Raw genomic sequence first — 72,089 nt, 5'->3', positions numbered from 1 at the left:
GGGGCGCCTGGGTGGCACAGTCGGTTAAGCGTCCGACTTCAGCCAGGTCACGATCTCGCGGTCCGTGAGTTCGAGCCCCGCATCAGGCTCTGGGCTGATGGCTCAGAGCCTGGAGCCTGTTTCCGATTCTGTGTCTCCCTCTCTCTCTGCCCCTCCCCCGTTCATGCTCTGTCTCTCTCTGTCCCAAAAATAAATAAACGTTGGAAAAAAAAAATACATTACCTATATTTCAAATTCAAAGTACTCACAAGGTATTTGTGTTAAACTATATAGTAAACTGTTACATAGTTTTTGTGTTAGGCTATACAAGGGCAGGTGTATTTGATTTGTTCTCAGAGTATTCACTCTTTTGGGTTCATTCAACTACAGACTTAAGAATTATATTTGTTTAATTTCCATGGGATATATGATGAGTCTAGTTTAAATGGCTTGTCCGAATCTAAATCTTGGCTAATGCCAGATGACAGATTTCCTACCTGATTCTAAATCATGCTGTTAAAATTATTCTTCATTCCTTGTGTTGGATTCCAAAGTCAAAGAAATATAATCCTGTGAGAGTTTTAAGATAACTTAAGCAGCTTGTCCAAAACACATGTCCCAAACAATAGACACATGGAATAAAAGTTTTTCTGCTCTTGTAGTTTCTTTTTCTTTCTTTCTTTTCTTTCTTTTCTTTTCTTTTCTTTTCTTTTCTTTTCTTTTCTTTTCTTTCTTTCTTTTTTAATGAAAAGCATTTATTACCCTCTGAAGCATGCAAGCATTCCTGACCTTACATCTCATTGGCTAGAAGGTGCTTAGTTAGATATCTCTGGTTTCAAGAGAGTCTGGGAAACTTAGTACAACAAATGGGTGACAGTGTCTTGATTGGCTTAAAAATCATGATTCATGCCTGGGGCTATGCACTGAGCAAAGTGAGAGTTCTGACAGCAAAGGAGGAAGGAGAAATAATTTGTAGAAACAGCAAAGCATGTCTGCTATAAACATTTATTTTTTTCTTAAAACTCCAACACTAAGTACTGAATCCATTTGTACAAGCGTTGTTCACCTAGTGAATACTAAAGAATAATTTACTAGTGTATCTGGACCTTTCTTTGTAAATCATATGTTCAAATTATGTCCAAAATATTTTACATTTTACCTGAATAATATCTAAAGTGTTGCTAGTATTATGTTGCCAACTATAAAGGTTATGGAGAGTATGCTATGGCTGCTAGAAAAATCTGTTGAATCAAAGCAGTTTCCACTTATGGGATAGTGATTCCCATGATTTCGGGGATTGGTATTTTCAAGCCCTCACCTCTTTACAGAAGGGTATATATATTGCATAGCAAGTTTGATAAGTGAATCCTTTATTTATATGCAATTAAACTGTAAACACATACATGGGTGATGTTGATATAGCAGTTTTATTCAATGTTTGTATACACAAATATATGTTTGTATACCCAAACATATACTCTCCTGACTCCCTCTAGGAAAAAATAAGTTTTGTGTAAAAATGCCAACATTTATTAAATGGAAATGGTTATATCCTTTTAAAGAAATTATTCTTCCTTTAAGTGCTTTAGGTACTCATGATGCATATTAAAAGAAGATAATTATTAGCATCATAAATTTATATGACGTATTTCCAAGTAAGCATTTAATTTCATCAGTTCAAGGACAATTTTAGATTCCATATAATCTGTGGATTATAGAGGCAATAAATACATTGCTTCCACAGATGAGGTGACATTTTAGCCAATGAGGGTTTGGACTCTGAACAGCATGACATTTCTGCCTTCTGTTAAGATCAAAGTGACAACTATGTCCTTTCATCTGAATTTACAGACTATAGGTAGGTGATGATCCTTAACATCTATGCATTATTTACACTGAAAAGAAAAGTGCCCATAAATAGATGATGGGATGACTTTGCCTGTTAGTAAATGCTGCTGTACCCGAATTTGCTTTGAATTTCCTTAAAGTAAGTTTGCATGTGACTGTTTCAAATTAAATTATAATCATAGATAACAAAATATCATTCTAAGTAACAAAGCAGAATTCAAAGTTTCATAATATCTTTTTTCTTCACCACAGGGCCTATATAGTTATTAAATATATTTGACAAGACTCTACTAATTAGAATCAGCGAAACTGTATTTGCATCCACCTTCTGACATATTACAGTTCTGTAAGCTTGGGAAGTTTATTTAACCCTCAGAAGTTCACTTAAAAATGTTTAATGCACATAACCTAAAATTTACTACCTTAACCATTCTTAACTATCTTTATTGTCATTAAGTACATGAAGGTTATTGTGCCACTATAACCACTGTCCCTTTCCAGACTTATTTTCCTCTGTGTAACTTAATTTGTATACCTATTGAACAGCAAGTCCCTATATCTTCATCACACAACCCCCTGGTAATCACCATTCTACTCTATTTCTCTTAGTATATTTTTATATACTTCATGTAAGTGAAATAATTCAATATTTGTCCTTCTATGACTGGGTTTTTCACTTAGCATAATGCCTTCCAGTTTCATCCATGCTGTTTCATATGGCAAGATTTCCTTCCTTTTTAATGGTCAATAATATTCTACTCTATGTATATACCTATATACCACATTTTCTTTATTCATTCATCCATTGATGGACATTTAGGTTGTTTCCACATCCTTGGCAATTGTGAATAATGCTACAGTGAACATGGGAGTGCTGACATCTCTCCAAGATCTTGACTTTAATTATTTTGGGTATATACTCAAGTGAGGTTTCTGGATTCTACGGTAGTCCTATTTTTAAAAATGATATTTCTATTTTTAATTTTTTGAGGAACCTTCATATTATTTTCCATGTCTGTTACACCATTTTACATTCCAATCAAGAGTCTAAATGAGTTCCAATTTCTCTACCTTCTCACTTTTTATTTTTGTCTATTTGATAATGTCCATTCTAACAGGTATGAGGTAATATGTCATGGTGGTTTTGATTTTCATTTCTCTGATGATTACTGATGTTGAGCATCTTTTCAAATACCTGTTGGCCATTTGTATGTCTTCTTTGGAGAAATGTCTATTCAAATCATTTTAAACTTGGTTACTTGTGGTTTTGTCATTGAATTATATGATTTTTTAAATATATTTTGGATATGAGTCCCTTGTCATATATAGTTTGCAAACATTTTTTCTTATTCCTAAGTTGCATTTTCACTATCTTGATATTTCCTTTGCTATGAGGAGTTTGATAGTTTGACGTAGTCCGTTTGTCTATTTTTGCTTCTCTTGCTTTTGATGCCATATCTGAGCAATCACTGTGAAAACCAATGTGGAAGAGTTTTCCCCTGATGTTTTCTTCTAGAAGTTTTACACTTTCAGGTCTTATATTTAAATTTTTAATCCATTTTGAGTTAATTTTTGTGTATGTTTTAAAATAAGAGTCCAATCTTATTTTTTTTTGAATATGAATAACTACTTTTCTGAACTATTTATTCAAGAGACTATCCTTTCCCCATTGTGTACTCTTGGTAGTTTGAAGATCCTGTTTACTGTATATGTGTGGGTTTATTTCTGGACTCTCCATGATGTTCTGCTGGTTTAGATGTCTGTTTTTATATCACTACCATACTGTTTTAGTTGCTGTAGCTTTGTAATATATTTTGATATCAAGAAATATAATACCTCCAACTAAAGATTGTTTTAGCAATTCAGGATGTTTTGTTCCATGTGAATCTTAAAATTTTTCCCCATTTCTGTAAAAATTGCCATTGTGATTTTAATAGAGATTGTGTTGATCTATAGATCATTTTGCATGTATAGATTTTAATATGGATATTATATAAAAAGCCCACAGCTAACATCATAACTCAACAGCAAAAAGCAGCTTTTACTCTGAGATCAACAATAAGGCAAAAACTCTACCCTCTCACCACTTCTATGTGACATAGTTTGAGAAGTTCTAGCCAAAGCAATTAGACAAGAAAGAAACATTTGAAAATACCCAAATCAGAAAGAAGTAAAATTATCTCTGTTCACAGATTACATGATCTTACACATAAGAAACCTTAAAGACTCCACTAAAAAAAAAAAAAAAATAATAATAATACAACAAAAACATCAAAAAACTGTTCAAATAAATACATTCATTAAAGTTTCAGGATATAAAATCAACATACAGAAATCAGTTTTCTTTCTATACATTAAAAATAAATATTGAAGAAGGATATTTCAAAAATAATCACATTTATCATTACATCATTAAGATTAAAATATTTAGGAATAAACTTAATCAAGGGCGTGAAAGATTTGTATGCTGAAAACTACAAAGCACTGATGAAAGAAATTTAAAAAGAGAAAAATGAATGGCAAGACATCACATGTTAATGGATTGGAAGACAACGTTGTTAAAATGTCCGTATTATCCAAAGGGAAACTTGTTTTTAAAGTGCAAGGAACAGGGGCGCCTGGGTGGCTCAGTCAGTTGGGCGACTGACTTCGGCTCAGGTCATGATCTCACGGTTCGTGGGTTTGAGCCCCTCATCGGGCTCTGTGCTGACAGCTCAGAGCCTGGATCCTGCTTCTGATTCTGTGTCTCCCTTTCTCTGCACCTCCCTTGCTCGTGCTCAGTCTCTCTCTGACTCTCAAAAAATAAGTAAATGTTAAGAACAACAACAAAAAAATTAAAGTGCAAGTAACAATATCTATATCACATTTAGATGTTGATATCATGATTTGTTATACCTTGTATATTGCACTTTCTAAAATCATTTTAATGCTTTCATGATACTACCCTAAATGGAGACAAAGACCTCATGCCTTCTAACGAAAGCAGATCCTTTGGTATAATTCTATGTCCTCTGTGTTTTGTCCACTCAGGCTCCTCAAGCAATGAGATTTTGTTAAAGGAAATAAAGATGTCCAAAACTTCATAAATAGCCTGGAATTGTCATTCACTTGCCTCTGTCAACAACTCCAACAGTTCATGTATTGAAAAAATTTGCTATAACTGTAGAGACTAAGCCTCAGTCACTCAAGTATTTTGCTGTATTTAGCAAATTTTGTTTGATCTACTTTAATTATGATACCTCAGATCCCACTGCCACTCCCTGTCCTTTCTATCTCTCTCTGTTTCCACTTCTTGTACAGTCACCAACTACCTTCATCCCAAGCATTCTTTTTTGCTTCATGGCTTCAGTTAGCTTAACGTTTAATTATTCATAGCTATCTTTTGTATGTATAGCCCCTCCTGCTACTGTCATCTTGTGGCATATTTCCAAGCATCTTTTCAGCTCAAAATGTCCCTATCAACTGACAGGTAATTACTTTCATTTCTAAATTCAAATTATGCAGAGAAAAACTGAGATATTTAGTATCATCCTTGTTTGTGTGGAAATCTCACTGCCTAATTTATTCGCTGGGTGCGACCAGAATGACTTTGCACAGAGCAGGTCATTTAGCACAGTTTCTCTTAACTAGGGAATATCTATATCTATATCTATATCTATATCTATATCTATATCTATATCTATATAGATAGATATATAATTATTATATATATAATAATAATTATTATTATTAATCTTGATTTATCTATAATATAGGTCTGTGCTTCTGGGTTTTCTTTGGTTCATTTTGGAATGGATAAACATATGGAGAGAGTTTCTCCCATTATTCTTGTTGTATTATTAATATTATGATCTATATTGGTTTGATAGGGCTGCCATAACAAAGTACCACAGATCAGATGATCTAAACTGCAGACATTTATTTTCTCACAGTTAAAAAAGTGAAAAGTCCAACATCAAGATTTCAGCAGGGTTTCATTCTGAGTTCTCTCTTCTTAGCTTGTAGATGGCTGTCTTCTCTTTTACATGGCCTTTCCTCTGTGCACACTCATATCTGTGTCCCCATTTCCTCTTTTTATAAGGATACCAGTCATATTGGATTATGGCCCACCCTAATGACCTCATTTACCTTAATTACTTCTTTAAAAGCCCTCGTTCTAATTTCAGTCACATTCTGAGGGACAAGGGGATAGGACTTCAACACATGAATTTCAGAGGGACACAACTCAGTTCATAACACCATTCATATCAACTTTTAAAGCACATGAAAAATAATTTTATCTGTAGTATAGTTGTGAGTAAATCTAAAGGATGACTTACAAAAAGAGGAGTGATACTAGGGCAGTTTAGAACATGGCCCATATCCCATTAAGAAAAGAAAAAAATGTTTGGAAAGAAAATATGATTTTAGAAACTTAGCCCACCTTGTTCCTAAATTTGTTTTGGTCTCTGAAAAATGCTAATAGTTTTGTGTATACTAATAAAGTGTAATTAACACTGAATTTTGAGACAATGATAATGAGACTTCAGCAACGGAAAAGACAGATGAGACAGAGAAATAGTGTTCTCTGATTCACTAACAACTGAATTAAATACTTCCTTCAGGATTAGGCTTCTCTATTGTGCACCTTATGCATAAAAATAAAATTTTGGAACATGGCCTGCAGCACATTGGGATTTAGGCAGTTTTAAGAGATCTTACATAATTAATGGAAAACAAACACAGGCATAAGGAAGCATATTAAATATAGTCTTATGCAAATATTCTATGCCACCTAATTCATAAAGATTAGAGATATGCATGATTCCAAGAGACCTCAATTGTAGCTACTTTTCCTCAATATAAAATAAAAATGGCCTTTGAATTTTTAATTTTGTTAATCTAAACCAGACGTGATAAAAAATCTCTCAATAAAATAGTACTGAATGAATCCCTATTTGTATTAATAATATAACTTAAGTGGAATCCACAGACAGTTCTGAAATCAGATGCTGTTCCATTCTCCCCCAGTCCAGGACCTTTCATTATACTAATCCTGGTCTGACATTTATGAATGTCCAACTTGCATCTCTGCTATCTAAACACTTTCACAGAAATTATCCTAGAATTTGCTTAATTTTACTTCATGCTCATTTCCTGTATGGTGCATGGATTTTGCCTGTCTTTCCACATCCCAGATTACCTTTGCATTTGATGATAGAATTAGCATTTTTGACTTTGACCCTTCACACCTCACAAAAAAATGAAGGCTTTTGTGGTAGATTACGTTAGTGGTCTCAATTCTTTACCCTGCTCTGAACAGATACCATTTTACGGTCTTCTCACCGATGGAGTGCACTTCTCTTTCTCTTGTCTTTGGGCTCTATACCATTTTGCTTTTGGCTTTAGATGCATGTATTTTTATTTGTCTTCATCTGTCTATTCTAACCAGGAGAATATTTCCCCATCTAAAGCTATTGCCCCAGGAAGAGGATGATAGAAATGTGGAGCCAAACTGACCTCAACTTTTGCAACCTGAGAATAGTTTGCAGGAAGAAGCAGAATTGTCAGGCTAAGTTCATTCTAGATCAAAATTCAAATACTTGCCCAATCATAAGTGATCGCTGCTTTGTGGTAGTTTGCTATACAATGATACCTAACTGATACAGGTTGTGTTATGGCCTGAACTGTCTAAAAATTCATATGTTGAATCCTACACTATACCTCAGAATGTGACTGCATTTGGACATAGAGACTTTAAAGGGGTAATTAAAATAAAATGTGGTGATTGTTGGGGGCCCTAATCTGATATGACTGATGTCTTCGTAAGATGAGTTGATTAGGACACAGAGGCATACTGAGGGAGGGCCATGTGAAGATATTAAGACATTTTTCTTTCAAATAATATGTTTAAGTACTTGTTCTTTTTTTTTCTTTTTTTTCTAATTTTTTTAACATTTATTCATTTTTTTTTTTTTTTGAGAGACAGAGAGCAAGCAGGGGAGGGGCAGACACACACATGTGCGCGTGCACACACACACACACACACACACACAGAATCTGAAATAGGCTCCAGGTGCTAAGCTGTCAGCACAGAGCCCCATGTGGGGCTCGGACTCACGAATCATGAGATCATGACCTGAGCCAAAGCTGGTCACTTAACTGACTGAGCTACCAGGTGCCCAGTTCTTGTTCATTTAATGGCTAAATTCATAAGGATTAGGGATTCTATGCTTTATTATTTTGATGTATTCCACTGTAGGGTTATTTCTGCTAATGAGAATTAGCAAGGAGTTAGCACTCAGAGAGATACCAAGCATTTGATCTAATGAAAATAAAATTAGAGGTCACATTAACAAACACATAACACAATAAGAAATAAATGAAACAGCAACAACAAAACCCTGGTTGTTTTAATTCGGATATGAAAACTATATTTGGCAAGAGTTGGCTTACCCTTTGGGATTATTAATTAGCCAGGGTTTCTTTTATCTGGTGCCACTACAATTTACCAAACATGAGAACTTTCTCAAACATGGTATGTTAATTTCCATCTCAAAATTTTACAGATGATTTTTTGATAAAAATGTCCCCCGCCTTGCTCTACTGTAGTTTCCATACTACATTTGTTGCCAAAAATTCAGTCTTGCTTTAAATGGGAATCTCTCAATATTTGACTGCTTGCTGCCTTTTGACACTTCCCAGTGAGACACACTTTCCTTATTTCATTCTGGGCCAACTCTGTGATCTGCTTTAACAAAAACAGTGTGACAGAAAATGATGATGTGCCAGTTCAGGGACAAAGCTTTAAGACATTTCTGACAATTTGTCAGGAAGCTATTAGCCACATAAATCAACAGGTATGAGACCATCATTCTGTAAGAGAGACTCAGATAACTGAAATAGACATATAAAGACACCATATGAAAGAAAGTTGAAGCTCCTTTGGCCAGAGCAAACCCTAGTCCCTGACTGCAAGTCCTGGATGCAACCCCAACTAACACCTGGTATCAGATTGCCAGGCACATGGTTGTGCCTTCTGGAAAATGGATCCCCTCCAGCTCTCAGACATTCAAACAATTCACACCAGATATGTGAATAAAGCAACCCAACCATGTTGGACTGATATCATGTGGTACAGAGAGGATTTATCTTACAATGCCTTATCCAAAGGCCTAATCAAAGAATCATGAGCAAATAAGATAGCTGTTGTTTGAAGCTTCTAAATTTTTGAGTTGTTTCTTATACATATATGGTAGTTTCTTAGGGTATTAACAGAATACCACAGATTGAGTAGAAATTTATTTCCCACAGTTCTGGAGGCTGAAAGTCCAGTTTCAGGGCGTCATAGGCAGGCTTCGTTTTTCCAGAGACCTCTCTCCTTGGCTTGCAGATGCTACCTTCTAACTGTGTCCTTGCATCCTTGGTGTCTCTTGTTTTTATAATTACATTAATCACATTAAATTAGGGCCCTGCCCTTATGGCTTCATTTAACCTGAGCTACCTCTTTAAAGGCCCTATCTTCTAATACAGTCACAGTGGGGGTTAAGTCTTCCTCATCATATGCTTTTGGCATATGATGGCATACACTTCAGAATATAACCACCTCTAGAGGTGTGTCCGCTCAAAATTTGTAACCACAAAGGCGATAGTATTAGGAGGTGGGGCCTTTGGGAGGTGATTAAGATAAGAGCAGTGCTCTTATGACAAAAGGTTCAGAGATCCTGCATCCCTTTCCATCAGGTAAGGGTACAATGAGAAGTTGGCCATCTGAAACCCAGAAAAGGGACCTCACCAGACCCTGACCATGCTGAAATCCTGAACTCAGACTTCCAGTCCCCAGAACTGTAAGAAATAAATTTCCGTTGTTTACAAATCACCCATTCTGTGTCATTTTGTCATAGTGGTTTAAAAGCTCTACAGATATAGATTAGTTAAAAATTAAGGGGTGCCTGGGAGGCTCAGTCAGTCAAGTGTCTGACTTCTGCTCAGGTCATGATCTCACTGTTCTTGGGTTCAAGCCTTGCATCGGACCCTGTGCTGACAACTTGGAGCCTGGAGTCTGCTTTGGATTTTGTGTCTCCCTCTCTCTCTCTGCCCCTCCCTCACTTTCACTCTGTCTCTCTCTCAAAAATAAATTAAAAACAATTAAAAAATTAAAGAGAAGTTCATAGTTAGAATTTGGGTCTTTCCATAACAAAAATCTAAACCAAGTAGTACTGACTGACATCAGTGGTGGCAGGCAGAATAATCTTGAGAAGACTATTAGACATATGTAAAGGGCAGTGAAGTAATAATTGCTGTTGGGAACCGAATAAAATGAGGAGGCCAGTGTTTTTATTGGCAGAACCATTGCAAGAGTAGCATTTGTGGTGACTTAGAAGATTAAAAAAAATACTTTTAACTAACTCGTGAACTTGTGTTTGGCTGAGATAATTTTAATGCAGATATTAAAAATGCAAACTACTCTTTGGTTTTTGCTTGTATGTGCTTTATTTTATCTATGTGTAAAAGATAAAGATAAAAAGAAATGAACTAATGCAAAACTGATCACCTTCAAGCAGAATCTAAAGAAAATATTTCTGAACCAAGACTTGATATTGGAAAATAAAACTATTCTTTAGTTCCAGTCTCTTGAGCCAACTCAAGGTTCTCAAAGTAAGAAATGATCTTAGTGCAAAGATTAAAAGTCAGGACACTACCGTCTCCACAACCAAATTCCTATAAGATTTCAGAAAAATCTACGGTGGTACATCAAGATCCTCTAAACCACAGAATAAAACTCATAATAATTTTAAGAATTGTCCTGCAGCACCAAGTAGAAGGGAGTCTACCGACTTGGGACATGTGTTTGTATGCCTCTTTTCACATGTGTGTACGTCTTTGTGCCGTATTTATTGGAGGAGATTATAACTTAATATATAGAAAGGGCCCATATTTATAAAGCCAAATATATTAGCTTGGACAAAAGGGCTAAAGAAACTGCAAAATGGAAGGAGATTTCTAGGCCTCCAATTTCCTACAGGCAGAAAACGGGCTGAGAAAGCTACTTAGCCACAAACATGTTTTTATTGTTTTTTTTTTTTTTTTTTTTTAATTTTTAACCTTTATTTATTTTTGAGACAGAGAGAGACAGAGCATGAATGGGGGAGGGTCAGAGAGAGGGAGACACAGAATCCGAAACAGGCTCGAGGCTCTGAGCCGTCAGCACAGAGCCTGACGTGGGGCTCGAACTCACGGACCGCAAGATCATGACCTGAGCGGAAGTCGGCTGCTTAACCGACTGAGCCACCCAGGCGCCCCTGTTTTTATTGTTTTTTAAATAAAGTATGACTCAGAGGGAAGATTCAAGAACCACAGAAAGCATATAGAAGAGATAGATTATAGACACACATGATACAAGAATCACATAAAACCCTTCCCAGTAGTAAAATTGGGATCTAATCAAGAACTGGTTACATGTGCTTGGCTATATTTAAGAAAGATTGTGAACAAGTGAATGCTATGTGGATCTCATTAAATGTGTCTCATTATGAATGAAAATGTTATTGGAATTATGCAGTTCTTACTTCACATATGTTGGCCAAATGGGGAGAAAACAACTTGTCTATTTAGTTTGTAGATATTCAGATGGAGAGGAACCACACTTGAGAGGTCTTATCCCTACCTGAACATGAGTTACAAAACTTGACCCGGGACTTCAAACTTGAGCTTGATAATGTAACAAGATGAGATTTGGAGTACCTTGGGGGGGTGGGGGGTGGGAGGGATTGAATGTATTTTGCATATGTTAGGTCATAAATTAGTGGAGGACAGAGAACAGCCTATTGTAAAAGGTTATATTGGTGGCTCTAATGAATAATGCCTCTGGATATTGACATGTTTTTAGTACTTTCACTGCCCCTCCCACTCCCAGCTGTCCCATATGATCTGCTTTAGCTGCGTGATGTTGCACCATTTCCAGGCCCAAGGAACCCTAGCAGGTTTTGCTTTTGTACTTCTAGCAGTAAGCAACCGTCAAAGAAATGCAAATATGCTGATTCCATCATGCTATGGGAAAACCTAAGACCATCATGTGCAAGAGAACTGAAGAATGTGTCTGATAACAAGGAACACACTTTTCTCAGTTGAAAGTGTCTGCTGAGCTTCTAGCTAATTGCCAGACCCATCTGGATGGCCCTTTGAGTGATTCCTCTTGGAAATGGGTCATACAATCCCAGTTGAGACATTGTAACTGTTCCACAACCACTTAAGCCATCTTAGCTCAGGTTACTACACATGGGAAACAAGAAATAATGTTGGGGATTTCAGCCCCAGAAGACCACTCATGGAGCAAAGATAAGCTGCCCCTTAGATGTCCTGTCAAGGTTCCTGATTCATAGTCTAGGGAACAAATGAAACAGTTCTTGAATTAATCTACTGAATTTTGAGAAACTGTATTGTACAGGAATGGATCACCAAAACATGCTGACTGGATCCTGAGAACAGTAACTCATATAATTTTTTGATTAAAAAATCAAATTAAGTAAAGAAACCTGTGAGTAAAATTTCTCACCAAAGTCAAGAGTTTTCAAAGACCATTCTAATAAAAAGAACCAATTGTTTTCTATTATTTTTCCTTGATTCTTCAATTTTACTCCCATCTGAAAGGATTCAGAATGCATTATTTTTGTGCTTACAAAAGACAGATATTGTGGTAGATACATGCATGAAAAAACCTCCCAGTTTCTATTTCATTTGACAGTATACTCCCATAATAATGCTGGGCTTGGTGTGTGAATTTCTTTGACCAGGTAGAAGACTGGGAGAGCACTTTGTGTTTTTACTTCTCTTTTGCATTCTTCTTATCACCATAAAGCATGCTGAGAGTAGGCGGTTGGAGGAATGAAGCACATGTGGAGTCCTCCCAGCTAGGTTGTCCTATAGCAGCCAGCCTACGCCAAATAGCCAACTTCTTGCAAATGTTTGAGTGAGCCCATTCAAGATCAGCTGAGCCCAGACTATGTTATTGTAATCTCAGTGCACTCAGGCATGAAGATAACTTTTGCTGTGGTAAACACTAGGTTTTAAGGTGGTTTGTAATGTGGCATTATTGTAGCATTAGATAAATTAGCCTAGAATTAAGAGCAGAAGTTCGCCAGAAAATGAGTTGTCAGGAGTGTGCTAAGAAAAAAGAAAAACATTGTGTGAAGACGCTAATGAGGGGAAAAGCTTGGTGTGCATGAGAAAAGAATCCCAAAGTAGGTCATGTTTTGTATCCTTTGGAATTTGGGACAGAATTATGGCTTTTGTGCATAGTTAACTTAAGGCTTTGATAAAGCCATTTTTGTTCCCAGGAATATAATGGCTTATTAATTGCTTGAATTACTAGACACGCTGATTCCAATTTGATACCAAAATTTCAAACATGACAGAAACCAAAAATCTAGATCTTGATTAGACTATTCACTTATTCTTATATGTTTAAGCATTATGATACGCACTGGAAATGCAATAACAAATATAATGAAAGAATAATGAATAATAATTACTGTCTCATTAAACACAAAAAACAAAATGGTTGTAAAGTCATTAAAAATGCAAATGTAATTTTTGGATTTTTGGGATCAAAGACAATGTAATTCTGGCCAGTCAAAAATATCCATGATCTATTTCAAAACCTAACCTTAGCCACAATAATTCTGGGATTGAGGAACTGTTATTTTTTTTTTAAGTTTATTTATTTATTTATTTATTTATTTATTTATTTAGAGAGCAAGCGCATGAGTTGGGGAGGAGCAGAGAAGAGAGGGAGGGAGAATTCCAAGTAGACCCTGTGCTGTTAGCATAGAGCCACACACAGGACTGCATCTCACCAACGGGAGATCATGATCTGAGCCAAAATCAAGAGGTGGACGCCTAACCAACTGAGCTACACAAAAACCTTTAGGAAGTTTTAAATATACTTTTAAAACCTCATTTAGTATTTATAACAAAGGAATAAAAATGCAATCCTTATTAATAAAGTAGAATATAACTTTTTCTGTATCTATGCATTCTCATATCATTTAACCATTCCGGTGCAAATACATGTACATACAGACAGACATAAATGTAGCAATTTCAGGTAAAAATGTGTCATTCAGAAAAAAAATGTGACCACTTTTTTTTTCTTAATGGATGTTTTATTATGTTGTGGGGGGGCTTGTCACATAGAAATATATACCTAATACACATGTTGTGTAATTTGTTTAGTCTCTAGCTTTTGAAACTGATACATTGCCCATTTCAGTTCACAGACTAAGTGCATAAACCTCATTCTTTTTCATTCTTGTATAGCATGCCTGTTTAGAGATAAATTTATTTAACTACTCTTCTATTGATACAAGTTTTTAACAACATTATCTATTAAAATAATGCTAAAGAGAATATTATTGTAGATAAGTATTTTCACATGTGTCCATATATCTATAGATAAAACTTTGGAAGTGAAATTTCTGAATAAAAAGTATGTGCATTTTTATTTTGATAGACTTGGCCAAATTGCCTTCCATTGAGATTATATAAATTTACACACCTACCATCAATGTAATGAGAGTGCTTATCTCCATGTACTCTGGCCAATACAGATAATATAAATATTTAAATATTTGTTAACCTTATAGGTGAAAAAGATGTCACTATAAGATTTAATCTGCATTTCTATTATTATGAACAAACTTGTTCATCCTTTCCTACTTTAAGAGCCATTTAAATATTTTTATAGGAATCTTTGCCAAGTGTTCTATTAAATTGTTAATCTTTTTTCTTATTGTTTTACAGGAGCTCTTTATATTTTAGAATAGCCTTTTATTTTGATGTGAGCTGCAAATAATTTATTCCCACTTTGTTGTTTGTTGGGGAGCATCATTGAAATTGGTGACCACCCGTTGACATGTGAGCTGGATGCTGGCTCTTGGAGGCTCTCCCCACCCCCTCCCCTGTCCTTGGAATGTGGGTTCTGCTTGCCTTTTGCATGCCCAGAGGCTGCTCCCTCTGGGGAGCTATGAGATAATGAAGTGATGTTGATGGCCCCTGCACAATACATGTGACTGAACCCACTTAAGGCCTCTCTATAAACATAAGATTTGGTAGGCTAATTTGTGGATCCATTCATTTTGCTGATGCCCAAGACAAGCCTCATATGTAAGTTCCCTTCTCTTGTTGAGACCTCCACTTACCACCCCGGAGTGAATGCCTCCTTCTTCAGTCTCTCTCTTCCCTCTGAGTACAGGGCCCAGTTTCAGATTTCAGCAGGGAAGCTCCTGGGAAGGTTACAAACCAACATTGTTTGACTTTTTTTAATTAAGATAAAACTGACATATAATACTGTATTATTTTTATACGTATGGCACGATTTGATATATATAAATATTGTAAAGCAATTGCCGCCATAAGTTTAGCTAACAGCCGTCACCACATATAGTGACAGTTTTCCTTCTCGTAATGAGAACTTTAAGATCTACTCTCTTAGCAATAAGATACAACCACTTTTAATTTACCTAAAGAATAACCAAAGGATAGGGTGCCTGGGTGGCTGGGTCGGTTAAGCGTCCGACTTCGGCTAGGGTCATGATCTCACGGTCCGTGAGTTCGAGCCCCACGTTGAGCTCTGTGCTGACAGCTCAGAGCCTGAAGCTTGTTTCAGATTCTGTGTCTCCCTCTCTCTCTGCCCCTCCCCTGTTCATGCTCTGTCTCTCTCTGTCTCAAAAATAAATAAACGTTAAAATAAAAAGAATAATCAAAGGATATATGTTTTGATAGTGATGTATGTTATTTTGTTATAATTTTAAGGACTTGTTACATCAAGCATGGCTTGCATGGTATTTTTCATTTGAAAATGATAGAAACCATATAGTTCAAAAAATGTGTTCTGTGTAAAAAAAAAAGTAGAAAATTAGAGGGAAAACTGCATTACAGCCAAAAATAGACTAATAACCCCAAATTAATGAAAACTTCTGCAAAAATGCTAACACCAATAATCTGTTAGTAAAAAGAATAATTAATCTACCTAATGCTGTATTAATATTTCACCCCATTGTGTATCAGAATAATTATTTTTAAAAAGTGTGCATAAATAATAAGGAGGTCCAAATAACATTTTGTGTTATTGTGACCTATCTGGAATAATGTAGTTTAGAAGAAGCCAGAATAAAGACTTATCATTTATTCTCCATTGTTACATTGTTAACTTATCCATTAGTCCTTTATCTTAATGATATTCTTTCAAGCACTAAATGAAATGATAATGATCAAAAACATCTTTGGTTTGTTATAATACTGCTAAAACAGAACTATAAAATATGGCTTATGCTATCAAGTTATCATCAGCAGATTTTTTTTTCATTTGCTTCTTGAGGATGATCAATTATTTTTAAAAATAGAAAACATTTTAAAGATTTGAGAACGATTTTATATTGGCAGCAAAATTGTAAGTATAGTAAGAGTTTTGATACACACTACACCCAGTCTCCTATATTATTATTAACATCTTACATTAGTATGATACATTGGATACAATCAGTGAAACATCATCGAGACATTATTTTAAACTAAAGTCCAGAGGCACCTGGATGGCTCGGGTAAGTGTCCGACTCTTGGCTTTGGCTCAGGTCATGATCTCACAGTTCCTGAGATCAGGCCCTGAATAGGGCTCTGCACTAACTGCACGGAGCCTACCTGAGATTTTCTCTCTCCCTCCGTCTCTGACCTCCCTCACACACTCTCTCTCCTCTCTCAAAATAAATAAATAAACAAACATTAAAAAAATAAAGTCCATACATTATTCAGATTCCCTTAGTTTTCTTTCCTTAGTTTTAACCTAATGTCCTTTTCCTGTGCTAGGATTCCAGCCAAGATTCCATCATGTCTTCTTAGGTTCCTATTGGTTGTGAGAATTTCTCATCTTTTCTTCATTTTTGATGAGTTTGACAGTTTTGAAGAGTGCTGGACAGGTATTTTGTGGACATATAAGTGATTTATTATTGTTATCACTGTTGGTGCTTTGATCACCTTATGTCGGTACACTTTGTCAGGTTTCTCTATTGTAGAGTTATGTTTTTTTTTTACCCCATCCCGTATTGTACATTTTGCAAGGAAGACATTATGCACAGCCCACCCATGAGAATTGGGGAATTATGCCATAGCTCCTTGAGGGTGGACTTCTATCTGCACAGGGTAGTTCTCTCTCTTTTCCCACTTATTTATTCACCAACTCATTTATATCAGTACAGATCGTAGGTTTTTATTTCATACTGTGGGTTGCAACTTAGCAATACTTTAATTTTTTTGTGTTGCTCAGATTGGTTCAGCACTGGCCACTAAGTACTCTCTCAGTTGGTTCCTGTCTCCTTTTGATATACTGTAATCAATATGGGTATTTAAAAAATATACTTTTTACTTTTTTACACTGTAGCACTATACAGTTCTCTGATCTGATCTTGTGTATTTCTAGTTCCAGTCTTAGAATCAGCCATTTTTCTATGGAGTTCTGGTTCTTTTTATTGGAAAAATGGCCTTAGAAATCAAGAACCAGGTATTACTGTGTTCATTGTATCCTTATATCTAACCCATCTCAGCTGTCCAATCCAGGAACCATATGTGTGTGTAATAACCCATGTGTATACACATATCTATAAATATTTCTGTATGGAACCATCTGTATCTATAGTAAGTTTTACATGAGTTTATTCTGCTGTCTCCAATTCTATTATTATTAATAGATTACTAATGATGTAGATTATGTCCATTCCTTCTTGTTTATCTATAAATTCTCACCAGTAAAACTCTGGCAGTCACCATTTGCCCTTTATTTACTTCACTATCAAATTCCAGTGTAAATGTTAAGCAGCATCAGGATGGTTAACCCACGCTCCCACGGAAAACAACTCTATCATGCAGACTATAAGGCTTATGCATAGTTGGTTTCACCTTAAATTCTGCAGACTACTCTCATTTCCAAAATTATTTAGATCAGCACTTTCCTGTATTTACAGGATACTTAGACTATCTTGTCACAGTCTAAATTCCCTCTTGGGATCTCCAACTTCCTAAGGGACTTTTAAAATTTGCATACGTTAATGTTCAGTCTTTGTGCTATAATGTCGTATGGTTTTTGACAAATGCATAGTATCTTGTATCCATTATTACAGTATCATAAATAATAATTTCAGAACATCAAAAAATTCCCTTAGCTTACCTATTCAACCCTCTCTTCCCCCCAAGCCCCTGGAAACCACTGATGGTTTTACCATTACTATAGTTTTGACTATTCCTGAATGTCATATAATTGAAATTATACAATTTGTAGCCTTTTTAGACTGGCTTCTTTACTTAGCAATGTGCATTTAAGATTCATCCGTGTCTTTTGTTGGCTTGAGGCTCCTTGCTTTCCACTGCAGAATAACATTTCATTTTATGGGATGTACCACAGTTTGTTTATCCATTAACCTATTGAAGGCTGTTTTGATTACTTTCAGTTTTTGGTGATTATCATTAAAGCTGCTATAAACATTCACATGTAGGTTTTGCATGGGTATACTGGATCCTATGGCAAGAAGATGTTGAGTTTTATAAGAAATGGCCAAATTGTTGTCCAAAGCAGCTGCACAAATTTGCAATTCCACAAGCAATGGATAAAACTTCCTGTAGCCCTGCAGCCTTGCTGTCAAAGTGTCTTTTTATTTTATTTTAGCCATTCTAATACGTGTGTACAGGAATTTCATTATTGTTTTCACTTATAATCCCTAATAACAAGTGATGCTAAATATTAGTTTATATGCTTTTTTAATGTTTATATTTTCTGGTGAGGTGTCTATTCAAATCTTTTGCCTGTGTTCTGTTTGGTTGGTTTGTTTTCTAATTATTGAATTCTAAGAATTTTGTGTACATTTTGGGTATGAGTCTTTTATCAGATGTTTTGAAAATGTTTTCTCTGTAATTTTCTTATTTTAATAGTGTCATTTGCAGAGCATTTTTCTTTATTTAGTAAAGTAAAATTTATCATGAATTTTTTTTCATGAATCATGCTTTAAGAGATATATTTTAAAATTTATCTCCAAATGCAAACACACCTAAATTTTCTCTTATGTTTTTTCCTAAGGTTTTTAAATTTTGTATTTACATTCAGATCACTAAAGGCTTTCTTCGTATCTGTTACATTTTTGATTTTAGCGCTTCCTTAAATCTTTCTTAGGCTTCCCATTTCCCTGCTTACATTACCTGTTTGTGCTTCATATTGTTTATTTTTTTTCCTATCAGAGTCCTTAATATATTAATTATAGTTATTTTAATTCTATGGTAAATCTGCCATTTCTGCCCTGTCTCATTTTGTCTCTGATGATTGTCTTATGTCTTTTGATTATGTTTTTTCCTGCCATTTAGCCTGGCTTGTAATAGTTTGTTGGTGTAGTGGTAAGATGTGCATGGGTAAGTATTCCATAATCTTATATTAAACTTCAGTTTTTTAGTGAAACCATTCAATGGGTTGTGATCTTCAAAAATGTTTCTTAAGTGTTTTGTTTTGTTTTGGTTTTGATGTCTTAGCTAAAACATAAAGGCTCAAGAAGGCTGGAGTAGGAAAAATGCCCTTCCCCCAGGCAGGAAAGTATTTTATCCTGGAAGGTAAACATTTAATATAGAGAATGCTTTAGGTGTCTTTCCTCATTATTACACTTTCCCTTAACCCGCCGAAGACAAAGGAGATCTTTCTTTGCTCTTTGCTCTTTACTCTGAGACATTGGTGAAGTTATAGGAGTAAAACCCATGAATGTATCCAGGAATTTTTTCTCACCTGTTAATCCACATTCAGCTTCCTGTCGTTCAAAATCATTTAACTTGTCATATAAATTCATTGGTCCAATGTCTTCTGCTCTAAGTAAGCAGGTCTTACCCTGATTCTCTACATTTGCCTGTCCATCCAGATTTTTCTGGTAGCAGCTGTCTCTGCATTCTCAGCTCTTTGTGGATCCAAGATAAGTTATTGATTTGCAGTTTGGATCAGCTTTTTCTGGTTGGAGGATAGGACTAATGACTTCTAAGAACTCTACATGTCACAGATGAAATTAGAAGTCTCAGGAGATTTTCAAAGCTTGTGTGTATATATATGTGTGTGTAATATATATATATATATATATATATATATATATATATATATATTATAGTATATATTTTTTTATTTTTACAATTTTTTACAAATATTTTACAAATATTTATATTTGTATTTTCCAGTACAAATGTCTACATAACTTTTGTGATTTTGTAAACAAGACAAATTTCAGCAAACGTAGTTGTTTCAATTTTTATTATTTAGAATATTTCAATTACAATTAATTAAATATCGTGCCTGGGTGACTCAGTCGGTTGAGTGTCTGACTCTTGATTTTGGCTCAGGTTATAATCTCACAGTTTGTGGGTTCAAGCTCTGTGTGGGGCTCTGCTCTGTCTGGGCCAAGCCTGCTTGGGATTCTCTCACCCTCTCTCTCTGCCCCTCCCCCTGCTCATGCTCTCTGTTTTTTAAAATAAACAAATAAACTTAAAATTAATTAAATATCTATATACTGAGCTTATATTAAGCTTATGACTTGATAGCAGCTATTAGCAACATGAACATGGCGAAATCCTATTTTTCATATATTGTACAGCTTTGAGACAAAATAGTTGTGTAAATAGCTAAGACAGATGGAAGAGTATAATACAAGCTATGAAAAGTAAATATATTCTGGGCAAAGAGAACAAGAATTTACATGTAGCTAGTGAATCATAGAAAACTTAAAGGAAAATATGGAATTATTTCAAACAAACCTACAGAATCCTTGTAACAGTATTTTAAATGTGTCTACATTTCTGGAGGGATATGTCATTCCTTTAATTTTTCATCACATTCTGAAAGAGTCAACATTCAGGGAAAAATAAGTAACAATAATTTTTAGATTTTAATAGGTAATATATTAGATAATATTCTTTTTTATTGTTCATAAATACCAGTAACTCTAGATTTATTTCTTTTATCTTTATCATTGATCTTAGTGTGAGGCGCTGTTAATTTTGACATATCACTTGATATTTCTCACTTTTATCAGTCTCTCTCCCTTTATCGTATCTTACTTCCCATCCTTCCAGTGTAGCCAAAGGTTCAGGATCAGTAGGACAGAGAGGGAATACCTTTTTGGCAAGTCTGTGCTATCAGGGCTGAAAACATATTTCCTGAGATCCCAATATCCAGACACTGGACAGAGTTAGAAAAGTGACCCCACTGAGAAAGTAGAAGACATCCAACCTGAAAGGTATCATATCTCAGCAGTAACCTGCCTTAGTTAGTAACTTGGGCTGAACTTTGCAGTCACTAGTGAAAAACCATGAATTGAGTAAGATCAAGTTCAATTATGCCACCAGGATGAAAATCATAAATAGAAATTAAATGTGCTTTGAAAAATAAAATGTTGGGGTGCCTGGGTAGCTCAATTAAGCACTTGACTCTTGATTTCGGCTCAGGCATGGTCTCACAGTTCATGAGAGTGAGCCCTGCATCAGGCTCTGAACTGACAGTACACAACCTACCTGGGATTGTCTCTCTCCCTCTCTCTCATCCCCTTCCCCTCTCTCTCTCTCTCTCTCTCTCTCTCTCTCTCTCTCTCTCAAAAATAAAGAAATAAACATTAAAAAAAAAGAAAATGTCATGTAACTTCAAAGAGAGTCTTGTGGACTGAGAGTTGCCTGACCGTAAGACCATGGTATGACTAATATCTTACATTTGTATAGATCTTAAAAGTTTTTTTAACTTTTTTCTAACCATTTTCAAAGAGCTTTTTGTACATTCACTAATATTATTTTTTGAACAACTGTGTAAAGTATAAATTAGGAATTTATTATTATTTTCCCCATTATTTTTTACCTCTTAATCCCCTTTGGCTATTTCACCCACCCCTCTGGCAACCACCAGTTTGTTCTCTGTATTTAAAAGACTATTTTTGTTTCTTTATTTGTTTTTTTTTACATTGCATTATAAAGGAGATCATGTAGTATTTGTCTTTCTATGTCTGAGTTAATGCACTTAGCATAATACCCTCTAGGTTCATCCATGTCATGACAAATGGCAGAATCTCTCTTTTTTATGGCTGAGTAATATTCCATTTTATACATATAGCATATCTTTTTGATCCATTCATCTACCTATGGACATTTGGGTTGTTTCCATATCTTAACTAATGTATATAATGTAACTATTGTAATTATATATATATATACATATATATATATGTACATGATATACTTTTCAAATTAGTGTTTTTGTTTTCTTTGTATAAATACCCAATTTTTATTAGCTCCATTCTTAAAGATTGACATTAAAATCATATAGATTTGTGTTAGATAAAGGAATGAATAGTGATGCATAAAACCTCTTGCCAAAAGTAAGAGATAGAAGGACTAATTGATCTTTATATAAAACTCATGTTCACTTGGTTACTTCATTTAGTAACAAGTCAGATTCTTTTGCTATGTCTTGTTTACTCAAACATCCCCCAAATTTTCATATTTCACAAGAAGATTTTACTTCCAACTAGCAGAAATTAAGAATAAATGTGTCAAGGAAAATCAAGTAACATAGTATAGAATGTGTACTGTTATAAAGAAGTATAATGCTATTTTCAGGAAAAATGACCAAATTAGTAAATATCACATAACCTGGTATAAATTATTCTTTTGAATGCCTTAAAATTGTTTATGAGTGTGGTACCTAAAATGCAAATTCGTAAAAAATCAGAGTATAGTTCAAGTATGGAATAATGATAACATTTATGATAATCCATACTATAGTAAGCAGTATTGTTAAATCTCAAATGTATGTTATTGTGGGGTATTATTATACCCCCTGTTTTACTGGCAACTGGTTTGGAATTGCAACTCTTCATTCCAGTTCCAGTGCCTAGGGATTTTTATATATGCTTAAGATTTTGAATTTATGTTCTGGAAATGGGTCACTTAGTGTAAAAGGTAAAAAATAATAACAATGTTTATGTAAGTTAAATGGCATGTTATTACTCAGTTTTTATTGTATTTCTAATCAACAGAGTTTGTGCTTTAATAAGGGCTAGTCAGGTAAATATATGATAGAGTCAAATAATATATCAACATCATTGGCTTTGCTCACAATTGCATAAACAATTTGTGGGGCATTTTAGAGAAAATAAAACCAATTATAAAGTATTAGTACACTTTAAGACTTTAAGGTAGGAAACTAAAGGAAAAATTCATGGTTGTCTTTGCTTCAGTTTCCTATTACACAAGCAAAGAAGTGGTGCCAGTTTTAATGGCATTGAGGACACGTGTGAGTGCATATAGCCACCTAATATGTCCCTTGTTATTCAGAAACACACCTGGATTTTTATGATGAATGAACCCTACAGAGAATCCTTGGAGTTTTTTTAGGTCAAAAAGGCATGAAGTTGGCAATAACTTCCTTTTAAGTCACTGAGCTGAGAAAAGTGAGAGAGGTCATATCAATACATAAGATTCTCTATTATTATCTCATAGGGATTAACCTGCTGCACTGCAGTTACGTATTTTGTGATCTATTTCCTATTTATAATTATGCGTTCTTTGAGATTTTAGTGCAGCTGAACTGGCCTTGTCCTACACAACCCATAATCTCATTAGTTAATTAGCATTAGAACTATAAGTATATGTTTTTGTGAATATAATTGATTAGTCTGAATTTAATGTTGAATTATTGACAAATTGTATATTTATGGATTAACAGTTCATGCTTACCCACATATTTTTTTCTTAAATGTGGACAAATATAACCTGTTCTGCATCTGTAAAGATCTCTAATCATAAGATTGATTTTTTTTTAAACTCCTAGTAGGTCACTATTTACTGATAAGAATACGTTATCGATCTCCTGTATTGGAGGAATACAAATTACTATAGTTTATATTTATAATGGTCTTTTGTACAATACAACAATTCTCCTAAACTTTGCATAACACTATGAATACTTTATTAACTTGTTCTGAAGGGTTAAGGAAATATGTATTGGAGAGAAAAAAAAATGGAAAGAAAAAAATGAGTGTAGTTCCAGATACTATATCAAAATGTACATCATCAGTGAGGGGAAGACTCGTTAGAAACGTTAAGCAAGATTCCATCCAAAAAAAGGATTTATTAGTTCATTAGTTGTTTGAGTAATTTTTTTTAACTGATTAAGATATTGACAAGGCTTTGAAGAGATCATTATCTATGGCTAGCTATCTATTTTGTTTTGTCTACAAACAAAAATTCTCTAACTGGAAGCAAAGGTATATCTTAAAGAACAATCTTTGTTTTAGAAAAACATTATTAAACCTTTGGTTTATTTGTTTGTTTCCGAAAGTTTGTTATCGTGTCATGGTCAAAATGGACTAGGAAAGAGGCCTTGATGTAGCTCAGTTGTATTGCAAAAGACTTTTAAATTTGGGAAGGAGAATTGGGGGAGAGAGTGACTAATAGCTAGAAAGAGAACAAAAGTTACCAAGAAAAGGGAAGAGTAATTAAGACAGTATGGTATTCGTGAAAGAAAAGATGAATACGCCAGTGGGGCTAGAGAGCCCAGTGGTAGATGCACATAAATATAGTTCAACTCATCTTTGACAATGGAGCAAAGACAATACAATGGAGAAATGATAATCTTGTCAACAAATCGTGTTTGAACAAGTGGACATCCACACGCAAAAAAAAAAAAAAAAAAAAAAAAAAAAAAAATTAATTCAGATATAGACCTCACATCCTTCACAAAAACTAACTCAAAATTGTTCAAGATCTAAGTGCCCAACACAAAAGTATAAAACTCCTAAAAGATAACATACAATAGGGGCGTCTGGTTAGCTCAATTGGTTAAGCGTCCGACTCTCGCGTTCAGCTCAGGTAATGATTTCACGGTTCATGAATTCAAGGCCTGCGTCAGCTCTGCACTGACAGCATGGATCCTGCTTCGGACTCTCACTCTCCCCCTCTCTCTCTGCCCCTCCCTGGCTTACACACTCTCTTTCTCTCAAATTAAATAAATAAACTTCAAAAAAAAAAAAAAAAAAGAGAGAAGATAATATAGGATAAAATCATTAAATACTGTTAATGACATAATTTTAAAAGTTTTATAATATTGTCCTAGAAAGTTGTTTACTATTTTTAAAAAGTATGTTGCTTTAAATTTCTACAATTATTAGAAATTATTATAAAATTATTTAGAAATTATAAAATTATTAGAATTATTAGAAAACCTGGGATTAACCCATTTGTGTAAAACTTCTGTGCTTATCCCTTTTCCCTTAGGACAAATCTTTAGAAATATTCTTACTGATGTGAAAAGTAGCATTTTAAGTTCTTAATACACATAATAAACAGCATTGCAGAAAGGCTTACCTTCTTTTCTCACTAGTGTTGTATTAGTATTCCAGTTGCCACACTAATAAGAGCATCGAGTCTTCACTTCCTTTCTCCTTCCTTTCTTCCTCCCTTTCTCCCTTTCCTTTTTCTTTCTTTTTGCCTTTCTTCTGTTTGTCCATCTATATGAAATAAAATAATATGGCTATTTACACTTTTATTGTATTTCTTTAATCATTATTTTGGTTATATATTATTATTCATGATTTTTTATAGTTTCATATTTATGCACTTTTGAATACTTTAATAAGAAGCTTAATTTGGATAGAGCTGCACTCTTTCCAGGTTTCCAGGCAAAATTGTGAGTGTGTGACATTTGCCTTAAGTTTCATTCTTTTTGATAGCTTACCTCCTCCAAACTCCTATATATTTCATGGTCTCATTTTGCCACCTGCATACTTATTTGCCTACAGCTGCATGCATTAGAGGTAATCAAAAAGTTTGTCCATCAGAATGAGGAGATATGAGTTATTCTTAAATTTTCGGCTTGTGTTGTGATCAAGCTTCAGTGTTTAGAGCAGCTGAAGGGAGTCAGCACAGGCCTCACTGAGCAGCTGGGAAGCGTTAATTGGAGCTAATTGCTGATTGGAGACTGGCGATACTATTTATCCTTACCTATACAAATTGGCCTATAAAAAGCGCTGGGAAAGGTAACCAGGCGGATGGAATTTAATAGCCTCTTACAGTGACTCTTAGAACAGACAAAGCAAATGATCTGAAGTCATGGGATGAGAGAATGAAGATAAGAACAAACTAAAGCTCTCTCAATTAATGGATTATCAGCTGACTCTACAGTTATTGTTGCCTGTAGGCTACACCTTTGTGTTAGTGCACAAACTAGTTCCAGTTATGTGCTTACTAAAAGAAAATTACTCTCCCAATTTAAGAAAGAGCGTTTTAGAAAAGATGAAAGCTTTTAAACTGTATTGAAGAAAATACAGTTGTAAAAGGAAAATTAACAAAAACCTAGTTCAAGAAAGGTAAGTTTTGTGATGTTATTTACAATATTCTTTTGGGGAGAAGCTAATTCTTCCTAGCGTAAGGAAGCCATTGTTCTTGTTCTTTTAGAAAACTAGTTATATAATGACCAAGCTGGTGGTCATTCAGGGACCTAATAAACTTTATATGCATTTTGTCTTATATACAAGGTAAGAAAGAATATTTAAACATTTTCTTTGTCTATATAATGTCCCTATAATATTGGATTTTGAACTAGCTTAGTTAGAAAGTTCTTCCCTTCTACAAGCTGGAAATAGAATGTTGGCCTACGTTCACTACTAAATTTTCTAAAATCATATTTTCAATACTCAAAGAAGCAAAAGTGTAGAGCAACCAATTCTATGGAGAGCAACTTTTATAACTGGTAATACAAAAAATAGTGAGCAGAATAATACCCAAGAGGAAAGAAACTACAAAACAGTAAAGTGATGTTATTCTTTTATGCAGACACCTTCTTCTAAAGAGGAATATTTTTATGCTCTAGAACTAAATAAGAATTTCTAATCAGTAGTGTATTTGGGGAAATATTATAGATACCCAGGGTAAAAATATTGGTGGGTAAATAAATTAGATTTATTATGCGAACCATGATTTTGGAAAAAAATAATGTTTTGTGTAAGAAAGAAGTCGATATCATTTTGACTGATTGGAATATCCCTAGTTGGAGAGGTGTATATATCCAATGAAAAAAAACATTCATATGTGTAGAGAGGACAGGAGGGAATAATCAGATAACACTGTCATATGCTTACTCTGGGAGAAAATCTTACAAAAAATAAATATTCCATGAAGTGTTTTGTTTTTAATATACAGGAGAAAAATTTTTGAGAAAGAAAAAAGCAACTAGTATGTCTTCACCAACGTTATAGAACAGTTAAATCTTCAGTCCTAATATAATCTTTAAAAATGAAAGCAGATTGGGGGCGCCTGGGTGGCACAGTCGGTTAAGCTTCCGACTTCAGCCAGGTCACGATCTCGCGGTCCGTGAGTTCGAGCCCCGCGTCGGGCTCTGGGCTGATGGCTCAGAGCCTGGAGCCTGTTTCCGATTCTGTGTCTCCCTCTCTCTCTGCCCCTCCCCCGTTCATGCTCTGTCTCTCTCTGTCCCAAAAATAAATAAACGTTGAAAAAAAAATTAAAAAAAAAAATGAAAGCAGTTTGTTGAATATTTCTCCTGAATATATTTGACATGTTGGACATATGACAGCTTTATAGTTATGAAAGGGATTACCTTATAGGACATAGTTTTATTTGAAACAAGAGAGTCTTTATATGTTAAAAAATGAACATAATTGCATGAAGATAAATGCATGTAAATAAGCAGTTGGTTAAGGGTAAATGAAATACAAAAATTAAAATCTTTGTGGATATATAATGAGCATCATTTTAAAATTCAGGAAATGGATGTTATATGTTTTACACTAATCCCAAGTAATTACAGAGGCAAAATTATAGTAATGATAATGGTTTTAGCTATTAATTTTCATTCAATTAATAATAATGTATTCATCTAATTGTAATCTGGAATTCATCATGTACTTCAATATTCTCTTAAAATTCACTCAAATTTTTTTCCTCAACATATGAAGAAATCCACTGCTTCTTCCATTTATATCACTGTTTCTTAAGAAGTGACAAATATTATTTACCCATATCTGTCTTCAATTTTTGGGCTCCCCTAAAACCTCAATATCTTTCACACCATGATGTTTATAACTTTACTTTTATCCTTGCTATTCTGACGTCAATGTACAATAGAGTGCTTCTTTTCCATTTTTCCTAAAAAAAAGTGGAGGTTTTACCATGATTGGGAATTGCAATTCAGAAAACCACAGTACAAGAACCCCTGCCTTTAACTGCAGGTGTTTTACGAATATATATATTTTTAGTCACTTGGCTTCATCTTTCCAATCTTTTGCTCTTCCCTTTTCTTGGTAACTTTTGTTCTCTTTCTAGCTATTGGTTGTTCTCTCCCCCAATTCTCCTTCCCAAATTTAAAAGTCTTCTGCAATACAGCTTAGCTACATCAAGGCTATTTTCCTAGCCCATTTTGACATGACATGAGAACGAACTTTCAGAAACAAACAAATAAACCAAAGGTTTAATAATGTTTTTCTAAAACAAAGATTGTTCTTTAAGATATACCTTTGCTTCCAGTTAAAGAATTTTTGTTTCTTATCTCCTAGCCATGGATAATGATCTTCTCAATGCCTTGTGAATACCTTAATCAGTCAAAAAATTATAAAAAAACAACTGATTAACTAATAAATCCTTTTTTTTGGATGGAATTTTGGTTAACCTTTTATTTATTTTTATTTTTTTTTAATGTTTATTTATTTTTGAGAGAGACAGAGACTGTGCGAGTAGGGGAGGGGCAGACAGAGAGGGAGACACAGAATCTGAAGTAGGCTCCAGGCTCTGAGCTATCAGCACAGAGCCCAATGCAGGGCTCGAACCCACAAACTGTGAGATCATGGCCTGAGCCCAAGTCAGACGCTTAACTGACGGAGCCACCCAGGCGCCCCTGGTTAACATGATCTTTAGTTCTTGTGATAATAGAAGGAAGACAGCACTCTTTCAAAATATTAATTGTCCCAAAAGGAATTAAATCCATACCCTTTGTTTACTCGTTCGCGCTGCCTAATTCTATGTCAAGGGAGATGTACCCTTTGGGCTAGACCTGAGTATTCTAAAGGCCGAGCTTGTAAGATAAGCACCATTTGAACCATGTCACCTACCCAGGCCAGTATAGACAATACTAATCAACTCTTTTCATAACCATGTCATTAAGAATGTTTGAAATAGTCAGGGCCTAGTAAGTATTAAGGGACGATAAAGGAACACAGTCTCAAAATTAGTGCTATAAGTTGATATAGTGACCTGCAGTTCTGATTAGATTAATTGCTATTCTAAAATAAAATGTTTGCACTAAAACCTAAAAGATAATGGAATTTAGCATGAAGATGAAAAGAAAAGGATATATACTTCTTAAAAATTATTTTTTGATGTTTATTTACTTTTGATAAAGACAGAGTGTGAGCTGAGTAGGGGGGGAGGGGTGCAGAGAAGGAGAGGGAGACATAGAATCTGAAGCAGGCTCCAGGCTCCCAGCTATCAGCACAGAGCCCAACATGGAGCTCGAACCCACAAAGTGTGAGATCATGACCTGAGATGAAATGGGACGCTCAACCAACTGAGCCACCCAGGCACCCTGAAGAGGATATATTTTTAAGTAATCTCTACACCCAACATGGGGCTAAAGTTTACAACCCCAAGATCAAGAGTCACGTGCTCTACTGACTGAGCCAGTCAGGCACCCAAGAAAAGAAAAAGCTATAGGAGGAATGACATATGAAGTGAGAAAATGAATAAATTTGAGGGAAAAATAAGCATTTTAATTGTGATGCTATTTTTAATTTTGGAGAATATATCCAGAGGTACAATTGCTAGATCATATAGCAGATCTATTTTTAACTTTTCCAGGACACTCCATATTGTTTCCAAACTGGTTAAACCAATTTACATTCCCACCAACAGCACGTAAAGTTTCCCTTTTCTCCACATCCTCACCAACACTCATTACCTTTGCTTTCTTGACATATGATCCAGCATTTCCACTTCTGGATATATATCCCAAGGAAATGAAAATAGAATCTTGAAGAGATAGCTGCACACCCACATTGATTGCAGCATTCGTCACAATAGCCAAGACGTGAAAAAAACCTAAGTCCCCATCAATAGATAAATGGATGAAGATGTGATACACACACATACACACACACATACAGTGGAATATTATTCAACAATGAGAAGGAAGAAAATTCTGCCATTTGCAACAACATGGATGGAAGTTGAGTTCATTATGCTAAGTCGATATGTCAAAGACACATATGTATTATATTACTTATATATATAATAATAATCATCAAACTTGCTAAGAGACTGTATCTTCATTATCCCAACCACAAAAAAGACATGATAATTATGTGACATGATAGAGGTCGATCACTACAATGGCAATAATATTATGATATATAAGTGTATCAAATCAGCATGTACAGGCAAAATTCGTACAGTGTTATGTGTCAAATATATTTCAATAAGGGGCGCCTGGGTGGCTCAGTCAGTTAAGCATCCGACTTTGGCTCAGGTCATGATCTCATGGTCTGTGAGTTCAAGCCCCACGTCGGGCTCTGTGCTGACAGCTCAGAGCCTGGAACGTGCTTCGGATTCTGTGTCTCCCTCTCTCTCTGACCCTCCCCCGTTCATGCTCTGTCTCTCTCTGTCTCAAAAATAAATAAACATTAAAAAATTTTTTAAAAATGTATTTCTTTTTTTTTTTTTTTTTTTTTTTTTTTTTTTTTTTAAATTTTTTTTTTCAACGTTTATTTATTTTTGGGACAGAGAGAGACAGAGCATGAACGGGGGAGGGGCAGAGAGAGAGGGAGACACAGAATCGGAAACAGGCTCCAGGCTCTGAGCCACCAGCCCAGAGCCCGACGCGGGGCTCGAACTCACAGACCGCGAGATCGTGACCTGGCTGAAGTCGGACGCTTAACCGACTGCGCCACCTAGGCGCCCCTAAAAATGTATTTCAATAAAAAATAAAATGTGGTTCTGCATTTTAAAGGTTTACAAAAGTTTTACGATATGTATATCATAAACCTCTTACCTGTTAAGTAGACTATATGGTTCCCTTCTTTCTAACATATATGAAATTATAGTCACATTTAAAAATATAACATTATTGAAAAATATTTAATTGACTAGGATTTTAAGAGAAAATAAAAAACCTTTCAACAAAATGCACGGAAGACATAATCATCTTAAAATTCTTGGTCACATGAGTCCATTTTTGCATATTCTCTCAGGCAAAGATCCTTAGAGATTGGTAACTAGGTGTAGATGTTTTACAAGAGAGAAATAAGTATGTAAACATTCATATGAATTTCCCTACATTTATGCATTACTTACATTATTTTAATATATCAGTTTACAGTGACTTTAAAATGAATAAAAGTAAAATTTTTGAATTGGTTTTAATGTGCAATTTTTTGAAATAGTTTCTGCAGTCAGAAAGAGAAAATCTAGTATAAAGTCATTTCTGTGTGTTCTAGCCAGCTTCCTATATTAAAACTTCAAAATAAAATGAATGATTTATGGTTTCTAGAAAAATGCCATTTTTAGATTTGAAATGTCACTTATACTTTTCTGTCCATTCAATTTGTTTCCCTCTTTTGCACTTAAATACATTATTCTCTTACCTCAACCTCCCATAAATATCATGGTTTTATATCAACTATTCCAAGTAGTTTCACAGCACTCTGGGAATATCTTACAAAAAAATTGTTTTAAGAAAGCTTTTGAATTTACTTAAATATTCTAGTAAAGGGAAGAATGTGGCAATATATGTACTGAATTTTTTTCTAGGCATAGAGTCTCGAATAGGGAAACCTTGACTGATCAAACAATCTATGCATTTACAAAACAGGCAGCTAGAAAATTATTTTTCTATTTTGTTACTTTAAGACTTACACAGTTTTTCTATATGATAGTAATAACTTTTATTAAGGTACATATGAGTGAAGTCATTGGCTTTATTCTTTATTTTTCTAAGATAATATATTTTTAAAATTCAAAATGTTTTGGTTACTAATGAAGACTAATAGAGACATACATAACTCTATGCTACCAATTGTATTATTGCATTTGTTGTTTTTGTTATTTTGATTTGGTCTGACATTTTTAGTAAGTAGATTATGTATTTCTATCATTGTATTGTTATGAAATGGTAAATTTATATGTGCATACATGTGTGTACCTTTCCAATGAAGAAAGAAAAAATTAATAGCACCTGAATTTGGCCTTTCAATGTGACATTAGCTTCCACAATCATTTTTAATATAGCACTACAAGATCTAGAGAGAGCATTTATATGCTGAAAACTTCTGTTCAATGGGATATTTAAAATTTTACTTGAAATCTAAAATTGTTCACATTGTAACTGGTAATATTCTAAAGCAAAATTGTATTAGCGGTTAATAGTTCCGGGAAGGGACAGTAAATTGTTAGAAGCCATCAGGTAGATTTTTGATATTTGTGGAATATAGGTATAAATAAATAAGAGTCATTTAGCCAAGTGTTCAAAACAATTTTTTTATTAAGATAACTATTTCCCAAAACCAGTTAAATGTGAAAGTATTGTCTTGGGCCAATAATTCCTAAAAAAATCATTCTTGAGAATTCAGGAAATGAAAGAGGTCCCTTGTAAATGGACTACTCAAGGGCAAAGGCCTCACCCTAGAGCAAAACCCGCTGAATGCTTGTGAGTTCAGCACGGATGCAGGTCAGGCCAGGACCTAGTCATCCTGCCTCTTGTGAGAAACCACTTCACCTTCACATCATCCATTACCAACAGAATTTGAATCCTTTAAATCTCCACAAAATAACAAGTGTTCAGACTTGACTTAAGATTTATAACTGACAACTTCTAATCAAAGTTTCTAATGTGTATGCCTAACCTAGGTTATCAAGACCAAGAATCTACTATAGTTTCTGTTGTAAGGAGGTCGAAGTTCAATGTATGTTTATGTTTCACTGACTTGTTCAGAAACATATCTTACAAACTGCCTTGTCTCATTTGTTATTGTTTCTGGAAACAAAATGTATTGGCTTGCTTTAGTTTTAATATAGCATAATATTTCTTAATTAGGGTTTGTTTTGTAAAGTTGAGGTCAGTTTAAATGTAGGCCAATATCTTGTGGAAGAATGCAAAGTCAGAGGCAGTTGTTTTTGATCAGAGAACATGCCTGAATTATTCATTTTCTAAGATTCCATATTAATAACTATCTTTAACTTAAATATAATCAGAAACTGCATTATTCTCTGCATTTCCATTGTATAGTGTCAAAGAACTTAGTTGCATACAAAATACTTAAACTGGAAACAACTCAATGAGGGATGATGTAAGCTGCCAAAACTTATAATTTATTACTGCAGAGGAACTGAATTTTCATAGGCCAGACAGGATGGTGAATAGGATAATAAATCATGCTTCTGAAGGAAAGCAATTGTGAATCCTTAATACTCAGACACCCACTTATACATATTATACAAACATGTGAAAGTAGAAACATTTTCACAGGTGCACAAATTCCACAAATTTTGTCCTTGTATACCTTAACTGAACAAGTTAATTGAAAGTGAATTATAAAAAAAAAAATAATAAGAGAGAAAACTGCCAAGAAGAAATAGGTCAGAGAATCTGTTACCCAAGAGTTCAAGAAAGAGAAGTCAGAAGAAGAAAAATATGCAGCAGATATGTGAAAAGCATTCACTGTGAACACAGCAGTAATGGGAGGGCCTTGACAAAACTAGAGGTTCTATGCACTGGATGATCAGAAGAATATGGTAAAGGTGTCTTGTCTTTAGGTTAATGAGAAAAAGACTATTAGAACTCTAGGAGGGCAAACATATAAAAGAAAAATATGACCCAAGCATAAAGCAAAATATAATGTAGCATTAACATAATGTTACAACATAACTGTTGTAGATCAAACAATTAATTATACATAGGACAAATGATTTCAGCCAATATTGATGCTAACACTGTTCTCCTTTGAGACGCGTGGAACTCCTACATCATTTATACACACAAAAAAGTTGAAAAGAAAACCCACAGTGTGGAAATATATGAAGTCATAATAGTGTTGTTTGTTGTTTGTGATATTTTTTGTTATGTTGTGTTGGAAATATTATTAGTTGGGTTTTGGTTTTTTATCTGGGCTCTAATTTCCTTTTTGATATGGCTTCCTTGTTTCTCTAACTCTTCACTGCCTGCCGTAATCACCTCACAAGACACCTTTACCATATTGGCCTTCTTGGCCAAGCTGGTTCCCATTGCAAAGCTTTGTTCTATCCAGTACTTTAGAGTCCAATAGTTTTATTCCCAGGTTTCGCATGAGTTATTTCGTCCTGTCAATCAAGCTTCACCTTACAAGGGTTTTCATAGAGGTCTTCTGTGACAACCAGATCTAAAGCAGAAATTCCATTGTATGGCATATAAACTTTGTGTGGATACAAGCCTTGTGTGGATGTAAGTTTTCATAACTTGGGTGAATATCAGGAGGTTGAATCACTGATTGTTTATAAGTGTATTTTTAGCTGCTTTATAAGACATGGCCAGACTCCTTTCCCTGATCGATTATATCATTTTATATTCCCACCAACAGTGAATAAGAAGTCTAGTTGTTCCACCTGCTCGATAACACTTGGTATTAATGAATTTCTTGATTTTAACTATTTTAATGGCTATGTGATGCTATTTATTTTTGGTTTATAGTTTGCATTCCTCTAATGATTAATGATGTTGAATATCTTTCCATGTGCTTATGCATTATATGTGTGTGTGTTTTAATTCATTTTATATGTATATGTAAATATATTTTAAAGCTATATATATGTGTATATATGTATACATATATATGTACTAGATACATATACATATATGTGTGTGTGTGTGTGTGTGTGTGTGTATAGAGAGATAGAGAGAGCTGCTCTAATCTTTGCACATTTCCTTTAAGTCAAGTTGCTTATTATCCTATATCTGAGTTCAAAGAATTTTTTATATATTTAACATAGAAGTCCTTTGTCAGATACATGTTTGAACAAAATTTTCTTCCAGTTTTTTTCTTGCCTTTCCATTTTTGGCTCACTGATTTTAAAGAGAAGACATTTGTGTTTGTAACTTTTGACTATGTCAAGTTTATCAGTCTTTTTCTTTCATTCCTTGTGTTTTGTGTCCTATCTAAGACATTTGGCCTACATCAAAGTTGAAAAGATTTTTTCTTGTGTTTTCTCAAAGAATTTTTAGAGTTTTATTTAGATATCTTACCTATTTTGAGTAGTTTTTCTGCAAATGGTAAGAGAGAAGGATTGTGGGGGTGCCTGGATGGCTCAGTTGGTTAAGCGTCAAACTCTTGATATCGGCTCAGGTAATAACCTCACGACTCATGGGCCCAAGCCCATGTTGGGCTTTGTGCTGGGTGTGGATCCTGCTTGAGATTCTCTTTCCCTCTCCCTTTGCCCCTTCCTCACTCATTCTCTCTCTCTTTCTTTCTGTTTCTCTGTCTTTCTCTAAAATGAAATGAAATTTAAATTAAAAAAATGTTTAAAAACAATGAGTGAGAGAAAAGGATCATGGTTCACTTTTTCCAAACATGTTTTTTTCTGACACCATTTGTTCATATTTAGGGGGTTTTAAAAAATAATTTTCTCTTATGTATAAAGATCTACAGTCCTCATCTAAGAAGACAGCCCAGAACATATGGTTTATTAAAAAGAGTGAAGAGGCAGGAGAGGAAGACAAAGCAGCCAGGTCAGATCCTTTAACATAGATACTTTAACTTTATCCTGAAACATGGGGAGCCAATGAAAAATTTTAAGAAAAGAAATGACATGGTCACATATATATTTTCAGACATGCTCTGGCTTCTGTAAGCAGGAAAAAATATATATGGCTTGGTGCTATCTCATTTATAGTACTAAATATTTATTTGTTCCACAATCTCAACAAAAAATATAAAAACATTTAGAGAGCAGTTGAAGAAATGGATATAAATGTATTAAGTTATTCTGACCATTAATCATTGTCATTTTACTATGTTAAATACTCAGTAACTTAATTCAGGTGCTCAAATTCTACATTTCCTAGGAGGTAGAACTGAGGGACAAATATAGACTGTTTTATCAAGAAAATTAAGAGTTAACCTTTTGTACATTTATAATTTGTAAGATTTTACTTTAATATAGAATGAACTGTTAAATATAGCCCATATACAATATATTCCTGTGAGTAAGTAAATTCAAGCAGGCCTTTGGTATATGTACATGCATACTATTTGGAACCAGAGCCAGAAAGTAAGCAACAACTTTGTTACACATAGACAGAGATAACTCTGCATTTCCATAGTCAATAATAATAAACCCACATCTAACTGTCAATGTCTTGACTGAGAGAGAAGTAGAGAGGAGAGCAAGAAGGAGATGGAGAAAGAGGAGGAGAAAAAGAAGGAAGGAAGAAAGATGTGACTTTTTGTCGGAGATGAATCATGTGAACCTGCCTCAATTCCAAAGGGAAAACAAAATTCAAAAAGCTATAATGTACGGAATGCTCCCAGTTTACATTCTGAGAATCATTTGCACATTTGCAACAGAGGATCAATTATTTAGTTTTACGCAAATTGATAAGTAGATGGATTATGGTACTGTTCAACTACGAAATGACTAGTAATTGTCATAGAATGTTTTGAAGATGTTTTACCCAGTATAAGTTCATTATCTTGAACTAGGATGTGTGCTCACCAAGCAAGGTTAAGAGCCTAAATATTTGATTCATCAGAAGAGTTTTAGGGAAAGCTAAGTTTGATTCTATATGTTCTTTTACATGTGATTTTTAATGATATCAAGAGAATTGGTCAGAGACTTAACAGAAATGCCAACTTTGTAAAGTCTAAGTTTTCAAGAACCAATGTTCTTTTTTTATTTTTTAAATATTTTGTAATGTTTATTTATTTTGAGAGAGAGAGAACCCCAAGTGGGCTCCATTCTGTTAGCACAGAGCCTGATGTGGGGGTTGGTCTCATCTACCATGAGATCATGATCTGAGCCAAAATCAAGAGTCAGATGCTTAACTAACTGAGCCACCTTGGTACCCTGGACTAAATGTTATTGAGGAACACAGAGAACGTAGTTTCAAATATTCATACTTGTAAAAGTTTAGAATGACATTTTAACTGAAGAACATATAAAAATAATTGTGGTTTACAATATATTAAAGAAATTGTTCTGTTATTTGTCGCAATTACATATAATCCTAAAATATCACCTTAATGATCATTTTATTATTTTTAAAATTTTTTTTGTCCATTTCCTAACTATAATATTATTTGTTAGGCTTTGGTCAAGAATGGAATTCAATAGGTCTTTGGGATTTACACAGGTATTGAAAGACAGAGATAAAAGTTCAGGAAATTCATCACTGTTTCAGAAGCAAGTAGTTGAAAACAGCTCCCTGGGAAGCTGCTACAATCCGAGACTAAGGGAACTTCCACCTGTCTTATTAAGCAGCAGCAATGTGGATGGGTCATGACACTCACCAGGAAGCTGATGTGTCCGGTCAAAATTTCCTCTGCAGAGGAATGGCTTTTTCTTCTTTTGCTACCCTCCTAATCTTGCATTCTTGCCTTTCACTGGCAAACCCTAATGTGGACCTGTGGGGAATGGTAACTGAACAATGTAGTTCTCCCTTCTCTTCAGGGATAAAGAAGAAATCTTTTAAAAAGTTTGGGTTAAAAGAGGTGATGCTGGTAGAAAATGAATAGTCTCAAGTATTAGCTTTTATATCCCCTTCTAAATAGTGGAAGAATTAAACGAACTCACAATGCCTAGAATAAATAATTAAATGACGAGATTATTATTGATGGCAGAATAATTTAAATGATTATTAATTAAACAGTAAAACAAATTATTAAACTTGATTTTGCACATTTTAATATACAGTGGAAATTATTTACAAATGTAGTTAAAATTTCTAACCTGATATTCAAAGTGTCCTAAAAAGCAATTTAGCCTCTTTTCTTCAACTTGTCTCCCATTGTTTCCTCAACTCTACTCTCAGCACCAGCTTTCCCTGCTCATATGTGTTTGCTCATGCTAGCCATCTACTTGAATTAGCCTTACAGACTAATTTCATTTAATCGAAGTTTTACCTATATGTCAAAATTATTGTTCTTAGCTGGCCTGAAGATGGTGTATATCTTATTCAGTTGCTGACTTGTGGGGGGCTCCTGAATACCTCTGTAGGAGGATTGCACTGTAAATTCAAATCTGGCCTTTCCAGGTGTGTGTGTGTGTGTGTGTGTGTGTGTGTGTGTGTGTTTAAATGTTTATTTACTTTTGAGAGACAGAGAGAGTGGGAGAGGGGCAGAGAGAGGGAGAGAGAGATAATCCTAAACAGACTGTGCTCATAGCACAGCTCAATCCCATGAACCCTGAGATCATGACTTGAGCCAGAATCAAGAGTCCAAGGCTTAATCAACTGAGCCACCCATGTGCCCCCCACCTTAAAAAAAATGTGTCTTTATCCTTGCTGCACAACTCCCAACCAGTGTTTATTGAGAACTTACTCTATCTCAGTCCCTCTTATTGGGATTAGGGACTCCTGATGCCTGAATGAGACATCTGGACATTACGAGACAGTAATTCAGTGGTTAAATCTTAAATGATTCTGATAAATGTTGTAGACTAGAAGATTGTGTATGATGACCACAAAGAGTGGTGGTATTTTCACTATTTTATTATTTTCTGTTACATAGTGTAAGTCCTCAAAGCCATTGCTAATAAGTGAATTTTATTGTGTGGTTTCCTCTGAATTGGATGGCATGGGAGACAGTTCTCTTAGAAAATTTCAGCTTGACAGTCCAGAAGTACTTCGGCGCACACTTGGAGTGGGTTTGGCGAATGAGGAAAGAAGTAGCAGATCCATTTTGATTTCCTTCCCCATTAAGCTTTATCAAGAAAAAACAGGAACAAAAACACTATTTTATTTCTTAACTGACTCCAGAGTGAATTCCTCAGTTGGTTAAAAATATTTGGAGTTGAAAGTGATGTTATTGATTAGCAAATCAGTCATATTTATAATTTCAAAAATTATATATTTTCTCCCACAGTTAAAAGACTTTATATTACCTTATTTATATTTAGCTACAGTAGTACCCAACATAATGTCTTATAATTTATTCATTTAGTGTACATGATATAATAGAAATACATTTTATATATAGTATATATACTATATTATAATGTATTACACATATATAGAAATATAAAACATAAATATTTATAGTCTAAATTCTTTTAATATTATACCCTGTATTTACATATATATGCACACACACATATATATGCATATATATATATACATATATATACAAATATATATATATATATATATATATATATATATAAAGATTCTATATACAGCTTATGTAATTGGATAAACAACCACATTGTGTTTTGCTCTGTAAAAACTAAAGTCTTCCAAGAGGTCTAATTTAGTTGGTGGTATATTTTGATATATCACTTGAGAAGCATAATGAATTAGCAATAAATGGTTGCTAAGCTGCTTTTAGAGAAACTTAAGTTCAACTAATGTTAAGTTTTAATTTTGCTGAGTGGAGTATGCAGTTTATAGAAAAAGCACACTTTATTTGCTTAGGACACAGAGTCACATGGAAACTTTTATTTCAAAATGTAAAAGGGAAAGGGTAAATGATGTGACTAGAAGCCAGGAACAAAATAATTCCATTTAATTTTTCTGAAAGTTATAAATATAATACCCAAAATGTATAATATAAAGAGTATTAATTATTAACAAATGTGGATTTTTTTTCTTTTTCTCTTTTCTTTCTCTCTCTTCTTTCTTTCTCTTCTTTCTTTCTTTCTTTTCTTTACCTTTCTTTGAGATCATCAGGGTAAGGTTAAGACAAATGCTAAGTGTTGCTTCATAGTAAGTGAGCTGATAATAGAAAATGCCCATTTAGGTCCAGTCATTCCTAGTCCAGTCTATGAGACAGATTTATTCAGCACTCTGAACATATATATGATAATTCTATTTTTCTCCAATAACTTCCACTAAATGTCTACTTAATTTCCCTTTTAATCCATTAATGCTATTCAAAGTTTATCTCATTAAAATGGATTCTTTGCAATGAAACTTATATTAGGGATATAAAATATAAATTGTAGAACATCTAGTCCAACCTATTTCAATGTAAAACTTCAGTTTCATATACAATTTAACACCAGTCTCCTCTCTGTTACCAGTACCTGCCAGACTCTCCCTGGAGGCTTAGATGCTGTCATGTCTCTTTTCACTCATCCTCTTTCTTCACACTTTTCTGTATCTAACTACTCCAGAGTGGGGAGTGGGGAAGGAAAAATCTGGAAGACATAGTCATTTCCTAAGGCTGACATAAAAAGGCTTTCCACAGGACTGGTTTCTTCTGACAGCTCTGAGGGAGATTCTATCCTAGGTTCTTTCCTAGTTTTATGGTGATAACCAACAATCATTGTCATTCCTTGGCTTATAGAATCATTACTGCAATCTCTGCCTCTATTTTTAATGGTATGCTCCCCACATGTCTCTGTGTCTTCTTATAAGAACACCAGTTAGATTGGATTAAAAGTTCACCCTACTCTAGTATGACCTTATTTAAATGAATTATATCTACATATTTCCAAATAAGGTCACATTCTGAGGTATGGGATTAGCACTTCACCATATATTTTCCTGGGGCACAGTTCATTTCATACAGAAGAAATGTTCACAAAATATAAGTAAAAAGTCCTTTGCTTAATTGGTGAGGTCATAATACCTTCTTAATTCTCTGATGAAAAGTATCTATGAATGATTCTGGAGGAAGGATGCATATCCTTTTTTTTTTTTTTTTTTTTTTTTTATGATTCCCAACATGGGAAATTTGTTTATTGACTAACCCCCTACTCAGCACCTGCTTTGGTCTACTCCACGTCCTTCTCCACTTGGAACTTCCTTATCTGACAGCTTGCATTCTAGGTGGGGAACCATGAAACAAACCATACCTAGATAATCTTCCACCTAAATTGCAGGAAATATATCCCCTGTCTGACTAAATCATGGGACTATTATCTGATCCATTGTTTTTTTCTTCTTTCTGCCCTGTCATATCTCTCAGATTATTTTTATACTTGCTCAGATTCTTACAAAATGCTGATCAACAAATTTGTTCACTGAATAACAATCTGTTGGGAAGTGAGTGGCCTTGCTTTCAAACAATCACAGTATCCCCAGGGTTGTTTGTGTTATAATCCACTTCTTTGATGAGGCAATGGAAAATGTTTCGTAAGATTTGAAAATTCCTTTTATGTTGAGTAACAAAAAGCAGATTTTTTTTCGTTCCAGCTCTAAATAAGAGAAGGTTGCCAGGAAGGGATGCAACTTGGTACAACATACAACAGGCTGGAGCTGTAAGGAGCAGCTTATGCATGGCAAGCTAGGTACGGTTAGCGAGAATCTCTGAGCAACTTGTGAATTGCCGATTTGAATAATTTCATAGGCTCTGGGCAAGGGACTTTCCCTAGTTGTCTCGTACCCAGCCCTGGGAAAATTAGGATGGGTATATAGTAGCTCAGATTATAAGAGTCCTACACGGGAAGCGGGTGGAGATGTGGATTCAGTGGCTATCAAAAAAGGGAACTAACCTGGCTTAAAAAATGGATCGAGAGAGCAGAATTCAGAAAGAAGAAAACAAAACAAACAAACAAATAAAAAAACGAAATCTGTATTATAGGGAAGACCTTCACTCTTAACCACAATGAAAAGGCTAACGGCATAGTCTCTCACCAAAATCACCATACCACTATTGATGCTATGTCTTCTGTAACTCATCAGTCTTCTGCTTGATTGGGGTATCCTAGCATACAGCATCTCTGATATCCTTCTATTCTGAGGAGTGTGCATTTGGTGCCTCTTGACCATCTCTTTTAGACTTTGGTGGTGCTCTGATCCTACTTTTTCAGCTTTGGAGCTGTAGGAAAGAGCTTTTCATCTTTTTGTGACAGGAAAGAAAATAATCCATTTAGCATCCTTTTCCTGATGGCACTTAGTAGGCTCTATTTCTTTAATAAGATGCATTCTGACTAATAAAATGAATATATTCTGCCAAGAAAGAGGGTACTAATGGCCTGGGACACAAAGATAAATTTACCTCTGTCTGATTTATCTCCTTCGATCCTAAGTATTCTTCAAAATCTTTTATGCTTGCAGCAGATGGAAAAACATCACTGGCCAGCCCATTACTGAATAAGTGATAAGTTCAGTTCTTTTCACATGATTAAGATTGAACTTCCCTCTAATTTTTAAAATTGAGGTCAAAGATACCTAGTGAGCATTCTTCATGTGAAACAATAAAGCACTTAGGAAGAGGTTTTCTGTCAACTTCTTTCTCCTATTACTCCACTGTCTGTCTAGTATCTTCAGATCTTATGTGGCTTGAAAAGACAAGAGAAATGAAGGAATGGTGATTTAGCACTCTGGAACAACAGTGACTAAAGAGTTTTCCTTAGAACACTGGTCACTTGGTTGCTCTAAAAATATAAATGGAGTGTGGTGGAGAAAGCAAGAGTCCCTAGCCAGACAATTTTGTGAACTTCAATAAAAGAAAATCTTCTCTTGCAGCTTCCCAACATGAAATAATATGTCAAATGATGTGAGGAATTTTGCAACAAATTAGCCACATGACATAATTTAATTCAGACATCAACATTTTTTGACGCAAGAAGTTGTTTTCAACATACAACATTTCAGTGATTCTAGAAGGCAGTTTTTCAAGGTTTAACACCTCTGGACTTGGGAGGCAAAGTGAATTTCTTAAAATAGTATTCTCACCATTTGTTTAGGTGGCGGTACTGGCGTTTTTATCACTGTTCGTATTTACTTGAATTTCTTCATGGCTTTTCGGGTTGCTGTTCCTTCATTTGGTTTTGTGAAGTATTTTTACTGCATTTGTTGAATTTCACTGACACTCAAATTTTTCCCATTTTTTTCCTGAAATATCATGTAGAAACCATCTAGTCAGATAAAACAAGAGCCATAAGTACTTGCAGAATAGGTGTCATTAGTTTGGAAGAAGAACCAGGAGAAAATAATGGAACACTTTAAGACATGCTGAATCACTCGCATTGTAACTATATAAGATCTAAGAAGTTTTAATATATGACCATAGTTATTACTAAATTTGAACTCTCTCTTTAAACACATGTGGAAGCAACACTGAAAAGTTATATTAAATTGATATATGTGAAATATAAACATTTCCTTGATTAAACATAATTGATGCCAAGGTCACTTTATAGTCTATACAATATCTAAGCATGTTTTAATTAAATACACTCACATATATATGCAAGAAAATGATGCATAATAATTTTTCACTTTGCACATTATACAATAACATTGTCACAACATATTCTTCCAAACAGTTTTTGATGGTGCCAATTGTTTATCTTCAAGCCTCAAGACAATAAGGTGGATTCAGAGAGACGGGGGTGGGGTGGGGTGTAGTATATAACTGGATTGTCAGAGGCGACACCACTGAGAAGTAGACATTGGAGCAGGCTTGAAGATTAAGAGGGAGTTAGCCATTTAAAATAGCATTCCAGGCAACAGAACAGCCAGTACCAAGGCCTTAAGGTGGAAAGTATTTGACATGTTTGACAGAAAGCAAGGAGCGCAGTGACATAGGAGTAGGGTTAGTAAGGAAGATCTTAGTAGGAAATGACCTCAGAGACGTAATAAGGAGTAGATCATCTAGAATGAACAGCTGTCTCACTTTGCCTGCTATTGTTCTTGTTTTAACTCTGAAAATCCTCTCAGCAAATTCCTCAATCCCGGACAATCCAAGGCATTTGATTACCTCATAGGGATTTGTAGGCTAAAGATTGTGAGTAGAGGAGTCAAGGATAACTCTGGTGTGTTTGCCCTGAGCACCTGGCATGATGGAGTTACTGTCAGCTGAGATGGATTCTGAGTGGAATACATTGGAAGGGAAAGATCACATTTTGGGCAGATTAAATGTGAGGTATCTGCAGGCAGTTGGATATTGGAGTTCAGAATTCATAAGAGTAATATTGGAAATTGTTAGCCTACAAAGAGTATCAAAGTTATGAAACCAGGTAACTAAGAAGGAAGTGTAGATGCAAAAGAAAAAAAAAAGAGAGAGAAATGCTAAGTCATTGAGTACACACTGAAGATGGATGGTGAACTAAGAGCAGTTTGTCAGTTTCTGGTCATGAAAGTACAATGAACTGTTCAGGTTTTTATATTATTTATTCTTCTCAAAGAGACCAAGCTTTATTTACTTTAACATCATAAAAAATAAATAAACAAATAATTAAAAGTCTTGAAGATTCATCACAGTAAGTTTTCCTCAGTGTTCTTTCTTTCTGGAAACTTTTTTGGTAGGAAAAAAAAAGATCTTGTTTGGAAACATGCTTGTAGAGTTATTTCCATTTATAGAACTAATACTGTATGATGTAATTTACTCATTCTAAAATATCTTAGCTATGTCCATGCCTGAACTCATACACATAGTTTAATTAAACATTCAAATTAAGATGAGCAATGTGGTAATTGAATCTTTGATGAATAGATTGAAGATCCTATGCTTTACCTGAAATATATGAAAATGCATAACCAATATGACTTATGTACAAAAATAAAATAGTGCAACTGAAAAAAATATTACGGTGAAGAAATGCACTACCATAACAAAGTTTCTTTGTTAGGTAGAAAGGGGAAGGCGTGATCAGAGTTAGTAGAAAATCGAAGCTTTGATCATCATTAATGATTTCATTGAAAAGATACAAACTCTTTTCTTCCAAAGCCAAAACAAAATACACGCTATTCTAATTGAAGATTACAATGGAATATGTTAGAAAACAACAACCGCTATATGGCAATAAATTAAGCAAGAAAAGTAGTGTGACAGGAGCACTATGCAAGACAGAAGGAAAGCCTTCACTGAGATCATGTTTGCTAAAGACTTGTGTTGTTCCAGCTGGATGGAACAAAAAAACAAGTGTCAAGACCATAGGGGGATCTGTCTGACTATTTTTAGAAAGCAAAGTTAGGATACTTGGAGCAGAGTAAATGAATGGAGAATACTAAAAGGTGAAGTGAGAGAAATAAAGGAAAGACGGATCATATAGGTTCCATTGGAAGAGCTTTGGCTATCGTGGGGACATTAGATACAAAAGCAGAGACAAAATGTATCTTCAATATAAATAGGTGAGAGTAGCCTGTGAAAGATGTAACCTGGGTGAAAGATAGGATTACAGTCTGTGGCTTTCATCAGAGTGTTGCCAAGGGGGATGTTTAGAAAGAGTCAGGTTAGGGGGACTTTGAAGAAATAGCTAGCAGAGTTTGTTGATGGATTGCATGTGTGGCATAGCAGTAAGGGGAATACAAAATGATCTAACGTTTCTGGCATGGACCACTGGTAGAATTCTATTTTTTATTAAGAAGGTGAAGGCTGTAGCCAGAGCAGGTTTAGTAGGGCAGAGGAAAGGGAAATCTCAGAAGAGTGGTTTGAGTACACGTATCATCCACTTTCTGAAAGTTTGCTCCACTTTGCTTTTATGAAAGACCTATGTGAATACGGAATGGCTTTTTTCCATACAAGCAAAACTGCTCTTCAGATTTCTTTTGGTTGGTTGAAAACAGTTACTAAGGTAGGTCTTTTGTAAAAGTGAAGTAGTAGAAAGCAAAGCGGGAAATGGAAAGCAAAATGGGAAAGTGGGAGAATGCTCTTTGTTTATGCCAGTTTGGTTTAGGAAAGCTTTCTTGGGAATGTTCTACTTTGAATAGCAGGGGAAACCTGTATATTATATTTAATGATGAATATTTTTTTTCAACATTTATTTATTTTTGGGACAGAGAGAGACAGAGCATGAACGGGGGAGGGGCAGAGAGAGAGGGAGACACAGAATCGGAAACAGGCTCCAGGCTCTGAGCCGTCAGCCCAGAGCCTGACGCGGGGCTCGAACTCACGGACCGCGAGATCGTGACCTGGCTGAAGTCGGACGCTTAACCGACTGCGCCACCCAGGCGCCCCTAATGATGAATATTTTAAGTGGGCTTAATTAAAATGAATAAAATTAAACCCAAGATTATTTTTAAACATGATTAACTTTAAAGAACCATTTCTTTTTTTAGTATTTAATTCTAGAATTAGGGTTGCCTTAAATGTATATACTTTGTAGATGTATATACATCGATGTGTATACATTAAATGTGTATACTTTATCGAATGTATCGAAGATTACATTCTTCTAGCTTATGGTTTTTCTCTATCACCTGACCATGTAAATATATTTTGCCACATATTTTCGACAATGAAATACCCATATTATCTATATTAGTTTTCTATTATTGCATAACAAATTATGTAAACATAGAGCCTTAAAACAATACCCATTCACTAACTCACAGTTTTCATGGATCATGAGTTCAGACACAGATTAACTGGATCCTCTGTTCAGAGTCCCACAAGGCTGCAATAAATGTGTTGACCATGATGTATTTCTCACCTAGGGATCTACTGGGACAAGATCCACTTCCAAGGTCACTTAGGGTCTTACCAAATTCAGTTCCTTGTGGTTGGATGACTGTTTTCTTTCTATCAGTCAGCAGGAAGCCACTCTCAGTCCTAGAGGCTGCACAGTTACTCATCATGTGCCCTGCATAATCAAGTTCACAAGACAAATGTTGCTTTTTTTTTTTTTCCAGGACAGCAGGGGTACATCTCATGTTTGATCTTTCAGATGCTCCTTTAATTAAACCCAGTTCAAGATCATCTTCATTTTGATTAACTGAAAGTCCACTGATTAGAAACCTAATCACAGGAGTTGATATTCTATTATATTCACAGGTAATATGCACATTTAAGGGGGAGTGATCACAGAGGACATTTACACAAAGAAGCTGTAACAGGAGGGGCCTTAGAATCCTGCCTACCCATTGACTCTAAAATTTATCATCTTGCTAATGCTAATTTAAAATAATGCCACTGGTAATATCAATATAACACATAAGTTTATGAGTCATGATGCATTTCTCATATGACTCAATCCATCTGCAGTATTTCTGATGATATTAATTAATGTCCCAATAAGTATATTTAGTGATAAAACTGAGTAAAACAGGCGCTTATTAGAAATCACACACACACACACACACACACAAAAACCTTTACCTTTGTATAATTTCCATTGCCAACTAACTAAGCAACATTTAGGACATAATGCATCATGGGTTCTAACTTTTATTTGAAAGAAGGTTAAAAAGAGGAAATAAAATTTCTTTATTGAAATTCAATATGCGCTTTTATTTTTCCTATAACCTAAGATTAATGAGCATATGAGATTTTGATAAATGGTCTATTAAAACAGAAAAATGACATAGAATGGATGAAAGGCAGCCATTACTATGAACAAGCAGGTGTTTTCTTTTCATATTATACTGCAGGCTTTCATCAGACATTCCTAATTACAGTTTGTACACTGGTATTCTTGCAAATCAAACCATTAACCTTCATCTGAAGCACTAGTGTCTGCATAAGGTACATTGTCACTGCAATGCTCTTTCTCTGTGAGAGTGTGTGCTTGCTTGCAGAATGAAAAGACTATTGAATGGACTTGAGGTTCATTTTCTGTTCCAATGCAAAAAAAAAAAAAATCCTAAATTCCTCTCTCCAACAGCTCAGAAGAGGCATAGGCTATATAGCCATTTTCAAGGAGAAGCAAAAATATTTTCATTATCGAATACATAATAATGTATTGCTGAAAAATAGTTTGGCTAAAAATGAAGAGAAATACAAAGAAAATTAGAGGGATAATTTAGCAGTTCCAAAAGGAATGATGTGCAATTATAATGTACAATTAAATTCAAGGCTATTCTTCACAAAAGAAAAGGGAAAATGGCATGCCCAGATAACAGATGCTTTGTTTAAAATGTAGTTTTGTTTTTCTTAATTACTACTTAAGATTCAGAATTTTTCCTTTTAGGGTTATAAGAGCAAATAAGCACTACTTTCTTTCATTTCTATAGTATAAGCTTAATAAGATGGAAGAATATCGCATGCATTAGTTTATGTCTGTTAGATGAATCTGAATACAAACTTGAGCAGAAAAATTACTTGATTCATGTTGTCTCTCAATTAACCCTTTAAATGTTAGAAGGAAGAAATGATGGCAATGAGACCAAAGCACATTTAGATTATTTTCTTGCTTAAAAGAAAGGTGTATATATCTATTCTGATAGTATCCTCGTAGGAAAAATAATTTTAATATATGTAAATGACAAAATATCTTTGATCTGATGGATTTGATAGCATCTGTTTAGCGTATTTTTCCCCAAATGCAAGGAGTTTTATTTTTAATAGGTTTCTTTAAGTATATTCAAGGTGAAATTATTTCAGACAAATTTACCCCAAACTTATTCCTTAGATAATAAAATACATTTGGAAACTACAAAGTAAGTAGAATATGAGAGCTGAGAGGGACTTCTAGAATCTCCTAGGACCGTTCTTTCATTTAAATTATGAAATGAGGTTAGCCCCCAAATATATGAAGTGATTTGTTATAATAATTATCAAATAAATTAATCGATGTTAAATCACTACTTAGCTAGTGAATACATGGAGATTTTAAAACAACATGATTTCTGAATACCGAGTTCAGTATTTTTGATGTAAATAGTTAAATTTTATTTTAAAAAAAGCTCTATGACTACTTAATATAAATCTTGACATGTATTATTTTAAAAAATCATTTTTTAAAATATTCGTTTATTTATTTTGAAAGAGAGAGAGAACAGGGGAGTAAGGGACAGAGAGGGAGACAGAGGATCCCAGGCAGGTTCTGTGCTGTCGGCACAGAGCCCGATCTGGGGCTCCATCCCAAGAATCATGAGATCGTGACCTGAGCTGAAATCAAAAGTTGGATGCTCGACCAACTGAGCCACCCAGGTGTCACCCCAAAAATCATTTTTAATGTGAAAATTCCAGTGTGGGAAATTTTGGGGTAGGATCAAAAGCTTCATCTTGATAGGTTATTTCTCAGGGTGATTTATAATTTAGGGCCTTAATTTCATTGGAGTTTTTGAGAAGTCACTGTTATCTTACATTGAAATAAATAATCTCAACACTTTTGCTATAAAATTGCTTGCTTATATGCTACCTCCAACTCTCTTCTCCATATCCCAAACCATGAGTTTGGATTTCATTAGGTTTCATTTACAAGAAATTTCCAATAGCTTTTTCATGCTTAGGGTAATACCTACTTTCAAACAAGCTTAAAATATTAGGAATATATGGTTTCATCTGTGAGTGAATTAAATACTTTGTTATGCTTTGAGACTTTTTAGGCTTTGATATTGTACTCTAAACTTTGAATTGTAAACTATTCCTTTAATTATTTAATAATTTTTATTTAAATCTAATTCTTGAATTTATCATTTTCAAATATTTACTATTGACTGCTTCTTAGCCTACATGGAACAAATGGAGATGACAGAATAATTTTAAGTTAAGATCCTAATTATGAACTACTATCCATTGTACCCAGAGTATAGATGGGAAAAGAATTATATAAAATAAAGTAGTGAATTTTTTAATTTTAAATTGGTTTAAAAGTAGAGTCTTCTTCAAAAGTTACTGTATTAAGTGCGTTAATACATGAAATTAACTTAGCTCAATGCCATAGTACCAATCTATGATATCATCTATTATAGCTATTAAGTCTGATAATATGGAGAGTGGTAATGAATGAAATATTTGGTTTTCCAGCCCTTTTAGCGTATGAATGCATTTATTAGTACATCAATAATAAAAGGTAGCATATTATGTTTGAATAGCCAAATACGTTTATCAACCTTAAATAAGTGCGTGTAGTTTAGTATGTATATTTTTTTAAATCAAAGGCTACAAGTTGTCAATAAATCTTGCCATCTTTAAAGCAGCATGTTGATAAACACAATGGCACTGTTTTAAAATAAATGAAACAAATATTCAATTTCTTTAGAGTGGTGGGATTTTTATCACTTCTATGAGTCATGGACATATCACAGAGCTCATATTTACTGTATTGAACAACTTTTGCATTACAAAGCATGAGTCATGGTACATGCTTTTAAGAACCCTCTCATACAAGTCAGGTGAGTGTATGTGGAAGCCTTACAGCTAGATTTAATTATTCAACAAATACATATAAATGCATGGTATTTGAATGTAAAAATGTAAGTAAAAATAAAGCATTGTGTGTTACAACACAATGAGATATGATAGAATGAATGAAAAGAATAAAGTAGGGGCGCCTGGGTGGTTCAGTCCGTTAAGTGTCTGACTTCAGCTCAGGTCATGATCTCATGGTTCATGGGTTCCAGCCCTACGTCGGGCTCTGTGCTGACAGCTCAGAGTCTGGAACCTGCCTCAGATTCTGTGTCTCCCTCTTTCTCTACCCTTCCCCAAGTTGTGCTCTGTCTCTAAGAAATAAATAAACGTTAAAAAATTTAAAAAAAAGTGTAAAGTATTTTAAGACAATACAACAAACACAGTGGTGATATCAACAAGTGTAAAAAAAATGCAGACTTTCCTTTAATTTGCTTCCATGCTGTCCTGTCCCTCAAATGTCTAGGTTTTTTTGTTTGTTCTAATAAGAGTGAACACTTTTAGGGGCACCTGGGTGGCTCAGTTGGTTAAGTGTCTGACTTTTGGTTTCAGATCAGGTCATGATCTCATGGTTTGTGGGTTTGAGCCCCATGTTGGGCTCTGTGCTGACAGCATGGAGTCTGCTTTGGCTTCTCTCTTTCTCTCTCTCTCTCTCTCTCTACCCCTTCCCTGCTCGACAGCACTCTCTCTCCCCTTTTCAAAATAAGTATTAAAAAACAAAACAAGAGTGAGCATTTGTACAGGTGTTGCTCTGAGTGCTTGGTATATGTGAACTTAGTTTATATTCTAACAACTTATGCAGCTAGAACTGTTAACAGTGTCCCATTTTACAGATGAGAAGGTAAAAACTTCACCCAAGGCCACAGAAATTGCAGGTTAGAACAAGATTTAAAGTTGAGTTTACAGAAACTCCAGCCTTCTTCCTGTCTAATATCGCTTTGTTCTCTGATTCCTATTGTTCTGCAAGGTTTTGCACATTAAATCTTCTTACTTTAGCCCATGAATGCAAGACCCCAATCATCACTGAGTGACATGATTTCTTTTTTCTGTTTTTTTTTATCCATTCGTTGTAATTCCTTCATACACCTATCTATCTATCCATCGATTATCTAGCCATCTATCCGTCTGTCATTGCCATCATTATCGTCCTCCTCCTCTTCATCATCATTTACCATCTATATTATTACTTCTTCAATTTTCCTGGAAGATGACTGAGGAGAAAGTGTCTCAAATTTCATTTCCTATCTTTTAAAAATTCTAACACTTATTTTTGTCATACATTATGCTAAGTAGTTTAGATACATTATTTCAGCTCACAGCAACCAAATAAAATTGGCCATTTAAAAATCATTATTTTAGTGGGAGATAATAATCCTACTTATCTTACTTAGAAAGATTTGCATAGACTGATATCGATCACACTATGGAAATATTTACACCGAGGTTTCAAAGATAGCTCACTTGTATGCCTTACTCATTCTCAAAGTGCCATAGTGTGTCAGAATAAATTTGTTTTTCCTCCATCCAGCTTTCAATTCAGTATTGCTCTGCTTGATGAAAACATTAATTAGTAAATTTAAATTAGAAATGCTGCAATTAAGGCAATTTAATATTAGAATCAGATTAATATTCACTGATAATGTTTTGTGAGGACTTCTCATATACCAACAGTGCAAAATTAGGAATAAATAGACAGTAATAGAACTACTAATGCACTAGATTAAATACGATTAGAGAGATTAATAAGAAAAATAATCCAGGTAAAATGAATTTGTTGTAATGGTTTTTGTATTTTTATCATAATTTCAATTACTTTTTATTTTTTCCAGTGATGGATTTTTCTTTTTCTTCATGGGTCTTTGTTTCCAAATGGCAGAGCAAAACAAATCAAATCAAAACAAAACAAAAATACCCCTAGAGCAATATATTTTAAGTGCTGGATATGCCTTCTTAGAAGGAATAATGAAGAATGAATATTTTTCCCCAGGTGAATCTCTTGCCTGGGGTTTCTTCTCCAACAGCAAAATGTTATTTTTAAATCTTCGACTGCTTCAGGGAGGAGAACACTACAGGAGCGCATGGTTTAGAGATAATGATCAGAATGGCAACAGTTATACTTCTCACTTTTCATCTTGGCCTGGACATGTGTTCAAGGAGAAAATACAGAGAAGGAGCCATTTGGGAAATAGAGTTTCAAAGGAATAAACGATACAGCTATTCCAAACAAACAAACAAACAAACCCCTTTCTTAATCCACAAGTGGAAATGCATGGAATTTAGGTTTGGATATTATGAACAATAAAAATAAAACTTTTTGAAAAACAAAAGATTTATTACATTTATCTTAAAAATCTTCAATCCACTTTTTAAAAATAAAAAGCATAAATAACTTAAAAAAATTTTTTTACATTTATTATTTTTGAGAGACAGAGAGAGACAGAGCACTAGTCAGGGAGGGATAGAGAAAGAAGGAGACACAGAATCTGAAGCAGGCTCCAGGCTCTGGGCCATCAGCATAGAGCCCGACGCAAGGCTCGATTCCACGAACCATGAGATCATGACCCAAGCCAAAGTCAGATGCTCTGTTCTCTCTGTCTCTCAAAAATGAATAAACATTAAAAAATTAAAAAAAAACATATAAAATTCTGACTGTGATATTTCTTCCGTATTGAATAATTGTTATCACAGTCTTTGTTAGGAGTTTCTTCTTTCATTCCTGATGATTGCTTCAGGCATTCAGTTTAATATTCTTTTTACTTTCTTTGTATTCTCATCTCTGAATTGTCCTACTCAGACTACATTACAATGCCCTCTATGTCCTGTTTTTCCATATATGTTACATGCCTTGATCTTTTCTCTGAAATTGGAACAAATTTATCCATCTTCCTACTCCTCCTTGCATGTTATATTTGTATGTATATATCTATTGTATATAAATATATATCTAGAGATTCCGCCTCTCAGAAAGAAGAAATTTTTGGCTCTGCAACTGGTTTCAGCAGCAGTTAGAAGTGTCTACAGATTCTAGAATAACTAATAGATGTAATTAGTTCTCAAGGGGGGGGGGGACACCAGAACTAAAGAACAGAAACAAGAACAATTTAAAAAAATCACATTTTGTATTTCAGGTGAATAGCTTAATAGCTTAATAAATTTTGTAATTCTTCGCCCCTATTGTTTAAAGGTGATTAACAAAAAGCAATTTGAATTAGTGTTCTTTTGGTTCCTTGATATAAACAGGGTTTTCCCAATTATTTAAATTAAATAATAGGTACTTATTTACATGTCGTTGATGTACTTAGTTTTAAATTAAGTTATAATAATAGATTTGACACAGAGAGGCAGGCAGCCAAGGATGCCTCAAACTCCTAAGTGTACACTTTCAATGGCAGAAAGAGTATTGTCTTAGAACTCTAGAGCGTAAACTACTAGCCATAAACATTTATTTTTCTGTACATGTCAATCAGTATACTTTATATGAGGATTAATGAGTTGTCTGGAAAGACATTTAAGTGTAGATTTGTTGAAGAACTTCTACAATACCCCACAGTCATCAAATTGTATGAATGTTATTTAATACTTTCAAGTTATTGTGGAAACAATAAAAAAAAGAAGGAGGAAGAGGTGGAGGGAGGAGGAAGATGAGAAGAGAAAGAGAAGACAAGCAAAACACAGATTTGCAACCTGTCCTCTTCAGCATTGTGCAACTGATACTAATGATGCTAATCATGTATATGATTGCTTAAATTTCCAATTAAAATACTTCCTGATTTAGTCTTCTCAAATAAAAGCTTAGACTTTAAAATGTGCCCCAAATATTCAAAAGTACACTTTGTTTTTTATTAGTAGAAATATAATTAAGGTACTTGCAAAAGACTTAAATAGTTTGTGTATAACTCATTTCTTTTGCAGACTTGGTTTACGTAAACAGAAGAAAAGTGTCTGAATAGTTTCTGTTGCAGATCAACATTCAATTGACAAAGTAAACCAAGAACGATTTATGGGCAATATTAATGGCATAATGAGTCCCATTCTTCTACCTATACGGTGCACTCAGGGATCCTTTGAATACTAGAAAATTCTGATTTCTTCCATCTAGTTTACCAGATCAGCGTATCTTGGATTTCAACTCCAGTGAAATCAGTCTCACTACATTTTTCTTCCAAGAATTACTAGACAAATAGTGAAACAATGCTTTTGTTTTTCTTAGAAATACACTGCATGCTTTTTCTTCACGTTTTTGACACATCATGTGTGTGTGTGCATATATTGACAGAAGTCAGTTTTTTGTGTTAAAACATTTTATATAAACAAGAATCAGATTTCCTACTTCTAGATCTAAGTCCTATACACAACCCCCAAAATAAAATGTACCCCTTACGGAAATGTCAGCGATATTTTCTGAGGTTAATACATAAGCATAAAATGTGAACTGGTTCCAACCTACCTATTCCTTCTTCTTCTTTCCAAAACCATAACAAAACAATAACAACAACAAAAAGGCAAGAATCATGAAACAAATGCTTCTTGTAAAAAACGGTGGGTGGGAAATTTTAACGTCAAGTATCAAGCATTCTATCTTCTGAACTTCATTGTGAGATCTTTCAAGAGCTTTCTTACTTTAGTTCTGGTTTTCTTGCAGCAGCATGCTTGTCTCCTAAGGCATTAAAATGTTGTATATAATGATTTCTCTTTCAGAAACCCCAAAAGTGGAAACCGAGATGCAGTGCACTTTAGAGCCTCAGAACCTCCTCCAGGCAGAGTAAGGTGAACTTCTTTGTGTACTTTCAATTTATTCTTCACTCTGTGGCTGTACTTCACTTGAGAGTATAAATGCGATATCCTCCCAAAATCACAACGGAGAAGGCGAGTTCTTCTGTATCTAATGATTATAAACTACAAGAGGACACAAAATATACATAATTAGTTTAAATAAGTAGTTGCAACTCTGCTTTTTTTTCCTAAAATCTACATTTAAATAATGTCTAAAAGTCCCTTCGAAAAAATCAGTAATATTTCAGTCTTTAGAATTATATCAAGAACTTATTTCTTAGCTAACAAATTACTTATAAATGAGGGTTTCTGTAAAGTTCAAGGTCGCAATAATATACTACTATATTAAAATTAAGTATTTCATCCAAGCAATACAAGCAAAGTTCCACTAGGTTTAATACTGCCGTGTATTACTTTGTATTGTTTCTCTTTCTTCCATTTACCAAATATGAATGTCTGTTTTTTTCTCTAGTCCACTGTTTTGATTCTATATTCATCATTTAGATTTTATGTGTTTTAAATAACCCCATTATTTAGCCTTTAGAATTCTCATCCATATCTAATAGAAAGACACATAAAATACTCTGAGATCCAGAATTTGGACCTGGATTTAGTAGGTGGATAAGATCCTTTGTTGCAGAGTTTAAATGTATATGTAGTAGTGTTGAATTATTTAGAAATGGTGTTTTCAATGTGTTTGCATAAGAAGAAATGTGTTTGAACTTGGAGACCTACTGCCACTCATATTCTAATGATATCAGTCTGGTCGTATACACCTCTTTATTTTTGCTCCAAAGGCCTGAGTGAAGAATGACCTCTGTGATAAAGGGTGTTACAGGCGATATGGACCAAAACCAAGTGGTGCATTACATTTCTCTGAGCCAGAGTCATTTCTTTAGGGATAGACACATGACCTAAGCAAAGAAAAACAATGGATTCCTTAAGATGTTTGGGGGGAATACTAGTTTAGAGAGTTGCCTCTTTCTCCACTGAACTCGATTCTGACCATGTGAAATAACTGGTGATGCAGCCAAACACAGTAACACAATGGGAGGCCTCACAATGAGTCAAGATTTAAGGGAGATAACAGGAGTGATGAACAGAGATAGGAAGGACAATGGGGCCGGGAGTTGAAGCCTGAATCAAATTGTACTGAAGCTGGTAATTATATCCTCCTGGACTTTGCAATTTTATAGGTAATATATGTTTCCCTCCCTTGTTTACTTCCCCTCAAACTATTTTTTTCTTAAGCAAGTTTTTCATGAATTTTCTTCATTTGGAATTAAAAAGTTTTAACTAGTTAAAAAAGATAAAGTATGTGCCCATGATTCTTCCCTTCTTCTGGGTGCCACACCTCCTTTTTCTGATCATGTGGTGCATATTTGACTGGTAGGTGCATATAAGCATTGTTCACTTGTCTACAGATGAGAGTTTCCTGGCTCAGTCATCACCAACAACTGCCTTTCCCCAGAGCTTTTAAATTATAACTAAGGAAGTCAGTCTCACTAGTGTTGAGTCAAAAATTTTAAATTATTAAAGCTAGAGAGAGTTGTGTTTCCCAAGTTATTTTGCAAGCTTGTTCCCAATAAGATTAGGATGTTTGCTACTAGAAAAGGGAATCCTAAGTTACCTAATAATGGCACGTGGATACAACTTTGCGATATTCAGAGATAGAAGCAAATGACACTATTTTGAAGTGTCCAAAGGTCAGATAAATTAATAGGAACTCAAAACCTAGGGAGACATCAGAAAATAAAAAGGCTAAACCTTGAAAACTAATTAGATTTGAGAGTAAATTCACATCAGGACTTGAACTATATAATTTCAGATATTGTGCACTATAGTATTTAGTTATGAGCAAAATAAATGTATAATTTGACGTGAAGCTTGCATGGAATTTCATTGAGGCAGCAACACCTAATAGATGGCTTCTAGAGATGAAAATAATGAAAGACCACAGTGAACAGAGATGTCTCATTGATTTATCTCACTATCTTTTTCATTAGAACACAGAAAATAGAAAGAGATGGGTGATTTTGGTATGAAAACGTATATTGCGGGGCACCTGGGTGGCTCAGTTGGTTAAGCGTCCGACTTTAGCTCAGGTCATGATCTCGTGGTTTGTGAGTTCGAGCCCTGCATCAGGCTCTGTGCACAGAGCCTGGAGCCTGCTTCGGATCCTGTGTCTCCCCCTCTCTCTGCCCCTCCCATGCACATGCTCTGTCTCTCTCTGTTTCTCAATAATAAATAAACATTAAAAAAAATTTAAAGGTATATCACACTTTTCAGCCCCAGTCTGATTTCCCTTCTCTGCAGTATAACAAGAATAGAATTACCTATTGGCTATCTTGTCTGAAAGAAAAAGTTATGGCAGTATAAAAGAAGAAATCAAATTTGCAGGAAGAAAACGTAATGCATCTTGTGTTGCGTTACGGTATTTACTCAGGCATTTACCTCACATTTCAAAGCCGTAAAATATAATAGGCATTGCTGACAGTCATTCGAGGAATCAGAAATTTCCTTTTAGGGCAATGATTGCACAAGAAAGAGTGCTGTGTAGTGCATTTAATGGATAACTTACCAGAAATAATATTTGAAAGATTTTAGATTTTTTAGTCACATTTCTCCTTCATGCACAATTTCCCAAAAGTGTAAGTCTGTTATTAGAAACTTGTAATTAAAAAATATATTACTGGGATTTGTAATCATTAATGAAAGTCCTATGATATGTGGTTAATTCTGTAGCATTGATCTTTGGAAAATAACATCAATCACTTTGCTAAGCTGTCCCCATTATTACAGTATATAGTCAACTGGAAAAATGCATTGCTATTGCTGTGTTTCTCTCCATTTTTTTAAAGCTCTTCATTGGAAAATTTATTTTGTAAAGAAAAAATATCCTCCTTTGACTTTTATTAATGTTTCTGCTAGAGGTTCAGAGCAGTTTTGAAGACAGTTTTTACAACCCTTTTTTTTTTTTAAACTGACTGACCTTGGCCTACTTGTTTCACTTCTTTAAACCTAATTTTCTTTACTTGTAAATATTATTGATTAAAACCAATTTAATAAAGTCATTGAGGAGATTAAAAAAACAAAGTAATGCTCTTGTTCTGATAACTGACAAAGCAATTGCTTTTTCTTTGTAGCAGAATGGAAGCTGATACTTCATAGAACATATGTCTAAAGAGATAAGCATTGGTTTAATATTTTTAAATAGACAACTACATATATTTAAATTACATATTAAAAAAAGAAATAAAACAGATTAACATGAGGGAAAAAAGAAAGTGACAAACCAGAAAACAGACTCTTAACTATAAAGAACAAACTGAGTGTTACTGGAGGGGACATATGTTGGGGAGTGGGTTAAGGAGGGCACTTGTTGTGATGAGCACTGGGTATTGTATGTAAGTGATGAATCACTGAATTCGACACCTGAAACTAATATTACACTGTATGTTAACCAACTGCAACTTAAATAAAAACTTAGAATGAAAAGTATAAATAAATAAATAAATAAATAAATAAATAAATAAATAAATAAAATAATGCCTCATCATGTACCAATAGGATGTGATATTAACTTGGGTTAATTCTGAAGTTTCTTTTTAAATTTTTTATTAAAATTATATATTGTTTTCAATTAAAAAATTTTAATCAGAGGAAGTGTGTTTTTTCTTTCTTTTTCCATAGTTAGCATAGGCACAGCTAGTTCAAGGAAATGATGACAAAAATTTAAAGTAATTTCTTCAATATAACTCTAATAATATCTTCAATAAAAATATATTTCTATAATCTTATTATTTCCTCAGATTGATTCTCTTTCTTAGTAGAAATAGTCTGGAAGGGACTTTTTAAAAATTCTTTATTTTTATTTTTTCTGTAATTAAGATGGTAAATTTGGAGGGTTGATTTGAAATGTCCCTCGAAACCATCATGCATAAAGCAAAACAAAGATATTCTGGCATATACTCATTAGAATAGTAGTAGGTCCAATGACTTTAAGAAAAACAATGTATACATATATACAATAAGTTTTTTTATATTCAGAATTTTTTATTTTCTTGTTTATTTTCTTGTTCAGTGGATCAATTTATCTTTTGTTCCATAATCAAAATAAACTTGATAGTAACCCTATTTTAAAAACAAATGAGGGGCGCCTGGGTGGCGCAGTCGGTTAAGCGTCCGACTTCAGCCAGGTCACGATCTCGTGGTCTGTGAGTTCGAGCCCTGCGTCAGGCTCTGGGCTGATGGCTCGGAGCCTGGAGCCTGTTTCCGATTCTGTGTCTCCCTCTCTCTCTGCCCCTCCCCCGTTCATGCTCTGTCTCTCTCTGTCCCAAAAATGAATAAACGTTGGAAAAAAAAAATTAAAAAAAAATAATAAAATAAAAACAAATGAGCTATACAGATAAACACTTTGTAAGAATTTTATATTTTCTCCCTCGTGAATTGAAATACCCAAGAAACTAGAATTCTGAAGATATTGTTTATATTTCTCAAGCATATTTTTTCTCTTTTTTTTCCCTACTGAACAAAAATTTCAATCTCAGATTTTAGAACTCACATTCAATCCAAAGAAAATTACAAGGCTTATCACTGGGCTTAGTTTTTTTTTTTTTCCTTCAAACAATGGAATTAATGCTTCAAGTCATGACATCATAGTCAAGTTTGATATATTACCTTAGCAACAAGAGTAAAGCAAGTTAGACTCTTTTTTCCAAAGTGATCCCAGAACTAGCTTGTATCACTCTTCCCTAGGTCACTCTGAGCTTCTATTTGAGGATATGACAGTTGAAGATGTATCAATCACATGGCAACATGGTTGGGGTAAAAGGGATAGCAGTGCATAAAACCTAAATTTATTTAAAATCATAATCTGGAGATGCTGTTGACAGAATTTAAAATAGTGCTATACTGATCTATAAGATGAGTGTTTGATTAATATTGCTTTAGGATTTAAATTGAATTCTCTTTTAATAGAATAAAAATATTTGTTTTAATTTTTTACGATGTGTCAGGGTAAACACAAACACAACAAACATAATCTCTTTCTCTTTCTCTCTCGTTCCTCTTTCTCGCCCTCCTTTCTTTCCTCTCTTTTCATGTGGATTTTGGCATATAATTAACATATTGGTGGTATAATCAACAGACTTAAGTGCAAGCTGCTTGGTTTATACATTTCAGGAATATTTTTGGATTTATTTAACTGAAGTGAGTTACTCTCTAATCTTCCTTTACTTGTAATGCCTCCACATTTATATGGCGTCTCCAATGTTCTGCATTGGTTTCTCTTGTGAAAATATAAACAATTTTAGTAATATAATCAAACTGCGATGTGTTTACACATACAGAACAGAGTTACCTGATTTGTACTGTGTTCTTGCTAGAGATGTCTAAAAACATTGCACTGAAATAGACTGTTAAAAAAATAGAACTCAATCTTAATATTTGCTGGAAGAATGGTGAGATTCTGCCAAACTTCTGTAAAGTCAAACTTATAATTATCATTCACAAAAGGTAAATTTATAGCACTCAAAGTCGGTAAGACATTTTTAAACTTAAATACATCACTGTAGTGCCTTGACATTGAGTATCATAGTCGACTACTTAAAAGTACCTGGCACAATTTAAAGCAGGATATGTCTCCTCAGCACTTTATATTGATTGAACAAAATTTCACTAACTGGAAGTTGAAGCATTTTATCAGGCACAGATTGTCCCTACCATGCAAGTTCAATAGACTCACCTGGTCCTCTAATGATAATAAAGTGGCATTTCACCACCTCTATTGTGATGAGAATAATAAATGGAGAGTATTGCCCAGCTTCTAAAGCCTCTTTCTTAAGCTAAAAAGGATTATATTAAGGACGAAATTTGATTATGAACAATCATAACTCCTAAAGTAAATAAAGATCATAAACATAGCTGGGCAAAACATGCTAAAGTTGTTTTAAATGATAAAAGGATAATATGCCATTGTTCTCAAGTTTTAACCAAGGTATAAATGGTCCAGTCACCTAGAGTGATTTAATCCCCAAATGAGGACATTGTTTAGCCTATAACAAGAAGTTTACAAGATAAGTAAGTTTTAGAAAATCTTTGACTGTGTTTGAAAATGTAATTTCTAACAAGCATTATTTCCACATTTCTAATGCAATGGCTATAGTATTATTTATAGTACTGAAGGGTGGTAAAAGACTGGAAAGAAATAAAACACATCCAAAGAAAACCATGCTGCATTTACTGCACTCCCTTGTGTAATCGTGAGAAATAAGAGAAAAAAACTAATCTGGAAATATCTATAAATTGATTCTTAAACTTGAATTAACACAGACTTTCTAATTGGAATGACTCTTGAAGTGCTTGTTATATAAACACTTAGGGAATTTGATTAAAGATAATAGCATTTTAAGGTAGTATTTTGGCAATGCTGTGCCTGCTTTTCTCCATCAGACACCATACAAATCAGGCCACTGGCCTCTCATATCCTCTTTTTTATTATTTTTTAAAGTTTATTTATCTATTTTAAGGGAGAGACCCAGCAAGGTAGGGGCAGAGAAAGACAGAGAGGAGAGAGAGAATCCCAAGCAGTCTCTGCACTTTCAGCACAGAGCTGGATGCCAGGCTTGAACCCACAAACTGTGAGTTCATGACCTGAGCCGAAATCAAGAGTTGGATGCTTAATCGACTGAGCCACCCCAGTGCCACTCTGATTATATGCTCTTAATCGAGTCCCCACTTGTACTCCTCCCACCTCAGTCCCTTCCCTGATAAGCACCTTGAGGTTTCTTTTTTTTCTTCCCTAATGTGAATTGGACCACTTCCTTCTTAACCTTTCAGAAACTTCCACTATGCTTAAGCTAAAATCCCCATTCCTATTTCCAACCTAAGTTACTCGGAACACTCCTCCACCTCCCTCAGCTTTTCTTTCTGTAGCACACTCACCTTGTCCTTTTAAGTCTGCAAACACACCGCCTCTTGCTGCCTCGGGAGCTTTCAACATTTCCTGAATCCTGAGGCAGTACCATCTTTTCAGCTTCTGTGCCCAGACCTAGGATGCATCACTTGCCCAGAGAAGTCTCCAAAGACACTGAAGTCAAAGTGTTCCTCTGCAGTAGTGTTTATTCTATTACTTATTCTTCCTTCAATTTACACAACTAGCAGGTATTTTAAAATTTTAGTGCATTTATGCTCTTGTTTCTGGACCTTTATCTGACTATAAACTAACTGAGGTTAGGAAATATGCCCATCCCTTGGGTCGCATGGGTGGCTCAGTTGGTTAAGTTGTCTGGTTAAGTTGTCGACTTGGCTCAGGTCATGATCTCATGGTTTGTGAGTTTCAGCCCGCTTGGGCTCTGTGCTGACAGCTCAGAGCTTGGAGCCTGCTTCTGATTCTGTGTTTCCGTCCCCCCCTGCCCCTCCCCCTTCATGCTCTGTCTCTCTCTCTCTCTCTCAAAAATAAGTAAACATTAAAAAAATGATAATGAGGAGCTCCTGGGTGGCTCAGTCGGTTAAGCGCCTGACTTCGGCTTAGGTCCCAAACTCACAGTTCGTGGGTTCTTGTCCCACGTCAGGCTCTGTGCTGACAACTCGGAGCCTGGAGACTGCTTTGGATTTTGTGTCTCCCTCTCTCTCTGCCCCTCCTCACTTGCGCTCTATCTCTGTTTCTCAAAAATAAATAAAGATAAAAACATGATTCATTGTCCCGCATCAGACTCTGCTGACAGCTCAGAGCTTGAAGCCTGCTTCAGATTCTGTGTCTCCCACTCTCTCTGCCCCTCCCTGCTTGCACTCTATCTGTGTCTCAAAAATAAATAAATATTAAAAAAATGATTTATTAAAAAAATAAAAGAAATATGCCCATCACATTCCCTACTATGTATTCGTACCAAGCAGCTTCAAGGCTTACATATAGTCTATGCTCAATGACTGCTTTTTGAATCAATAAGTGGTTAGTCAATGCATCCAGTGCATGAAGCATACAGCTGGGACAGTTTGTGAATTTCATGCACAAACACACACTTTCCAATTCTAGTGGTATTATATTGTTCATATTCAAAGGTGATGCATTTTATAATCTCTATTAGTTTGATTTAAAGCTTCCTGCCGTGTTAATAGTTCTTCCCCTACTATGGAAATAGGAAACTAATTTTTACTGTTATTCTTTGGACATTCGTTGTATATTTTGTATTAGTTTACTAACCAATTCCCGACTCTCACAATTCTATCAGATCCACTTCAAAATGTCTTATTTTTATAATTTATTTTTATGTGTTCATTTATTTTTATATTTTTTAAGTTTATTCATTTTTTTTAAGAGAGAGAGAGAAAAAAAGAGCAGGAGCAGAGGAGGGGGAGAGAGAGAGAGAGGGAGAGAGAGAATCCCAAGCAGGGTCCACTCTGCCAGTGCAGAGCCACGTGTGGGGCTCAAACTCACAAACTGGGAGGGCACGACCTGTGCCGAAACCAAGAGTCAGATGCTTAACTGCCTGAGCCACCCAGAAGCCCCTATTTTTATAATTTCTTATATCTAAACAAGGCATCATTTTGTTAAAAGGATACAAACTTGTAGGTAGAAGATAATTGCTGGAGATCTAATGCACAGCATTATTATTATTATTATACTTAATAATACTGACTGCATTATGTACACCAATGTTCCTAAGAAACCAGATCTTAAATGCTCTCACCATAAAAAATATATAATAATTATGTGAAGAGAGAGAGGTATAGAAAATATTATGGTGATAATCATATTGCAATATATAAATGTATCAAATGTACACACTGTACATCTTAAACTTACATATGCTTTATGTCAATTGTATTTCAATAAAAAAACAGAAGTGAAATTAACAGTGCGTACTAGTCATTCTCTAGAGTCAAAATTTTATTTCACATGAAATTGTGTAAAGTAAAATTACTATGATGGTTATAAGAGTTATAAATATTGGTTCTGAATATAGACTTACTGGAGCTTAAATCTGGCTTCTCCACTTACAATATATTTTTATATCATTTTTCCAATGGTATATCTGAATTGAAAAAAAGAACAAACTAGATCATTTTTTAACAATTTGCTTGGAAAAATAACTTGTTCATTTATTCAGCATTATTTTTCTACCCTTTTCTATGGCACTATTTAAGAGAGATATAATTCAAACCACAGATGTGTTACATATGTAATTTTAACTTTCTGATTAGTCATGTTAAAAATAAGCTTAAAACACAGACAAAGTTCATCATATATGTGTGTGTGCAACTATATAAAGACAAAGTATTATCATTTCAAATCGTATTCAGTACAAACGTAATTAATGAGATACTTTACATGATTTACTTTGCTACTAAATCTTTGAAATCCAACATGCATTTTACATTTACAGCATATTTTAATCTGGAGTAGGTGCATTGGTTGATACATGGCGCATTAGAGTAGATTTAGATTTGCTTTCAGATAGTAAGGATTCAGCAATGAACAAAGCAACCCAATTTGGGCGGAGGCTTATTCTAGAAACAGAAAAGCATTGCTTATGTTAATAGTGTCATGCTTACACCAAGGAAATGCATTATAGCAGTTACAGCAGGTGCTCTGAGACCAGACTGCTGTGTTAATGCAACTCTGCAAGTTCAGAATTATGAGACTGCGACCAATTTTCTTAACCTCTTTGTGCTGTAGTTATCACAGAAATTTTTAAAAAGGCATAATAATAGTACTTATCTCAAAGGGGTAGTCCTGAGGATTAAGTGAATTAATATATGTAAAGCAGTTAGAATAGTGTCTGTTACACAGTAAACAATGCATGAATGTTATCTCTTGTATTATTAGTAAGATTGGTTGGGGAGACCAAAACATTAAACATAGAGTGGAGGCAAAGAGGATGGGTATGTTATTGCAATCTTAATTAAGGTACAAAAGGAAGGCATGAGTGAGCAGGTAACATTTGAGTAAAGTCCTGAATGGTTTAAAGGAATGATCCAGGTAGTCACCAGGAGTAAGAACCATCCAGGTAGTGAAAACATCGATTGTAAAGCCTTTAAGGCAGAAGCATGTCTGGCATGTTTGTAGATTGGCAAGGAAGATTCTAGGGAACAGAGCAGATTAACCAAGGGCTAGAATTTTAATAGATGAGTTCAGATAAGTCATGGTGGGAAGAGCAAAGAACTACATATTCCAGATACCAGCCTCCTAAGTTCAATCAGTTGATTCCTGATAAGGAAATATTGTTCACTTTTCCCCTTACGACACTTCTCAGCTTTCCTGGAAGTAGGGTCTAGCCCAGTGATTAACGTTCTGCTCAATATAGTACGATTAGAAATGGCATGTTCAACTTCTACACTGTGTCTGAGGGCAATTTGTCCAGGGTGGTTTGGTGGTAGTGTGGCATTATTCTCCTCTTTTCAGTTATAATGCTGGCCGTAATGTACATTTCATCCTGGAGCCTGAAAACTGGTTTTCAATAGTAAGGTGTAAGTTTCATTTTGAGGGTAAGGAGTCCCAGCCCTGATGATTCTTCTTTCATCGTATCTACCCATAAGAGAGAAATAAACTTACGCCTTTTTAAAACATTGTAATTTGAGAGGGGATTGTATTTTTTTTTAAATCATAGTCTTTCTTAATCGTATCCAAATACCTTTCTAAGGACATTTACACCTGAAGATTAGCTAGCATTTATTGACTGCTTATTATGTTTCAGCTACAAGGTAAGCACCTTTCATAAAGTGTCTATTTACATTCACAACAAATCTATGAAACTAATATCGTTAATATTTGCATTCACTGAGACTTAAAAGATTTCAAGTAGTATATCAAAGGCTGCCCATCTGGAAACAAACAGAGGTAGATTTAATTCAAAGGTGTCTAGAGATCTGAAACAGTTTGTAATTGTATTACACAGCAACGCATAGAGAGAGCTTCCAGAAGAAGTAATGTCTTATCCCACATAAGAGTTTTCTGATGGTACTATTTAAGGTATTAAGGAAGTCTGGAAAAGCTGAGTTTGTGGCGTAGGATGAATTTAATGATTCTGAGGTTCAATTTTCTAGACTTTTGAATATTAGCTAGAAAAAATCCAAGTAATATGAGAATAATTGAAGGTCACTTCACTGATTACAACTCTTAAAGGATAAAGACATAAAAATCAAGTACCTTTCTCAATTTTTCAAATTTCTGTAAGGGCATTATACACGTATATATGTGTATGTATGCACACCACGTAGGTAAAAGTGATAACTTCTATGAGAAACTAGAGTAACTTTTCAAGAAATACATATTGGAATACATTTTAAAGCTCAGCTATATAACACATCATCCTCACCATCATCATCCCCACAGTAAACATCTAATAGGATTATATAGTACATAAAATATAGCATATAAAAGCAAAAGGCTTAGAACATAATATTTTCATTATAACTTAGTACCAAATTAAATAATATATAATTGACTAGTATAGTGTGAGTAGGGCAATATGGGTAAATAAAAAAATAATTTACTAGTGAGTAATATGTAGAATACTAAATAACTGATTAGTGAATAATATAAAGATCTTAGAGTCAGCAATTTACCACAAACATTTTGGTCTATAGGAACTGGAGTTGTAGTTCTGTGATGGTTAATTTTATGTGTTAGCCTGACTGGGTTTGAGGGCGTAGATTGGCTAAACATTATTTCTGGGTGTGTCTGTAAAGCTTTGTGGAAGGGATTAGCACTTGAATTGGTAGACTGAATAAAATAGATTGCTCTAGTACACTTTGTGAGTAGGCCTCATCCAATTTGTTAAGGGCCAGAACAAAAGGTGGAAGATAGGAGAATTCACTCTCTATTCGGCCTCAGTTGGGACAATGGTCTTCTGGTTCTCAGGCCTTGAGATTCAAGCTGAAATGACATCCATGGGTTTCCTGGGTCTTCAGCTTGCAGATAGCAGATTGTAAGACTTCTCAGCCTGTATAATTGCTTAAGTCAATCCCTTACTTTATATCAGTTTATAATTAGATAGGTAGATAGGTAGATAGATAGATGATAGGGAATATTATGTATATGTATATTTATATATACTTATTACATTTACTTACATACATACAAATGACCTAAAATTTTTCTGTAGGGAGAAATCTCTTGAATAATAGAATTATATAACTATAAATATATATGTAGATAATTCATACATACATATAATTATAATCCATTAATCAAATGGACATCTAATTAATATTTGAACATGTGTGTCTGTATTTTCTCAAAACATACAAATATGCACAAATACATCTCTGGAAGTTCTCCAGAAGAGTTATGAAATATTCCAGTAGAAACTCTTCTTTATTCAATAAACTAACAAGCAATAGACTTTTCTGGGCATCGTGCCAAAAAAGTATGATAATGCTGATTTGAAACATGAAGCCCTCTTGTGGAAAGACAGCTATATGCTCGTATATTTCCCAAAACCTCATAGAGAGGGAAAAATACCCTAAACATATCTCTTACTACACTCATTAAATACTGTGAAACCATTAGGGCAAATCATCATTCATGCTGTACCTCACTTTGTTTGGCTTTGTTTATAGAATCTATTTAGAAGTACTTGGAGAAAACATTTGCCAAATTTTTAATCACTTATCAAATTCCTAGTAAGTAGAGTGCTTTCAAACACTAACAATCTATAAACACAGTTATAAAATCAAACAAAATGATATAGAATCACACTGACAACTGAATAAGCACTTCAGCTGCATTTGTTGGAATTATTCCCACCCTCAAATGCATCCAGCTAAAAAAAAAAAAAAAAAAAAAAAAAACCAAAAGAACGAAAGAAAAAAAAGAGTGATCTTTGCCTTTTTTTTTTTTTGAACTACTGAGCTAGAGAGGGCAATTGAATGAAAAAGCTTTTATTTTAAATTTTTGAATTAAAAATATTTTAAAGACTGAAGAATGATAAGTAAAATTTTACAGAAAATTATATTTCTAACAATGTGTTTTATTATCTAATTGCCAGAGAAATAATAGCTTTCAAATGAACGTGTGAAAATCTGAACTTTGATAATTGAAAAGAATCACATACAATTAAGCATTCACTGTAAAGTAAGTGCTTACTTATAATAGGCTCCGCTTTAATTTATAGTCATGTTTCATAATTTTTACTATGTAGGGGTTGTGTAAGTACATTGCCATAAAAGCAAGACGAGCAGAGAGCAAGCCTCTACACTTATGCATAAACTTGGTAACAGGAGAGAAATATGTGTGTTATGGGATTTTATATTCTTTTCTGTTTTTCATGAATATGTGTTCATCACCTATTTCTCTCAATTTCATGAAGATCTTGAAGAATATTACCCTATTGAGTTACACTATATTCTACCGTAGTCAGACTCACGTAATCAGAATAAAACTGAATGTACACAGAAATAAGTGTTATGATACTGTTTTGTAGAGAAGATAGAACTATCTTTGAAGGAGAATTCCATGGCAATTCTCTTTGTACAAGTGAGAAATTTCCAGATATGAATGATATTCCTAAAAATATGCAGTGTCTTATGAAAATGGACGCATTTCAGAGAACAGCTGTTCCAACTTTTATTGATATTGATTATTAAGAACTTAATAAAGATTAAACATGTAGTAAATATAATAAAAGTAAATACAAAAAATAAACATTTAAACCATATTTAATGTAGTTTCAGTTTTCGGTTTTTATAATGTAAATCTCCAAGAACATATGGAACATTATAGAGAAATTTACACGTTTTTCTAAATAATACTTTTTTATTGAAGTATAATTGACATATCATATCCTATTAGTTGCAGGTATACATCATAGTGACTCAATATTTTTGCATTATGAAATGAAACCCACGATAAGTCTAGATACCATCTGCCACCATACAAAGTTATTACAATATGGTTGACTATATACTATATATTATATTATTGACTATATATTGCTATGCTGTACAGAACTTTAGTACTTTTAATAAAACCTTCAAAGACAATGGTATATATATATGAGCAAATTCATGCATCACATTTTAATTGAACACTACTGTGGCCAAGTTCTAGTTATGGTCTGGAGAGACAGTGAACCTGGGATATGAAACATCACAATATGAGTATATTTTTAACACCTGTGTTTTAACGCCTGTTCTAGCTATGCCCTGTAATAGCTGAAAGCTCTTTGAGGTTTAGGATAGGGCTTAAAGAGCCAGTTTTCAATCAGGGTTGCATCAAAATGCACTTGGGCCTAAGAGATAATGCAAAAAATTATTTACTCTTTTATCCAGATCAGATTTAGTTTAAATCAAGCCTGAGACTCCTTTGAATAAGCATCCAAAAGTCCTTCTCCCTTTTGTCACCTGTTTTCCCTTTTCACTACTTCAGATTCCTGGATTCCTACCTTTCCCACATTTTAACGTTTAACCAGCCTCAGTTTCATACTATTGTCTCTTAAGCACGTACAAACAAGTCCCTGAGTAAGTGTGAACAAAATGAACACTTAGCACAAATATTATGGAAACTTGTGTCTAAGATACATACATCTTATTGTAAAATATACATATCCAATATATAATATGCTATCTAATGATGAACATATTTGAAGATAAAACACAATATTCATATTATCTGCCATAAATGAAAGAGGCAAAATTGGTTATGAAAAATCAATATATTACTAAAGACCTAAATATTTCTTGATTTGATGTTCTTGATAAATATATATGTAATATATATTTTATAATATATATTATATAAACTATATTTTTATTTTTATATTATTTTATATTTATATTATATATTTTTATTATATAAAATAATATATATATTTTATAGCTAAAGCTTGCTTACAAAATTTTCAAGGTAAAGCTTTTCTATATTATGTTTTTTTCAGTGTTTACTGGAACCTTTGTAGACATTGTGACTTATAGTTGAATGCTATATATTGACAAGTGGAATAGCATTTCTTGATACTGTACAAATATACAGTATGTAAATAGATACATTTCCACTGATCTTAAATTTCCTACCAGGTGCTTTAGTCCTCCTGGTTTTGGCAGCTCTAGGAGATTCAAGCGGATTAAAGGAGGAGCACATTATTTTCTGAAATGTGATGAGGACGAGGGCTGGCACCGGGCAGCAGAAGAGCCGTGATATCACCATAGGGAGTGTTTCACCTGCAATCACAGAATGTGACCTGTGGCATGTTAGATATGGCTGAGATATTTTAGTTTTCCAGAATGAACAGATGGGAGAATTAGAAAAAATAAGTAGCAGAAGGGTAAAACACCTGCTCCCAATTTGGGGCAAATACTAAAATTGCGGTTATAAAGAGATTTATACATTTTTGTTCTTTATTCTAGTACCTTGATTAGAATTTTGTAGTAAAAAAACATTTGCGTTGGTCCAAAGAAACGCAAAATGTTTCTCAAATATAGATTTTACTATTGAAATGAAATAATTCTCCTTATTAAATCCACAGATTGTTCTGAGGTCTAGTAAATATCCTGTTAGAGCACAATATGAACCTTTCTGCCTGTGGTTGACTATTGTTTATGACAACTTCTCCACCGAACTATCAAGTTTAGAACATTGGTAAAGAAGGAACAATCACGTGGAGATACACTCAAATGAAACCAGGATATGATTTATCTGTAATACAGTTTAGAAACGGTGTAATAATAAAAAAAAAAATATTGGCATATTGAACAGCTAGCCAGAGTTGTTAGGTGACATTAGAAATTCAATTGAGACAATGTTAAACTCAGAATTATTAGGCTGTCTATAGGCCCTGGGGATCTCAAGTAGTCACTGTTTTCAAACTGGATGGTATAATTAGCTTCTGGTTGGATGATACATAATTACATTCTGCAACCAACCCTGACACTTATTATCCTATGCCCAGAATTGACACACCATTAGTAGCTTTGGGAATTGCTAAAATCATCTTATCTATGGATTTATGTAAGCAGTATTGGCAAATAGCCTTGCATAAAAATTCAGCCAAAATGAAATTTGTGTATTGGATGTGATGTACATACTCAATAGTATATCCTTTAGACTGGAAGAATTCCATCTTTTTTTTTTTTTTTTTTCTTTTAAGGCTAATTAATGATTTAGGTGGACTTAGAGATTTCCTTTAAATTTATTAGTGAAGGTTACTTTTAGTTAACACTGCATGAGCATCAAAAATAGTTTATTGTGGGGGCGCCTGGGTGGCGCAGTCGGTTAAGCGTCCGACTTCAGCCAGGTCACGATCTCGCGGTCCGTGAGTTCGAGCCCCACGTCGGGCTCTGGGCTGATGGCTCAGAGCCTGGAGCCTGTTTCCGATTCTGTGTCTCCCTCTCTCTCTGCCCCTCCCCGTTCATGCTCTGTCTCTCTCTGTCCCAAAAATAAATAAACGTTGAAAAAAAATTATAAAAAAAAAATAGTTTATTGTGGTGCCAGCAAAATTCACAAAATGAATCTTAACGAATCTAAGCCAAGTTTTAAAAATTATAAGACCTAGAATACAAAATGAGGATTTTCTCCGAAAGAATCATCTCCTAGGCATAAGAAATATACACAATGAAGAGATACTATTTGGTAAAGTCAGAATAATGCAGTTTTTATTTTTTCCTCATTTGTTCTAAAATTTAAAAAAAAGGGTTTAGACCTAAGACTTCCTTTTTAACATGCATTATCATTACCTGTTTTGAAAGTCCAATGCTCCAATCAAAAGACATAGGGTGACAGAATGGATAAGAAAACATCCATCTATATGCTGTTTACAAGAGACCCACTTTAGAACTAAAGACACCTTCAGATTGAAAGTGAGGGGATGGAGAACCATCTATCATGCTAATGGTCAACAAAAGAAAGCTGGAGTAGCCATACTTATATCAGACAATCTAGACTTTAAAATAAAGCCTGTAACAAGAGATGAAGGGCATTATATCAAAGTTAAGCAGTCTATCCACCAAGAAGAACTAACAATTGTAAACATTTATGCCTTTTCCAGATTTTTTCCCAAGGATATCCGATACGCTTGCTATTATACTTGACACAATTTAATTGTATGACATAAAAATATAGTTAAAAAAACCTTGTAATGTATATTTGTAAAATATGTATGTGACATTTTAGGCTTTTTTTGTCACAGTAAATTATCATTGGATAGTAAACTATCTCTTGGAAAAATTGTTTAATTCTAACTTTAGTAAATAGGTACAGACATTTAAAAGAAAGAGTGATGAATGATGTGGCATAATTTTTGTCTTTTTACTGAA

Source organism: Leopardus geoffroyi, chromosome C3 (genome assembly GCF_018350155.1).
Source record: "Leopardus geoffroyi isolate Oge1 chromosome C3, O.geoffroyi_Oge1_pat1.0, whole genome shotgun sequence".
Taxonomy (NCBI): Eukaryota; Metazoa; Chordata; class Mammalia; order Carnivora; family Felidae; genus Leopardus; species Leopardus geoffroyi.
Note: the sequence above shows the minus strand (reverse complement) of the source record.